The sequence below is a fragment of the Anser brachyrhynchus genome (genome assembly GCF_964034855.1).
Source record: "Anser brachyrhynchus genome assembly, chromosome: 3".
NCBI lineage: Eukaryota > Metazoa > Chordata > Aves > Anseriformes > Anatidae > Anser > Anser brachyrhynchus.
Window position 1 is genome coordinate 122,220,884 of NC_137696.1, and position 72,089 is coordinate 122,292,972.

Below are 72,089 nucleotides of genomic sequence, written 5' to 3' on the forward strand. Positions count from 1 at the left end.
AGAGAGCCTGGGAGTGAATAGACATGAATATGGTGAAGACAGTCAGGTGGTGAGCCAACACAATGGTACAGGTAAACTCTTGAAGATATTCCTAGGAAAATTAAGTCTCAATGACTTGACTTGGAGCTGGAGTGTGGATTATATGATGAGGTTGGACATATCTTCAGAAATGGCTACATGGGGATTAGCCCTAATTTCCCAGTCTCACAAAAATTAGAACATACACAGAGATCCCAGTGAATAGTCTTCTTCCAGGAAGGTCTGTAGACTCCTAAGTTGGCTCATGAAGAAAAGGAGGGAAATAAAGTGAAAAGGAGAGTTACAGGAATAAGAAGGTAGTAAAGTTACAGTAGAAGAGCAGAGACTTTATTGAAACTGTGCTCTTAGTGACATCCACAAAGATGAGCAGTGCACAAATTCCAAATGCATTCTTTCAATACCACAGAGCAAATGCTGCCTCGTATTCACCCACTCTGTCAAGTGGCATTAATCATTCACATACTGTCATGAAATACTTGCTATGGGAACAGTGAACTGAAAAAGGTTGATTATGGCAGTGTCATTTTATTATTTTTCAAATAGTAAGATCACAGGTGTGTGACGTAAATCAAATGGCTGCATTTTGCACAGCATTTCTTTGATGCTGATAACCTGGTGAGCTGTTAAGATCAGTTCATCCATAATGAGTTGGTCAAGAAGGAAGAAATCAGACGGAAAATTAGTAAAAAAGTGCCTAGGGCTTTTGACTTCTTGACTTTAGTCTCCTTTTCTCATCACTGTGATGAGTGACAGAAGTCTTCTGAAGCCTGTTAATTCTGTTTTGTTCCTTCTGTCCTGTTTTTCCTCTCCATTGAATTCAGGTCCTTCTTCTGAAGGTTAAAGATCTCTCCTTAAGAGTATTGCATCTGTTCACTTGTAGAAACGTTATGTTTTCAAAATTAATGTGCAGCTAATTAAGTTTTCTCTGTCTCCAGTTCCCAGTATCTCACTTTCTTTGTCTTCTGATTGCCCACTAGAAGATGATCAAAAGGCACTTATCAATGTTTGTATAAATTCTGGCATGAAAGAGTTCAGATGAATGGGGCAGTTGGTCTGCCATTTTCAATAAAAATACATATCAACACATAATTAGAGATTTGTCTAATCCAAGATTCTTTCTCCAAATCTGTCTAAGAGCAGATGCCTGGGTAATATACACAGTGAGTACAGAATATTAGTTCAGTTATACCTCCAAGCCTCTAGCATTTCCAAATCCTACTATTACCTACCTATATTGCCTAAATTACATTTGGTTTCTCCTTCACATTTGTAACACTTGACGTAATTCAGACCTATTCTCCTTACTCAGTGTTATATCTTGTCACTGTCTTTAGATCTGTACCAATTAATCCTTTTGACTCCAAATCCTTGCATAGGTTTCCTTCTCCAGGCCTATCAGAAACTTGCTGTAGTGTCAGGTCACTTCTCAAAAGGCATATCACAACACCCTTGTGGAGTTAATGCCTTTAATCTCATAGGTGCAAGGTAGAGTGGTTTGAAAAGAATCATTAACGATTTGTCAATCTTGTCCCCATTTTTTTTTTTCTATTAAGTTTCTGTGCAAATCTGGGCAAACTATTTATGTAACAGCTCTGTTCACCATGCATGCTTATGAAACAGTAAGGACTGGTATGTACCATAGCCAGCAAACTGTCATTCACATTTCAGTTTCACTTGCAAATTTGAGATGTTGACCTACTGCTTCACCTGTTTGCACTGGGGCATGCATACTTTGAGCCTTCCCCAGCTGGATTTGGAAGCTGACCAGAAATGCACTAGCTGCTGTCGACAACTTCAACTGCAGGTGCATGCGAGCATAACTCTTTGGTCTGACTACATTTAAACTGAACTGAACATGTCCTGGGTACATTTCTGAGTATTGACCCTCACATTGTTAAATTGTTCACACAATCCCTCTCGTGATTTTGACTTATAACAATGCAGAGAATTAAAATAGTTTCCTGTTCTTCAAAACTCCCAACACATGCAGACAATAGTAACCACCTAGTCTGACTTCTTGAAATATGTAGCCTGGGGAATTTCACCCAGTGCTTCCCAGAGTGAATGCGTCTTGTAAGAAGATGGTTCATTAGAATCTTTGCTCTGCCTGAATAACAGAATTGTCCAAAATAATGGATAAAATAAAAGTCAATGTTAAGACATGAGGGGTTTGGGAGATGGGTTTAGGAGTCTTTTTCTCCTATCCTGAATATCAACTAGCTTTGTTCTGGGTGAAATATATCATTCTGTGCCTTAGGTTTCACATCCCTTGAAAGGATTCAAGATTCATCGGGTTTAGCGCAGTCACACCCTCCTCACATTGCTGTTCTTTATGTACGGAGTAGGAAGAGTTTGTGGAAAAACTCATAGAGAGTAAACAATAAAACACAGAAATAGTTTCAGAGTGGAGAATGAGGGAAAGGTGGAAAGTTTGGATCCCTCTATTCACATGTGCCAACAATAGAGGCTACACAGTTCCTTCCATTAGACAGCTGCTGCATCAGCTCTCACGCATAAAAGCTGTATAGTCAAATAAGTTTTTGCTGACCTAAATTCCCCTTGTCCTGTCACCAGCTCCCTGTATCATCAACACAAGGTACTTTCTTCAACTTCTGTCTCTCCATCCTTCCATTACTGCTGGTATGTCATTTGCTGCACAGATGTTTCTCCCAAGCCATTGCAAGGTTATTTTTCAAGTGACTTCCTCCAGCAGATGTTTTCCAGTTCCCAGGTGCATGTGTTGCCCTCTCCACTGAGCTGAAACTCAGTGATGCACTTGACATATTACAGTGCCGCGCTGTCTCTTTGAGCTGGAGGGTCTGCAACATTGCACACCAGTGACATCCCTCTGCTCCTGTCAGGCTGCTTAGTGATGGTTTCCCTCAGCAACAGGCCTCCTCGCTGGCTCTTCGAGTTACAAACTTGCTACCTTGGCTGCACAAAACAGCTTTCTATGGTGCCTGAAATGAACTTCTGTAATTGCTGTGGAGCCTGTGCCCAAAAGAAGAATTAAATACAATGTTTATTCAGGCAGCCAGGACCTATTTCCCTGTAGAGCTAAAGATGAAAGCCAGATGCAAGAGCAAAAGGAGGTCTATGAAGTAGTGCTCTGAATACAAGACTTTCTTCTTGCCTTTACCTGTGGAGTCAAGGTCATGTAATGATGTACAGTAGGAAAGTTGAATAAACCACAGAACTATTTCCTCAGAGCCCAGAACATAAGCCCATCTTAGGTCCTGTGGTAGATGGCTAAATATAGGTATTTGGCTCTCTCCCCCTCTGAAATCTCTGTTTTCCTGTAGTCAGATGCTTTCCTAACTTTCATCCTTTGGCATTAATCTAACTTTCTTTTAAAAATTGCAGGGGTGCAGACTGGCTTGTGATGCCAGCGCTGTTTGGTTCAGCTAATATCTGGGCTAGCTTTAGCCTCAGGCTGTGGAACAACTCATTGCAAGCCTTCTGTGAGACAAAATGATAAGTAGAATCTTTAATTATCATTTAAAAATGAATACTATATATCAAACTCAAAAGAAAACAGCAGCCTGTATTTAATTAAAGAGAGAAGAAAACTTATGAAGAAATCTCCCCACCTCTTGCCTTAATTTCTCTCACCTGAACTCTTTCCCTATGCTCTCTCATTCTGGTGGCAATAGGCATAAAAAGATGGGGCCAAATCCTCAGAATGAGTCTGTGTAGAAAGAAAATCTTGGAGCATAAAGGGAGGAGGATTAGAGCTAATGGATGCTACCTATTCACATGCAGCTATAGTAGGCAAAAATATGAACAAGGTTTTGCTGCTAACTGACTGTGTCAATGCAAAGGAAAGATGAACCGTCTCCTGTGGATACTTAAGTGGTGAGATCCTGTGTACTTAGAGTATTTCACAAAAAAAACAGTGGTTGCTGTCCCCACCAATCCTGCTGGCAGCAGCAGGGACAGTGCTCTGTTTCTCCACAGCATTTTTCTCTCTCTCTCTCTTAAACTGTTTTATGCGTTCATATTGAAGGCTTAGCTCTTTCTTCATCCTTGGATCAATAAAACTTGGTGGTTTAGCCCAGCACTGCTTAGCTACAGCAGAGGAAAACTTGTATGTAACTTGTATGTGTACTGCCAGGCAACCTTGCAGAAATGGGACCGAGACAAATGTCCTCCTAGACACTTTGGCTACATCTGTACTAGCAAGCTAAGCAGTGTTAGGATCCTTTCCCTAACCCTGAGGCCAGCTGGAACAGTCTGCTCCCCCCCCCCCCCTTTTTTTTTTAATATATATATTAAACAACCTTACCTCCAGAATAAAATACCAATTTCCAGCTTGCCTAGCAGGGACAGTGCCTGGTCCATGCTGGCTCCTGAGCTGTGCATGGGAAACGTCTGGGACAACACTAGCTAGCCTGGACCAACAATGTGCCAGGAGCCATCTGACTGGTAGCAGAGACTGCCAGATTCCAGTGTTTGCTCCTGAGCACTGGTACTGGTTTGGGTACTGACACAGACAAAGCCCATGGTGAGCAGTTGGCTGTATATATATATATGTATACTAAGAAAAATAAACTGAGCTGTGTACAGGCATGGGTCTCCATCCTTTATCCCTTATCACCTGCACTGGTACTCAGGTGTTATAGTTTTGATCTGAATAAATCAGCTGACTCCTTATATGCTCGTGGTTCAGGGTTAGCATGAAAGAAGGACTTACACCAGTAAAATATTCTATTTTGGTGTGGTAAGAAAATTCAGTTGCACAGGTACAAGCAGTGTTATGTCATTTGGCTCCAGAAAAAAACTGTGAATAGCTCTACCTATTTATTAGTGTAGATTTATCCTTAAACACAGGTTTCTGTGGTTCTATTCTGATTGCCCAGTGGTAGGTTCCCTCCCACCTTGAGTCAGCTAATCCAGCTGTAGGGGTAGGTGGTCTGGCTGAAAACTATTCCTAGTAAAGAAGTGTATTTTTTTCTTTTGGGCTTTTATCAACAAATGACACTTGTTCACTGTCTTTTATTTTTATTTTTTATTTTTATTTTATTTTGAATGAAGGTATGCATAGAAGAGTAGGGAGAAAATAGGATAACATCACCCTGGACTTAGAACAGTTTAGTGTTTCCTGGAGCTAGAGTTTGGCAGAAAGAATGAGCGGTCACAAAGATGCTCTGGGAATTTTTATTAACTGCACCAACCCATGGTCTTGTACAGGATAAAATTTCCTTTGGACCCTCTCTACCAGACCCAACAAATTTATATGCATTTGTACAACAAGATTAGCACAGTACTAGGTCTTAACTAAACTGCCTCTCCCTTAAATAGGTTTCATTATCACAAGGGTTACACTGCTTCAAGGATTCAAGATGGCCTTGAAAGCATTCTGTCTGGCTGTGACAGAATCTCACAAACAGAGAACAAATAATAATTTTAATACTGAATTAAAGTTCTGCTCTCATATACAAATAGATCCAAACATGCATCTATTTTAACATATTTTTGAAATTGCATTATTAAATGTAAATATACATCACAAGTATAAAAAATCAAGACAATTCTTTCTTTAGGTAAGCTGCCTCCCACTGAAAGAACACTAGGATGCAAAAATAGACATCATTTGAAAAGGAGGGTTTGATTACCTTGGTTTGATACATATGCACAGAAATAACATTAAACTATAGCCAGATGAAAAGCTCCAGGTGTTCGAAGAAACCATTGAACTAAAAAGAAAAAAAAAAGAGAGAGAGAGAAGGGGTAGTAGAACAGACAACAGTGAGAAACAAAACATTATTACTATTACTACTATTACTATCAAGCATATGTACAGAATTAAATCAGTCCTGTCAAAATATCAGAGCAGAAAAAACAGCCTTACTTTTAACCCCTTTACACGAATATATCTTTGGTATCCCCACTGCTCCCCTTCTCCAGTTTTCCTGGAAATAAATAAATAAGTAGATTCATATATTCATAGATTTTTAGGGCCAGAAGGGACCTTTACAATCATCTTGTCTGAACCTCTCCTGAAGACATACCTTATAATTTTATTCTTGCATTTAGCCTATAACTTTTCTAAGCTACAATGAACCATTTCAAGCCATTTACAGTTCTGATTTAAGCACTTCAAGCAACAGAAAGTCCGCTCATATTTCTGGGTAAGCTTATTTGATGGTTAATTACCTTCACTGCTAAGTGTTTTATTGTTGATTTCAGCCTGAAATCATCTAGATCCAACTCCAAGATGAGGAATTTGGGGTTGCCTTTTTCTGTCAAATCACAGAGCCCTCAGCCCTTTATAAATAAATAGGAAATGTCCATCCCTAAAAGCCTTAGCCTTCCTCTCTAGTTCCTAAAATCACATAAATTTTGTCACAATGTTCAATCATCCTCTTACTTTTACAACATCCAGCAGTCTTTAAGCAATAAAGGAATCAATGTTACAAAATATCTAGAAATCCATGACAACCCACCTGTACCTTAGTCCTGAAAACACATGGCCTTCACTTTGTTTTGTGCCTACAAAGTTTGTCAAGCACTTTGAGAGCTTTGGATGAAAGCCATCTTATAAATGTACATTATTGCACTGTCATTATTATTGTGTTGTCATTCTGTGTTCGGCCTTTTAAAATTGTTTCAGCCTGCTGTAGCACTTGTGGTTTAATTTCCTTTCTTTAAACTAACAGCCCCATTGAACAAAGGAAGTAAATATGGGGACATTAAAAATAGACTGTTTTCTGTATTATTATTATTATTGCTGCAAGTTCACAGCTTACCCCATTATGACTCCATCTCATTACAACGAGTGCCAAGAATGTGCAGCAATAACAGGCTGAATTTGTGTAAAATAGGACTTTTGCAATACCAGTTGCTGGGGAAAAATATCCAAGGAAAAGCAGTTGGTAGGCAATGGTCTAATCCTTCTGGGTGTGCTGTTGTTCCTCAGACTGTAATGGGCATTGCCACACATGTGCTTGGGAAGGAGAGAGATCCCATCTGGTTCAGTTCCTACTAACCCCAAAGCTTCAAGGAGTGGGGAGCAGAAGGTAGAGATATCCAGACTGGACTCATAAGTGCTATCCTTCTAAGAACCAGATGCAATGAAGCTGGCACCATCATGTCCTCATGGGTATGCCGCTGGCCTGTGATCACCCTGGACAGGGTAAGCAGGGTCTAAAGCCTTGAGCTGGTGGTGCCAGCATGACTTCATGAGAAGCAACAAAATTTGCAGACTCTAAAGTATGCCCTGCATTGTGTGGTCTTTTCTTCTCTGGTTACCATGAGCTCAGACATTGCACTGCATGCTTTTGCAGAAGAGGAAGCCAAGGCAGCAGTTTCCTGATTATGCAGTTGGCTGAAGTGTCTGCTGTCTGCCCCTGCTACCCACCACACATTTCTGAGAGTTTCTCTGGACCAGCACTACTATTTGTGCAGCCAAGGTGAAGGATCGATGGAGGAGCTTGTTTGGTTTCAGACACAGCCCTTCTCCAGGTTGATTCTGATCCAGTTATCATATGCCACAATAACAGAAAAGAAAAAAGAATGTGCATTCATGGGCATAAAGTACAAGACAAACTATTTCATCACAAGCCCTTAGTAAGGTCAGATCCATGAAAGCACAGGTCCAACATGAGGAAGAAAAGTGCTTTGTCCAAAATAATCCAACAAGCCAATGGCAGACATGAGAACAGACCTTATATTTTCTGAACCTTTGCACAGCCTACATATACCACAGCTAGAAATGGTTTGATATTTTTAAAAGGTTTCTCTCTGAAGATTCATGTGGAAGGAGAAAGTCCCTAAATCTATTCTCTTTTAGTTTTAAACCAGTCCCCCTTGTCCTATCACTATCTGCCCATGTGTATTGGGTCTGGCTGGGATGTAGTTAACTTTCCCTGCGGTGGACCATGCAGTGCATTGCTCTGCACTTGTAGCTAGAACAGCACTGGTATCACACCAGTGTTTTGTCTATTGCTGAGCAGTGCTGGCACAGCATCAAGATGCCCTCCAAACCCTCTTAAGCCTGTAGGCTCGGGGTGGACAAGAGGTGGGGAGCGGACATCGCCAAGCAGCTGACCTAAACCAACCAGAAGAATATTCCATACCTTATGATGTCACACTCAGCAATAATATCTCGGAAGGGGGAAGGAGAGAATAAGGTGGTTCTTGTCATGAAGATGTCTATCCTTCCAAACAACCACTATGAGTATTGAGGCCCTGCTTCCCAGGGTGTGGCCGAACATCATTCATTGATGGGAAGTAGCGTGTTTTTGTTTGTTTGTTTGTTTGTTTGTTTTTTTGTTTCCCCTCTCTGCTTCCATGCAGGCTTTGCTTGCTAATTTTGCTAATTTTTTCTTTGCTAATATTTATTTTTCCTTCTTCTTTATTTTCCCTTTGATTAAATTATCTGTATCTCAACGCAATATCCTTTTTCTTTCCATCATACTTTTTTTTCCTCCTTTTCTTTTGAGGAGGGGGAGTGAGAGAGCAGTTGTGGTGGAGTATAGCTGCCCAGCAGGGTAAAACCACCACACCATGTAAAATGTCTCTCTCTATCTTTTTATTAGCCCACTCTAAGTACTGACAGGCCACAGTGAGATCTTCCCAGAGCCTTCTCTTCTCCAGGCTAATTATCCCCAGTGATCTCAGCCTGTCTTCATAGGAGAAGTGCTCCAGCCCTTTGGTCATCCTCTTGGTGTCCTCTGGACCTGTGCTAGTAGACCCACATCCTTCTTATGCTGGGGGCCCAGATATGGATTAAGCACTCCAAGTGGGGCCTCACTTAGCTTGGTGTTGTCTGCAATCTTGCTGAGGGTGCACTCAATCCTACTGTCTACATCATTGATAATGATATTAAACAACACCAGTCCCAAGACGGACCCTTGAAGGGCACCATTCGCCACTTGCCTCCACCTGGACATAGAGCTGTTGACCACTGCTCTTACCCAGCCAATTCATTACCCACTGAACAGTCCACCCTTCAAATACATATCTCTCCAACTGAGAGACAAGGATGTCATGTGGGGCCACATCACAGGCCTTACAGGATTCCAGGTAGCTATCGGTCAGTCTTCCCTTGCAGTTTCCTGCCTTACTTGCTTGATTTCTTACATGTGGGGATGGAAAGTTCTTGTGCTCTAAGAAAAGTGTCTTGAAAGAGCTGCCAGTTCCTCTGTCCCTAAGGACAGTTCTCTGAGGGATCTCATCCACTACTTCTTTAAACAGATGGAAATTTCCTCTTCTAAAGTTCAGGGTCATGGCTAACTAACACTTCTCCACTTGATGGTTTGTTTAATACCTAGACCAGGAGGTTATCCTTGATGCACTCCAGGAGTGCAGATGATACTGCGGTCTTCCTGTATTGCTTACAGCCTGCTGTGTTGCTTTTCCAACAGATGTCCTTGTATTTGAAATAAAATAAAAGGGAAGGGAAAAGATAGGTAGGCAGCTCCACTTGACACCATCTTAGTAGAATTCAGGTTTGGAATACTATACACACAGCATGAATTAAAAATCACGTATACATGTTTGCAGAATGACAGCTGTTGACACCAATTTCAGCACACTTGTAAAACCCAGACACAGGTACAATCAGTGATGAAAAGATGCTTAAAGTTGCAACCTGTGCCTTATTTTTATGACTTTATTACATCTGTACTGGTAACTAATCAGTTCCTGTGCATAGACCAAGGCACTGAAATACACTTTTTTACATCACTGTATTTTAAATGTAGTTGCTCACATACACTTGTTCCTGGTCACCTAATGAATTCTCAGATAGTTCCCAAGGATTCTAAACTAATGCCATCTAACAACCATACCGAGTTCAATGAGCTGGTATCAGGATCAGAGAATAGGCTCTGACAACTGTGTAGCTTGTCAGTGTAGATGCTGCTTGCGGCCTTCATGTATAAAAAATACCCTCCATTGACACCACAGAAGGAATTTATCTCCTCTAACTTTAACAATTTAAATGTTAGACATTTCACTTAAGTCAGTCTTCTGGAGATGAGGCAGAGATCCTCATAGAGTTGTTTTTACTCATCCTAAAATACATTTCTGAAAGGGATAAGGTAAAACCATCTCTGGAGAAATATTTTTTGTACTTTTTCAATAGTAGGAGCATAATTAGAGGGACTAATTTAGCCTAACTTACTAAACTAGCAGAAAGTAATCTCATTTTATATCTAGCTCTACATATTCAGTGGTGACAAATCTCAATATTTGATCTCACCTAGGGCTGCAGATCAGGTTGAATTCATTCAATGGATAGGACCAGTAGTATTAATAATCATTATTATCATTATGTGTTAGATAATAATTATTATCATTATTAATCATTAGGAGAAGCATTGTTTGAAACTAGTGAAAGGGTTGATAACAGGAAAAAAAATATATATATAAACAAGACCTTTATTACAAAAGGAAAACCTAGTTGAAATACAACAAAGAATTCTTAAAGATTCAGGCTGGCCCAATTGCAAATTATATGATAACATCTTATGATTACTTTGTGCCTGACACAGTTTTAGCCTAGGATACAATCTGTCATGCTGGATTGCAACTGTGTGTTCTCCACCAGGGAAAAATATATATTAGTAAAATTTACCGTCTGTGTCATTATGGGACTGCATAAATTTCAATCTGAGCATATTTGTTAGTTTTAATTCCTTTTTTTTTCTTTCCTCTCTAAAGTATTTTTCATATTATCTTTTAATATGTAGCTCTTATATTGTCTTTTTAGGGGTCTTTTCAGATGTGGGAAAATCTATTATTTGTAAACTTTAAAGCTGGGACTGCAATGCTTTTATTTTAATGCCTTTAAAAAACATAATCTATCCATACAATTAAAATTGACACCAAAATGTTAATGATCACCAACAGTTATGGAAGGTTAGAGGTTTAGCAGCTAATCATTCTCTCAGTCTCTTCCTCTCATTGTGTCACACTCTCTGTTGGGTTGACACTCCATGAACATCATTTGATTAATTTTACCCATGCCTATTTATGAAAAGATATAGGCTGCAATATGAGGAATGTGGAAAAGTCAGTGGAGGTTTAATTGGATTAATCTCTGTGTTCTACATACAGACTGGCAACTTTCATGACAGCTTAGCTAACGTGATAATATGCAACAAAGAGATCTGGTATTCAGCAGGGTCCCACACCTTAGCTAGGGGGGATACACCTGGGGAGGCTTCAGCATGCAACATAACGACAGGCAGCTGACAGCACCCCTGCTCTGATATTGTCACAAATCTCTGTATCTGAAGTGCATTTTTGCTGAAACTCATACCCCAATTTTAGGGGCTCAGAGGGATGGTTTTCAGCTACACGACTACTGTTTCTCTCCCTGGGAAAAGCAAAATTGTACTAAGCTAGTTTGGAGATGTCAGCACAGTGTCAATGAGAGGGAGAGGGGGAGGGGGCAGAGGTAGGCAGCAAGGCCAAACAATGCCAGCATACCTATCCATCCATGGGCCTCTTAATCCCATCCATATCTCCCCTTAAAGCCAGCCCCTAATGAGGACATATCCATGCTGGTCTTCTTGACCATCCAAAAAATTTCATGACAATATATTTGTTAAGGTGCTCTACATAGGCAAGTATGTATTTTCTAAAGTCCTCATCTTTCCTAAAGGCATTGGACTCAACTCTCAGATTAAGTCCAGCACTTGAATGATTTTACCTGTCAGTCTCTGACCCATCTACATGGACTGTCCCATTTTAATTCAAGGAGTACTGACTCCATCTAAACATGCTGTCTGGTTTTATTCTATTCCATTGCAGACCTATCTGAAGAGCTTGCTAAAAGTTAAGCAGACTAATATAAATGATCTGATCTCTTTGTCCCTGATGCATTATAAATTTCAGTTTCCTGGATTCTGCTGAAGTGTGTATTTCTCTGCCTTGAACAGAATCCCTAAATTGTATTGTCTTCCACTAGCAGCAAAGAATGGTTATAAGTAAGGTGCCCCACTACCATCAATGTCAGAGATGGTGACATTCATCTGACTTTCTTTTGGAAATGTAAATGTTACGTTTATAAGGAGTAATTGTGGTGCTTCTATATGGTCAGCTATTGCCTGGATGCCTTAGCGTGTCTGAAAGGTGCTGTCATGAGACTATTGCACAAGAAATCACCTTTCTGGACCAGCAGCTGGAGGCCAGAGGGAATGTCACCTTCTGAAGGCACCTGTCTTCCTCTCTTGAGTATAGCCTAAGGAGAATATCTGGACCGGTTGCCTAACTTCCCTTCCTTTACCTTTTCTACCTGAATAAGGTGATTATCCCTTAATTCCCATGACCATGTAATTTTCCCATTATGACTACTGGTAACAGTGGTTTTGCTATCACAGTGTTTAATACAGTGAAAATAATCTCCTATTTAACTTTCAACATCGTAATTTCTGGTGGCCAGTGATCCAGGTAGTAGCCATAAAATGAGTTAAAACATGATTAGTATCTAAACAAAGCTGCGTCTTATGCCATCATGTAAGCATTTTCTACAAAGTGAAAAAGGAAAAAAAAAAATTGAAATTAGATCTCTCTCAGTATCTAGATCTTAGTCCATGTTCCTTTCTAGTAGTCAATGAAAAAAATTCAATGCTTCAATGGTAAGAGTCATCATAATGAAGGGATTTAAGTTTTCTATATCAAACCTTGCTTTCTAGGCATTCCCATATTTTATTTTAGACTTCAGATAATTGAAGTTTTGATGGAGGAAGGAGACATAATGAAGAAACATCTGTTTTCATGAAGAATTTCCAGAAAACTGTGGCTCTTATAGATATATTCCTAGAGCTCTTTTACTGAAAATGTCCTTCTGCTAAGCCAATTTTAAAAAGAAATTTCTTTATAGTTTTATGTCTACACAGTTGCCTTGTGAGACTTACTTATGAAATTCAAAATAAAAACAAACAAACAAACAAAAAAAAAACTTGCTCTTTGCTCTGACCCTACATATATTGTAGATATCCAATGGACTAGTATGTGTCATATCAGTCTTATAGATGGTTTTCAGGAGGATGGATTAAGAGCTCTTAAGCAAAGGTTTTCTCATATTTTCTTTTTTAGTCTTAGTGGAGATTTTACTGAAAATTGATTACTGTCCTTAGCCATTTGATGCCATTTAATAGGGAGTCCTATCATTCTCTCACCAAGACCACTTTCTGGCCTTCTATACCTTCTATACCTGACTATACTGACACTAATAAATTAACCAATGTCAGGAACAGATCTTTGGCCCTGAAGACATCTGATATCTCTCATCCACATACACTATTAATCTCTCTTAACCTCCAAAAGATGGTGACCACATAGATACGCCTACCACTGAAAAGAGTACCTTCTTTGTGATAATTCCCAATATTGCCCAGGAATAGTTTAGAAGGTCAGTGGTGCAGGCTAAAAGCAAAATAAGCACCATAATACCAGTTTAACAGGAATGACTGAGATCCTTTTCCGTGTTTACATATTAGCATTTTTTGACTTCCTAGTGTAGATGTGGCTATATATCCATTATCAGGTTAAGACCCAGTCATTTACTATCTAGAATGACCGTATGTAATTGCCAATTCACGTAGGTCCAATACTTTGTGGAGCATCTGTGCCTGCCATTATAACAGTACGTAAGAGCAGTTTGTCATGTGTTATAAGAAAAAAAAAAAAAGAATATCTCCAGACTAGAAAAGACATCAAGCTTCTTTCAGTACTGGGCTTCTCCTAGTTTCTTAGTTTTAGTGAAACTCTCATGGTCTCAGGCCTCTCATGGCCCTTGGGACTTTCTTAATCTTTTCTCCAGCAGTTCTCTATTTCCAGCCTCAGAAGCTTCTCTAATAACTTTTTACCTGAAAGTGTTTGTTTTGTTGTTGTTGATGCTGAACACAAAACACCACAGATTAAAATAGAAAGTTGTGCTATTAGATTAAATTTACTCAGGCAGAATATCTACCTTAAATCTATATGATAATTTAGACTGGATATCATATGGTCCAAGCAGTCATCAAAGGAAGTCTGACTAGTTCAGGTTGCTCTGGGACATGTCCAGTCCTGGGGTCTCAGCTAGTTCTTCACCCTGATTAACTCTCGTAGGTATCCACTCTCCTTATCTCAGACTCTGAGTTCAAATACAGAGGTGTATGAGTCATTTGCCTGGTGACAGAAATATCTCTGGTAAAGAAGTTAAAGAATCAGTAACACTGATCAGCTTCAAGTCAGAGAAAGCACTTTCTGACCAGAGAATCACAATTAATTTGAAATTGCCTTTTAGTCTTACATATAGATTTGAATATATGTGACTTCAAGGACATATTCTTTCCCTAGATCACTGCACAAAGAATTCTGGATGAATCTCTAATTAAAAAAAAAAAAATAAATAAATAAATAAAAAATGGTGGTGGGTTTCAGTACAAGTGAGTCAGTTTCAGCACCTGTGTTCCCAGGCTTGGGTCCTAATAACCAAAGGTTTTTGATCTTCCAAGCATGACAAGAGGTGTTCTTTTTCATGCATCCGCAGAAGAGAAGTGGCTCAAGAACACTGTTTTTATGGGGTTGAACTTGGTTTATATTTTGCTGGTTTATTTGTTTGATTGACCTTTTAACCTGTACACTAATTACAGAAGAGAGAGGGGCGAGGAGAGAAGAGAGATATTTCATAGAAATGTTATGAGTTTGGATAGAAATCCTGAACAAAACTATAGCAGTAGTAATAACTCTGAGTTTACAGACATCCTGAAATTATGAGCACATTGCACTTTTGGAAAATATATTACGTGTGGGATAGCTTGTGTCCCTAGGGTAAGTGTTCTGCTTCTTTTGTGACCCATAACTCAGGAGTGTGGCAGGCATTAGCACTTTACAAAACATCTTCATTCTTCATGGCTGAGACAGAACCCGTAGCATGCAGAGTGTCTTACTTATTCAACAGTGATTTAAGTCATTTTATTTTAAACACCAACTTTATATGGTCAGTATCCCAGATAGATGAAGGGGAAAAAAGGAGAGGCAGTAGAAGTGTATCTAATTTTTTATTAAATATATCACTGTTGCAATCTGACTTGTTGTACTGTAATGGAAAATTACACACCATAAAACAGTAAGAAGAATGGATGTGATGTATAATACAGAAACCTGCCTGGAGTAGAATGCATATCGTATAAACTGTTAAATACATACATACAAATTCATACACTTACCCACACTGGGAAAACAGATAGCATTTGTATCGTGTCTCTTGAATGAAAAAAAATAAAGAAAATGTATTGATATGGCTTTCTGTTTGCCCTAATCTTTCTTTTGCCAATATCACAAGACATTTGATTGTCTTTTCCTATCACAGTCAATAAACCCTTAAAACAGAAGAGACGTGGCTTCTGCTGATACACAGGAACACCCTCAAACTTCTCCCATTCCAGGAAAACAAGCAAGCAGGTTCTGAGCATTTAATGCTACTTCTCTGACCTTTCTGTTTTAGGCCAAGATGCCAGAAAAACAACAGCACTTCAAAGAAACCCCTGTATTAGTTTAAGTTCTGAGAGAGGTAATAGGAACTAAGTCATTTTAGGTCCAAACATAAAACATTTTTTGGATGATCTCTCTACATAAAACATACATGACACCTTTTCTCAGGGTTTTCAAAACTGGGTCTGGATGAAAGTTTTTTCATCAAAACTTCTTAGAAAAACTTTGAGTCTCAGTGAAAAAATGAAAATATTTCATAGAGTTGCCTTTTGATTGGTTGTGTACCTTGATAAAATTGATAAACTATAAACTGAAATATATGAGGTTTTCATTTTTTCTTTTAAAAAAGCTTTCATTTAAAAATAGTATTTTTTTACAAGTTTAAAATGTATATAATTGGTCAGAAGTAAAATTAAATTTTGAGTTGAACAACAACAAAAAAACAAAACAAAAAAACAAAACCCAACCCAACCAGCAGTCTGCTCAGCTCAGAGAACGTTACCTTTTTATTTCGCCAATATACTGGTTTCCTCAGACAACAACTTTAAAGATATATCAGCAAACTGCAAAAATCCACTGTTCACCCAGCCCTAAATAAATTATTTGCTACCTTAGGCTTTATATATTTGCTCTCCCATTTCTTATTTTTCAATTACTGAATTTAATCCTGAATACTTTAAGATCCTGGGACTTTCCAAATGGAACTAGGAAATGCAACATATTCAATGTTTTGGTACTTAAAATGTCCTTTTACATAGGTGTGTCATGTTTTACCTAGCAGATCAAGTTGTCACAGCTTGGTATTAGCAATTAACACCAAACTGTCAGCAATTAACAAAAAATCTGTTAATATTTTTCTGCTATAATTTATTTTACAGAGGATTTTTACCTCCAAATGTACTATGAATTGTTGTCTATGTTCAAATAATAATAAATACTAAAAAAAAGGGGGGGGGGGGAGAAAAAAACAACAAAAGATTGTTTGAGAGTGGAAAACAACACTTTTGTTGTTGTTTTTTTTTTGTTTCCAGTGAGATGAATATTTTCCATAAACATTCTTACTTTGAACAAAGAGTGAATTTCCATTCAAAGCTGTATAAAGAGAAAATGTTCAGAGCAGTCTAAGCAGCCTTAGGTAACTGCACTTCACCAACACATGAAGTGAATTCTTGAGAGATGTCACATACATAAAAGTTTACAGGACCCCTGGGAAAGGCAACAGCTCAATAAATATTAGGTGTTAATGTCTAATATTATTTTCTTTCTGGATTTTTCATTTCCTTGTTAAAAAATTAAAGCCATTTATAAGAATTGCACACGTATTTGAAACTGCTGGGTTCAGTTCTTGCCAGAAATAGAACATCTCTGTTCAGATATTGAGAGATATACATAAGCTGAATATATCAGTTATGACAGCCATATCAACAACAATCAAGGGGCAGCAGGAGACAGAGGACCTTCAGTTTTAAGTGATTAATTTTAATATCCTGCAGAGTCCCACTAATCTTCCCTGTACCACCCATCTTCCCTGGCTTTAATCCTCCCAGTACTAAAGTTCATATCTAGCTTTATTCACATTGGCAGTCTGTCTGGGACTAGTTGTTGAGTTTTCTATTCAGTAAAGTTTAGCACAAGCTCAAATGCTCTGCTGAGGAAAAACAAACAAAAAACAAACAGCATTTCTTGAAAACTAACAAGATATTTTTCCAACAGTCAGGACCAAACATTACTGGCTTACATGAACCACAAGGGGATAATTTTCTGTCCTCCTAGAATAAAATTTGCTGGGATGTAGATTTTTAGAATCATGTCCTAGTAATAATATCTATGACTCTACACTGATACAAATAATCATGATAATAATTTTATTACAATGAAATTAACTGTGTAGCATTGAAAAAGAACAAACTACACCAAACTATCTGTAAGGTGTAAATATAAAGTAAGAGGTGTGTTATCATATATTCTTCCCACTAATATCTCTGCCAGGATACATTATGCTGAATCCTAATAAAAGTACAGTTTCCTAAGCCTGAATTGAGACACTAAACCCACAATTTTTCATCTGTGTTCTTTAGCACCAGTTTCTGGAACTGTCCTGTTTTACCGATGAATCGTTTTGTCTGTCAACTTAGATTAGGTCAAATTAGTTCTCATTTCAATAACTGACAAAGATCATCTTTGACATCAGTGACCTCACATATCTTGACAAGGGCACATATTCGAAGTCTATAGAATAGGGAGAAAACTTTTATAAATTGTGGGCAAGAGGAATGTAAGTATTAAGCTAACATTTAGTCTCTTCTTTGGATATACAAAATCGTGACTGAGAGTTACATGATTTTAGTCATACTTTATAATTGTTTTGAAGATGAATATATAGATAGACAGCCAGGAAAAAAAAAAAAAAAGTAAAAAAAAGGTAGGAGCGCAAGCAATGAAGTGAAGAAGAAAGCAAGTATCAAGATCATTAACAGCTGTCTCAAAGGTCTCAAAAAGGATTATAACTGCTTTAAAAATGGCTCTTGCCATTACTAACACAAAATTCAGGTTTATTATTTTCATTAAAAGGTCTGTATACAGCCAGTTCAGGCACCTCCGATCTCAATTCCATCATTTGATCAGACAAGACACAAGCTGGACATTATGGAAGCACATAGGTATTTTCCTCACTTCAGGAACCAACTGTTGATATAATAGATTTTCTTTTAATTTGAGCATTTGAGTTTCTTTACAGAACCAGAATTCTGGGAGTTTTTTTGCAAGGTGAAACACACCCCCGTGTGCAATAGATGCCCTGACAGAGAGCTCCAAAGAAGTTTATGTCATGTCCGTGGTACAAAAGCCTTTGTACTGGACCCCTTCATGAGGGGTAAATGTCATTTCCAGTACAGTAAGTTGTTCAAGGAGGCAGAGGAATGCCTATCATTTCTATTTCTCCTGACTAAACCTGACGTTCATCTGGTGGTGTCAGGAATGGTTTAAGGATAGTGAAATGCATCTTCTGTTCTCCCATTATTCAGACAAACAAAATACCTGATAATGTTTTAAACAGGACTCTGCCACATAACATGCACACTGGAAGCATTTTGACATGTATTTCTTATCTCTCAATATAAAACCACCTCATTTTGTTTTCGCTGTTGGAAGAACTTGTGTCAACACAATTTGTAACAACTATTAACATTGAATTTTTAATCTCCTTGTGCCCCTTCCCCTATATCTCATCTCATTGTTTAAGGATATATAAAGGAATTGCTACTTCATTCATTAATACACAGCTATCTTGGGATGAATTAAACTGTTGGTGTTCAATGCTAAATCAAACTCCTTAAAGTTATGCATCTCTCCCCCAAAAATAATTTATTGTATCTGACAGAAGCTTCAGGAACAGTTTTATATCAGTAAATTGAACAGGAGTTAGCTTCTCTTTTGCTTTTCTCTGAAATCTGGAACCTGAACAATTAAAAATTTCAAGTGTAACTCAGAAATGTTCTTGCATTTATTAAAGGTTATTTATTTTTAAAGAAGAACTATAGGTAAGGGTCTGTTTCCATGAATGTGTGTAAGCCTTATAATATTTTAGTATTATCCAGTGCTTAATATGAAATGCAATGAAAATCCAGCATGGTTTTGGAGAGATTAGCCCACTGTGCTGAAGATCAGGTTTGCATGGGTTGATTTAGCAGTGCCTTCTAATTTAATCATGTCACTTATTCCTGACACCCCAGACTACTAATTTCCTGTGTCTGACTTCTAGTTTAGATATAATTGTCAAATATCTAAGAATGCGGTTTGACAATTTTCTGCTTGTGAGCTAGAATCTTTAATATCCCAGAACTGAATGTAGAAATGCCATCTATTCTGCTCAGTACTTAGCATAACTATGATTGGAGGAGATACAATTGCATATGACTTTTGAACAGGTATGCAAGACAAGTGTACAAGATGCTTTACCACCTTACAAGTGCCATTGATTTTTACAAGGATAATTTATAAATACCCCTTGGAAGATGTTGCAATGTGCAGGGCTCCACATTCTTTTTAATATTTTCTCATTCCTTACTTCCATGGCATGTGAGCACTGCCTTGCACCTGCAGCATAAAATCATGACTGTGCAACCAGCCTGACTCCTAATGAACATGTTAGGGGGACTGAGGAAGAGACTAGTGGAAATCATGCCATAGAGTTCAACTACATCACAGCCATGACTGTGCTGAATGGATATGGAAAATTTCACCCTGTTGTAACCTGGACTAGCATTCATCTCTTTTCACGTTAGTCATATAATAACCATATGCCTAGTCCAGATTAGTTATATACTCTATATCTATAGTTAATGGAGAAAAATAGGTAACTCCTGTACTGATTTATCAAACCTGCCTTAGGTATTTATCATAGAGTGAGATTGCTCACTCTCTTAAAGTATTAACATTAATAGTACATCAATTAACATCAATGAACAACAACAAACCCACTGTCATTTTAATGTGGCCAGTAAGGATGAGGTTAAACAAGCTATATTATACTCTTTCAAGCTCTGACATTAAAAGCCATCCAGTGAAGATTAGTAGATGACAATGAAGAACTGGAAAGAATTCATAACTTTCAACTTCAATGTGATGACAGGAAAAAGGTATTACGCAGTTCAGTTTCTGATGTCACAGTGGTTTATTGGACTTCTCAAATTCATATCTAAATTAAAACAAAAATCTTGATAAAAAAATAATCTAGTGATAGAGTAAATTACCATGCTTGCTGTGTAATTGCACATTACCCTATGTCTTAAAAGCATAACTTTGTGTTTAAAGTGAATTTACCTAGGTTGGGCTTTTTATTTTTTATACTATTTGTCTTCTGAAAATATACATGGCAACAAGAAAAATGTTGTCTTAACATGTAAATTATTAATTAGGCTAAATCACTTATAAGATTTTGATACATTTGAAGATTCATTTCCTTTCCACAATTAACCCATTAACCCCTCAACTACCATTTCATTAAATAAATGGGAGGGCTGTGTAAACCAGTTAATATTTATTAACAGTGTTGTGCCAATTAGTAAGGAATATATTTTTCCTAGGCAAGGGCCAAACAGCCCTCCAGTCTTTTTTGTATACACTTGTTTTCTTTTAATTTGGCTAGTGAAAGTAGCAGGTGTTGAAAGCTAAGTGTGTATGTAATTTGAGGTTGTTCAAGTATACTGATTAGATGATCACTTTAGATGGAAATTCTCACTTGAAGGCAGGATTCCTTCATTCATTTTGGTCAGACTATAAAATGCTTCTTTGCTAGTAACATACTTGCTGAACTTTGCTGCAGAAATGCATATCAACAACATCCATTTATCCCACACAGGCACATTTTGAAATGATGATCTTCACAATAAATGCATGTACTCAAAATATTGTATAAAAGGGCTCACTGCCTCTGACAAAGATCAAATAAAACTTGGTTGGTTGATCTGTCCATGCCTATAGGGTATTAGTGATTATAATATTGCGCTTTAATGGACTATGGACCCAATTTACATAACATTTACATGTCATCTGCATACTCTTTATGGAATACAAAAGCAGTGATTCAGACAAAAAATATCTAAGACATACAGATGCACTCTTCAAACTGATTTCTTTTTAGCTCTTCAGCTTGAAGCCCAGAGTTTTGACTTTACCTGTTCCCACTGGAATCCAAAAGCAGACCTGAATGATCACTGCTGTACCACTGCCCATACTCACAGTGCCCATAATCGCAGAAAAATGGCCATTAAATTCATATTGAACTGAACAAGCATTTCATTTTCGAAGAAATTAATTTTTAAACAAAAATGTAATTGCACTAAAATGTTTTAGAAATTTTTAGAAATTCCTGCTTTTCTAGAATCCCTACCTGGAGAATCCCTGGACTGGATGGAAACAGAGTTTTAAAATGGCTTTTTATTGTTTCAGCACCTTTGCTTTGCATTTATGAATTTCTGTTCAAGACAGAAACTTAAGGGGACCCTTATAAGATTCCTGGAATGCCTTTGGCGTTGAAAGCTTTGGGAAGAAATGTCCAGAGCTTCTAAAACGCTGAGATGCTCAGTAATGTCCGGTGATGACTGAGCTGGCTGTCCTGGCCCCTGGAGGCATAAGCCATGAGACGAAGCCACACAGAAGCTATGTAAGTCTATTGTATCTCCTTTGAGCTAAAAATAAAATGGACACCTTGGGGCAATGACTGCTTTTTATGTGTTAATCAACCTGTGCATCCATAATAGCTCTGATAAAAACCAAAACCTAAAATTGTCAAGGCCAAAGGGATACCATATTAACCAGGACAAATCTTATGTCCAGGATGAAGGTTCATTTATTACACAAAATCACAAAAATAAAATAATTTTAGAGTTCCAGCAGAAGCTGAGAGATTTAGATTCTAGGCCTTCCTGGTGGTTTGAGGCCAGATTTTACAGATTACCAGAACCACTGCATCCCTTCTGTTGGAAAACGAAGAAAAAGAAAGAAAGGAAGAAAGAAAGAAGAGAGACAAAAGAAGAAAGAAAGATTAAAAAAAAAAAAAAAAGGAAAAAATAGAAAAAAAAAAGAAAAAAGGAAAAGAAAACAGGAAAGAAGAAAAGAAGAAAAAGGGTCAGGAAAGGTTAGGTTAGGACCTTCTGTTAGCTATGGACCGGAAGTGAAGAGTCTAAGTAATATATAAACATCTATAAGATATGTAAAGAATCCTTGCAAAAGAACACAAGAACAACCTAAGTACAAGAGTGGTTTCAAGCTCCAGCATAGACGTGCAACCCTGAAATCAGACACGCTTGGCAAGCTTAAAACCAAATGCCAGAAGTCAGTCTCAGATCATTTTTCTTCCATAATACTAAACTTCTTCTCCAAACTCATGACATCACTGCTTTTGTGCATTACACGCTATTAGAATCAAGTCTAGGAAGTGATTTGTACAGCCATATTATAGTTTCTGAGTATGTAGTGGAGGTGTTCCTGAATGATCATCCTGTTCTTCTACTATCCCTCATAGAAAAGAAAGAAAATGGAGCTAGATAGGCTTTTGGATTGACCCAATATAGCAGGTTTTTGTTCTGATGTTTTTTATGACAAATTAAAAGAAAGCAGTGAACCCAACAAGTGAGTGTGAAGCTAAAACTAACATGTGCATGAGATCTTTGGCCAGATATAATCTTTCCATATTTTATAGTATTGGTTGGCACAAGTTGTCTGTCCGCTTCTAGATTTGGTTTGTATCCTTAGCTTAACCGTATCTCTCACTGAAACTGAAAGACAAACCTGGCACATTCTGCTGATTTGAAGTCACTGAAAGTGACTACTTTAGTTCATCTGAAACATCTGTGACACTACAACAAACCTGGCTGCAAGTCAAGGCTTGTGAGCTGTGATGAAACCCAGGTTTGTATTGAAATGTACTTTGGCAAGAGAGGGTGATACATGAAACATAATCCCAGTGACGTATTATACAGGTAAGAGTGCAGTGTCATAGTACATCGGAACAAAACCTTTCTCCATATATCTTGGTGGTACTTTCAATGGTATATGTCAGGCCAATAAAACAGAGCTTGCAGCAGTGTAAAGGACCTGTTAAGCAAAGCAACCATTTGGGAGTGTCTTTGAAGAAAGGAGGGCCCAGCAAAAGAAATAAAGATATCTGAGGAAGGAACAATTGTTACAGGGTACAAAACTCCTTGCAGAAAGGACAGTGGAGGTTGGAGACATGGCTATCAGCAGTGGCAGAGGATAAGGCATGCCAGAAGTGGCTTGTAATAGGCAGTTTGGAAACTAGCTGTGACTAGGACTCAGGAACAGCCACAGTAGCCTGGATCACCTCCAGAATAGCTGTAGAAAAAATGGTGAAAATGGAGGAATACATTGCTTGTGTAAGTGGGCAAGGAGATTTATTTCATTCCTTGTTATCAAGGCAACGTCTTTCAGTCTTCCAGCAGTGACATTACTACCCGGATAGCACCCAACATGTATCTCTTGTGCAGCAGCTATGGGCATGGTTCATAGTGGGAGAAGAGTTTGGAGATTGTAACTTTATTAGCTTTATATTCTGCGAAGGATAAGAGAATACAAAATGTTGTCTGCAAGTCAAGGCTTGGAAATATAAGTATATTGTCTTTAGAAAGATGACAAAAGTATGGAGTTGGGCAAATCAACCCAGAAGACCCATATGGTCTGCTTCTCTATAATGTATATCTTGTAACATCAGAGGAGTGGAAACTAGTACAAGGCTTCTATAATAGCAACTAAGAAAAAGTACTAACACAGAGACAGAAAATGGCTGAAAACATGCATACCATTCATTAAACAATTATTTTTTTTCATAAAGCTTATGGGGGATTCTCACTTTACATTTACAGAATCAATTTTCTCCTCATGTTATGAGCAAGACCCCTTTTGACATCAGTGGCAGCCAGATCGTGCCCACAAAGAACTTTGCATCCATCCTTGCATTGCAGATGTGTATAACTTGCTCATCTGAACACATTAATAGGCTGCCAAATCACATGGATAGATAATTAGCATCATATTTACACCTTTCAAATGGGTAGCAGCATATGACATCAATGCAGGTAAAACAGGCTTGGTGTTGTAAGTATCAGTAGAACCTACTGATACTGTGCATTAATATAGCATGAAGATCTCTGCATGAACACAAATGTTTTCAAGGGAAGCTCACAGTAAGAGCTGACATTCTTTGTACTCTGTGTTATGCATGGTGGAAGTTTATCTGGCATAATGACAGAAAATAAAAATCTCATCAAATAAATAACGAGTCTTAAAGGCTGGAATTTAGTGCATTAGAATTGTGATATTGTTTATTAAATAACACTTAAGAGGGTCAAATGATCTGGGAGCTACCATGTGGCAGGAGCTGTTTGAGAACAGTTAAGAGACATCCCCAGCAGATCATCAAGCTGACTTGGACCAAAGACACAACAAGCAAGCAGCTTTTGACTGAAGAAATTTGAGGAAAATAGTCATACTTAGCACCTTACGGTCAGGGACAAGGAAGATGTGAAGGTGACAGCTGATGATGCAACCCTGACCCAAACGAGCACACAGAGTGTCAATGAGGAGGTCTAGAAGCTGAAGCTGTAGGATATAGGTTTCCCTTTACACTTATTGACACTGAGTGTTAAGGCAGAGAGTCTTTAGTACATAAGACTAAACAAGAAGAGTGCAAGAGGCTGGGCAGATGCCCATAAAACTATAAAAACAAGGCAAAAGAAGAGTTTCTTTGTTGCAAAGAAGAGTTGAAAAACAAGTTTTCTGAGCAAGAGAACCATGGAAAGAGATAAGCAGAAAAAAAAATAATAAATAAAGGGGTGTGTGTGGGTGTGTGTGTGTGCTGGAGAACAATTCTGTCTCACAAAAGGAGATTAAGAGATACTGGAGAAAATCCTAAGAAATAAAGCCAGTGTGCAGCTGGTTGTGAGAAAACAAAATGGAAAGTTCTGTGGACAGAAGGAGGAACAGAAGAGACAGGTTGTGGTTCACAGAGTTCATAGCAGCTCTACGAAGACATGGATTGCTCTGGACTTTTGATGTGGAGAACTGCAAGATCTGTCACAAGAGTGGGTAGAAAGAACAAAAGACTGTGACTTCTGCCAGGAGAATGAAGACAAGAGGCAAAAAATAAACTCACTGAGAACAATACTCCAGTTGTCTCTTTCCAGAAAGTTTCTGGACACTCTGTTTTTCCTAGCTGGGGAAATTGAGGCACACAGATTTATTAGTGCGTCTGGTCTTACAATAGACTAGAGACAGAAATATGAGCAGAAATATGAATAAAGGAGCGTCGGTCTAACTCTAGGCTAATAACTTTCTTCAACAGACTGTGCTTTCTCTGGTGATAAATGATATTTGGGTACTGTCATATTTTGAACACCATTACCAATGCTCTAGTATTGCTGTTAATGATGTTGTGTGTGTATGGTGGGGTGATCTTGACAACACAATCACAAGTTTTTGACTCTAAAATTCTAATTAACATATTCATTTAAATCATTTGCACACCAATAAGCCTTTGTACTTTTTTGGAAGGAGAATGTAGATTTTCCCATTTTGTAAGCAGCAGATCTGTAACAATGTTCACTGCCACCAACACACTTGTTTCTCTTTACAAACCAGGTCCCTTGATGTAGATTTCAGAGAGCTTTTGTGTAAAATCCTGCTTGACCTTGTTGCATTGTCAACAGCAAACAACTTTTATGTATAATCTCTGGTGACTTTCTTTTTTTTTTTTTTTTTTTTAAACATCAATATGTAATGATACAAAAGGATTTCTGATAACATAATTTTTTGACTGGCAGCAAAATAGCTTCCACTTCACTCATACTGCCTGTATTGTTATGGGTTTATATTCTTGTCATTTTTTTCTTTTTCTTTTTCTTTTTTTTTTTCCTCTTTACAGAAAGTGTTGTTTTTAATCTCCTTTTAACTGGAAAACATACTCAAGCCCTTTTTTGCATTTGCTTAGCCTCCACTTATTAAATCTTCTGTTGGTAGGCAAGGAAGAGAGAAATGAAAAGGCTGCTGTGGTTGTTCCTATAAAAAAGAAAGAATGTGTGTTTTGTAGTCAGAGCAGGAATTGAAAAGACAGGACTCTTGGGCTCCAATCCATTCTGCCGTGAGTTAGGGGACTTCATTTTATTCAGTTTGGTTACGACTAAGACTTCGTGTTTGCATTTCTGTGATGACTGCAACAACACCAAGCCATTCAGGTTTGTGTCTTTCAAGTGAAATGAAATGCATGAATCAAATCCCACGCTCCATCAGAGTTTAATGTATGGATCTGTCAGGTACAGCAGCGCCACGTACAATATTTGAACTGAAGTTCAATGAAATTGTGAGGGGTGGGACTTTGCTGATTTACCCCATTTCTCTTTAGCCCCACCAAGTGTGATTTACGTCTGTTCCTCTACTATGAGATGTGGTTGCTGTTGCCTGGACAAACCAGATCTCTCCTTTTTCCCCTTTCAGAATGGGATGGAGTTTCCTCTCTTCATTTAGTTATTATGTTACCTTGCCATAGTGAACCTTCTCATGTACCTTCACCAAGCATTTCAATTTGGTGGTGTAAGTTTGGTAGATAACCTCACTGCAGCTGAGGATATCTTCTATCTCCCACAGAATAGACACAAAGAAATCAGAGAGATGGTTATCAAGTGCATCAAATTTCTCATACAAGATAGTTTTTTATAATGTTAAGAATGGCTGCATTAATTTACACTAAAGGTCTAGCCAACACATCATCCTGTCTCAGAGAGAAGCCAAAATCCTATGCCTGCAAACGAATAATAAGAATGAGCATATCTGATAATATCTTCTCACATATTCCCACTTTCCAGAATTTCCAAGTCAGGTACATCGTGTCAATTTTAGTTCCCATATATGTAGTAATCCTCAAAGTTTTGTTTTGTTTGTTTTTCTCCATAGGCATTTCTGATCTCCCCTTGAAACTCCCATGAGTTCACATAAGCCCTGTCACTTGTTCCTCACATGAGAAAGTCTGGCACGATTCAGGTCCCAGTGGTCTGTGAAAAGTTCTTCCAGAAAATTTGTAGTCTGGTTTTGACCTGTGGTCCTTCTCTAGAAGGTGATGCACAAAGCATCTAGAAGGTGATGCACAAATCCTATGCAGGCATAGGATTGAAGTAAATAGACATAGAATCAATACTTTTAGCATTTATCTCTCATTAATTTGTTGATTTCCCTTATCAACTGTCTTCTTGCCCAAGCTTTTCTTTCCAATCAAGTGGCTTAACTTGTAGGATAACTCAGTCCCCTTTTTTGGTGCAGTGATTTGCTTCCTATAGTGGAGAGCAGTACTAATATTCAGTCTTCAAGTCTGCCCTTATGAGTGTCTTCTGTATTCCTCTAAAAAAATTATGGATAACTATGGCTCAAAATGTCTCAGGCATAAAAAAAACCTCAAGACCGAACCTAGATTTTGATATATCATTTAAATTTTTATGGTCATCTAGTGAGAACTAGAGACTTATCTGTAGTCCTAGCAGGAACGTAGAGAGTAGATTGAGATTTTGACCAAAAAAGCATGATTTGGCTTAGTGCAGAATATCAGTGCAACTTTGTTCCTTCTGTTTTTTTCCACAGAGGTGGAACACCACTCAGACCAAGATCCACCACTCTAAGAACCTGCTGAAGGTATGCTGAAGGTCTGCAGCTTTCATTTTCTTGCCACAAGTGCAATTTTACTTATTGTGTGCCTTCCAAAGCAACACACCATTAAAACAATGAAGTTTGGATGGGAGGGGGCAAATGACCCCAAATGACGAATCATTTTGTGTTGAAGGGGCCACACTCCTGTTAATTCAAATGACATTTTGACAGTAGCATGCTGTCATCCCAATGGTTTGACCTATACAACAACCTCTAATTATTACTAATTAAAGAATTAATTATTCATGGCAGCACGCGCTATTAGCATAGCAGAGATGTGTTGGAATATGAGTTATGCGCGGTTTATGAATCTTCAAAAAATAGATTCTTTAATAAATTAATAAAGGGGCTCTGGGGTTTCATTAAAAGGTGGCTGGAGGGGTTGCAAGCCAGTTTCCAAGGAGACCACAGGTGGTTTGCTTGGATTTTTTTTTAGTTAAACTTGTTTGGGCCAGATGATTTCCCTCCCCCTCTCACCCTGTCCTCACTGCTCTTTCCTCAGGCAGAGAGGCGAACATTTTAATGAAACCCCTGTTGTCCTCATACCACTTTGATCCCCGTGTGGTCTCCAACCTCCACGTTGGCCAGTTGGAGGATTGTGCAGCTTTTTTTTTTTTTTTTTTTGACTGAAAGATGTAACCAGCTCTGCCATGAATAAACAACAGAAATGATAAAAGCATACTGGTAAAAGGGAGGTAGAACAAACAAAGAGGAAAGTAAAGGAAAATGCATAAATTCAGATGAGACCATCAGGATGGGAGCAGAGTTAATTACCCTGTTTACTGTCTTAAGAGCATGTTTAGTGATTGTTCTTGTTACTATTTTTATAAACATGCTTGTATTCAACAAAGCATTTCTTATTCTTTGGTCTGTCTCAGTTTTTTTTTTTTTTGCTGTTGTTATTAAAAAAAAAAAAAAGGAGAAAATCCTTCACTTTTTTACACCTTTTTCATTCTGTCATGACAAATGTTTCCCAACATTTATTTCACTCAGTAGTGCAGAGGGTGATATTAATACCTTCCAGTCTTTCTAACTAAACAGTGATATAAATAGCAATAACAATGTTTCCAAGCTTTTCCTCCAACTTCAGAGCACATTAACATTTCATCCTTGGTTAACAAAAGCCTCGACAAAATAGCAGCTACAATAGAAAAATAAAATAAAATGTCTCTGCCTCACCTTCCAACCTACATGACTTCTACCCCTCACCAGTGAAACCATACACATAAGGCATAATGTTTCCTGCTACCACACAAATCCCACCAAAATCAGTGGTCCTGCTGCCACAGGCCAAATTCGTCCATAGTCTTCAAAGGATCAGGTCTCCATAAGGAGGATGGCGATGGAGGATTTGTTTTTCCTGTCTCTGTTCACTTGAATGAACAGAGAGTACCATCTGGGAGGATACACTCACTGCTCGTCACGATCCATCAAATATACCTGAAACAGTAGGACAAGACAAACAACCTCCGCTGGTTGTGTAGGGACGTTGGTCTTAGGTGTACCACTTTTCAACAAAATACTAGATGATTCTCACAACTTGTGACTACAGAAAGCCTCATGCAGACTCATCATTCAGTTACAACACAACTTTCAGAAAGACACAGATGTATTTGACTTTCAGATCTTACTTGATGATAAGTTTATCTTAGTTCTGAGTTGTTCCAATGACTAACTATTGTGGGTGCCATGTGTAAATGTATTAATTTCTGTCCATGTAAATTTTGGGGAAGGGGCTGCGTATTGCTTTACCTATATACAATGCTTCAGGCAGTAAGGTTTCAATATCAGGTGAAGTTCAGGCTGCTCAGAAAATATCATTAATACATATATGTTCTCTTTGTGATATTTTTTACTTATTGTAGCACTTAGAGACTCTAATAACAGATTGAGTCTCTACCTTGCTATGCATAGTATGTATATAAAAATGGTGTCATATTACATCCTTGCAGGAGTTGTATAAACTTGATCTCTTTGTGCCTGTTTTGCAGATTGACAGGCAGAGCCCATTCCTGGTGAAGATAGGTCTTTTCAAAGAGTGTGGCTGATCCCTAGCAGTTAAACTGGTAAGTCAGAAAATTCTGAGTTCAATAGCCTAAGAGTCGGGATAAAACTTTGTGCTTGGACAAGACCATTTCTCAAAGCTAAATTTCCCAAAGAAAAATATCACATCTCATGCTACATATTTTAAGACAACCCAACCTAAATCTAGCAGTGAGTTCCATGGTAAAATTAAAAAGATAATATATTCAAATAGGGATATCAATATCCAAGTAATAATACCAATACAAACAACAGCAATATCTCATAAAAATATCAATATCCCAGTCAGCTGGCATGTCCTTGCTTGCTTGAATAAGAGCAAAAGCATATATATGGATCCCACTTCCCAGATGAGAATATGAAGTTTCAGAGAATGGAAGTGTCTTTTTTTTTTTTCTTTGAGGAAAAAAATAATAAAAAAGTTTAATTTTAAATGAAAACACATGCTGAAAAGTCTATTTAAAGATATGCAGGATGATTCTTGTTTTCCTATATGGATTAAGTTATTGTCCTGAACAAGATATCTGTCTGGGATGCTTTATAATAATTTTGCTCTTGGCAAGTTAGAAATTAACTCAGGAAATAATTCAGCATTGAGTTCCTAATCCAGATTGGGATTTAAAATATAAAAATAAATTTCAGTTCAAACCAGACATGGAAGACGTTGCCACACTGATCACCTAACATTTTAATGAAGCCTAAAGAAAAATGGCTCAGAAGGTCCTCAGCTTCTCAGAAAACCTAGAAAATTTTATGTAAATACCTGAAAAATAATTTATATGATTAACTTTAGTCACAGAGGTTTGAAAACTTAATTGCTATATGGCAATATTACAGAGAAAAAATAGCATTATCCTATATTCTGTCTATAACAGTTAACTAGAGCCAGAGCATGGCTGAGTGTTTTTTTGTTTTGTTTTGTTTTGACCAAAACCATCTATAGTTTGGTTTCCATAAACCAGTCTGAATTGTTGACTTGCTCTCTAGCAAGGTTTTGGCCAGATCTGTCTAGTAGGCACCCAAAAAATGACCAGGCACATATAAGAGCTTCCACTGGCCATGGCCATTACCAGCAGACTTTGCCCTGGCAGCTCTGCTGTTTCAGGGCACAGAACCAGCCCTACACTCCTCAAGTTCACTCACTAACCTCTAAACACAAAGAGGTATATGCTGGTAAAAGTTTCCTGCAACACCTTTACCCAACCTAATTTATGTAAATTGAAAAAAAAAAAATTGAAAAAAAATATGAATTGAAACAAAAATTGGAGAAAATAGTTTGAATATGAAATCTACTTTTTTTTTTTTTTTGAGTATAGAGTGTTTTGAACTGATGCAGGTTTTTTTACATTAATGAGACATTTGAATAAAATCACAAATTTGCAAATATTTTTTACAAAGTAAACTACTTTAGGTGTTTACTAAACACCTGTCTTTGAGATACTTTACCACCTAACAATGAAACTTATAGACTCTCAGGGATTAATTCCACATTGCATGCCACTTTACACCTCCTTACCTGAAAAAGATCTGTGGGATTTTCAGGACAATATTTGGAAGTTTTGCAGTAATCCTTATTGCCCCATCCCTGGCAGTGGTAAGGTCAGGCTGGATGGGTCTGGGGGCAACCTGGGCTGGTGGGAAGGGGTGTTCCCATGGCAGGGGAGTGGAATCAGGTGGGCTTTAGGCTCCCTGCCAACCCAAACCATTCTGTGATTCTATGTCTCAGCTTTAACTGAAAAACAATTGTCCAAAGAGTTCTATCAATTCTACAATGGTGTTGCTCATTTAACAATGATCTGGACCAGAACATGCAATCGGGAGAAATAAATGGATATCAAAACACTGAATTTAATTACTAACACTAATGGATGTTTAATAATATATATTGAAAGAGCAGTTTTCACTCTAGGAAAATATTATGAGACCCTATGGGCATCCATTCCCCAGTTTTCTTATTTATTTATTTATTTTAATGAGCTCAGGAAAGATTAAAGCCCTAATTAAACACATATTTTATTTCGGTATTTAGAGTTTTGTTTTGTTTTTTAAACTGCATCCTTTTAATGTAAAACTGACATTCTGGCATTGCTTGTATGCCCAGAAGAATTAGATAATCAACAACTGTTTATAATAAGAGTGTGCCAGAACAGCATATGAAGTTCAATAAAGAGGGTTTGTTTTCCTTCACTCATTTAGGAGAGATCAGATTTTCTTCTGTGTTTGGGGCTTTATTCTGCAAGTTAGTCTCAGGACTGCAAATCTACTGTGGTTCAAATGCATTTGTCTGAACTGTAGGCAAAGCTAGGAGATGTGCCAGAAGTTAACAGACACAGATTTAAAATACAAAAATACTAAAATTAAAAGTTCCTAATCTAGCCAGGATAGTGACACCGAATGCAGACAACTGTATTTAAAATAATCACAAAGCTAGGACTCAGCTCTCCTAATTCCAAATGTCTACGGTGTTGGTGCCAACATGTGGGTATTTTAGATCCCATTTCAGTCTAAGATTGAAACAATTCAGTCAATAAAGGGTGAAGAGTGAAATGATGAATCCTGAAGGAAACATGTACATTCAAACAGCTGAACCGCTCTCCAAAAGTTGCCAAATGTCTTGCCTTGATCTTCACTGCTGGGAGTGGGGGTACTCAGCACACATGGAAACACCTGTAGGTGATTAAATTTATGGTGTTAGAAACTGACACCCTCCATGCAGAACTGCTGCTCGAAATAAAGGGAGACTGTAGTAAATATCAGAGATATAAATGCATATTCCTCTGGCTGGTGGAGTTAGCTGAAGTTCATCCTACTCTTCCTGTCCCAAATACCACCATATTCTAGTCTCACGTGGGTGGAATAGACAGCATCCAAGATTCATGGCATATTTATATTGATAAAATCATTTATAATTGGGTTATATCCATGGAAAATAAAGGTTGTCTGTAAATAAATATTTCACTTCTGTTCCTTCTCTGTTGGTTTTGTTGTCATTAAAAAAAGAAAAAAAAAACCACCATGGTTTATGCTTATGATGTATAAAGGGCGATACTTGCCATCATGAAACTCTGTTTTCTAAATCTCTGCAAGATTTAGTTGGGTGGTGTTCTGAAGCAATCTGACCTTACACAGAAAATCGGCAGACACCACTCATAGCAGAGAGAGGCTGAGGTTTCTTGACAGTGCTGTGAGCAGTAACAGGGGATGAACCATGATGACCAAAGTGATCTCTTCTGATTATATTATCCTAAATAAGAGCTGATGTTAATAACAGACCCTTGGGGGTGAACTGCTACTGTTTATTTTGCATATTATTCCTACTGTTGTGGTGGATAACCAAGAAGAGCTCCTTTATGCTCCATGCTATGTGTAAAATCAATAAAATAACCATAACTTCCCCCAAAGACTTTACAACTTACAAAGTTTTGACTCTTATTATCCTATTTCACAGTGGATGACCTGCTTTCAATAAAACAACAACAAAACATACAATCTTCCTATAAAAGAAACAGAACACAGCATAAATATTTAAAATAACTTAAATGCTTGGAAATTATCTACCTTGCAATTCAAATGCAGTAGCTGCTAGGAATTTCCAGATAGATGGCAAAACCCCACTTTTTCACAACCACCGAATTATTATGAAAGCCAACAAATTTTATCCCCTTATGGAAATATACAGCAGAGCTTCATGATGACAAGTATTTCTTTGATAGACTAAAAACCAAGAAAATTATTTTTATTAAAATTTAAAAACTATTTTTCTTCCAAATTAATGCATATTGCTGACCCCTTTATCACTAATAATATTTCACCTTAAACCTCTCTGCTGAACTGTCACATAGAAAAAAAATGAGAAACTTCTTCATCAATTAGGAGCCAAAGGTTAAAAGCCATCAGAAATATTTTAGACTGCTGCTGGTGGGAGCACCTTTGTTGCTGAATTGCTAGACAAGCTACCACAGAGCAGCAGTCCAGGCACTACTGTTATCTGTAAAACACCCAAAACAGCTAAGATGCAGATCATCAGGTATAAATCAGGATAGTTCAGCTGACTTCAATGCTGTTATAGGTGACTCACACCAGCTGAGTACCCACAGCCTTCTACCTGATAATAAGGGTCTGTGTCTGATCTTGTTGACTTAACTGTAAATCCAGCCTAATTCAGTAGGTTTAAATCTAAATTAACTCTGTGTAAAATGAGATTTATGCTTGGCAATAGCTAAGGGATTTTCTTTGTGTTCCAGTTGAGCTTGATTTGTCCACAATGTCTGTGTTTCTTGAGATATTAGTGGAAAAAAAAAAGTGAAGGGATTTTTTGCTGTTCTTAACTGCATCCACTAATGATAACTGCTGTGCTGAGATGTGCCAGGACTAAGGGATAAAACTTCTGTAATGTAACATAACTGTTATTTTTAATCTGCTTAGTATTTGTGGTTTATTCCTGTTGCTACAGGCCAGGGTCTAGAATGCGTAGGTTTTGCTTTGTACTGTATTTCCTTAATGGGAGCCTCCTTCTCCAGCATCCAAGTTAATTATTTCATCTGAATAATTCTAATAAGTCCATAAATAGGTGCAACGTTGAATGGAAACTCGCTTGACAGCTGATATTTTGACTATCATTACACTGAGAATGCTATTTATACATGAAGATAAACTGTCCATATATCAGTCTTTCCATCCATACTCCAGCCTTTTCCTAGCCGAAGAAATGCAGTTTTCGGAGCGAAACATGAGGATGGTCAAAAGTTCAAATGGTCATGACATCATTTAGTAAGGTTGAAAGGTATTGGTAATGCTGGCAGTCAAGAAAACAAATTTTAACTAAAATTCTTTGCTATTTCTTCCCCTTCAAGTAGAACCTGCAGTCTGTTAGCTGTCAACTCCCCTGCAAGATCCTACAGAAGAGGTTCAGAGAGTCTAAAATAACCAAGTGTTCATTTAATATGTCTCTCCGTGGCTACTGAGCCCAGTGTTACCCTGTGGCAAAGCTTAGCATAGAAGCATGCGTGCTTGGATGGGTGTATGTGAAAGAAATGGAAGAGGCAGAAGGGTCAAGTCAGAGAACAACACAGTGAAAAGGACAGAGGAATGTAGGCGCTATAGGAAAATGTGGAATTTGCTTTGGTGGTGCCCACAAATGAATGAAACATCAAACTGAAGAGTAGAAGCCCTAGACTCTGTTCTGTGTTTTCCTAGCTGCTGGAGGACACCATGCAAATTCTGTCTCAGTTTCTTCATCTGGTAACTGAAGGTAATGATAGTTTGTGGTTGTTGTTGTTGTTTTCCATAAAGTGACTTTGAAGAACTACAGGTGAAAATTCTTACTATTCTCATTAGTCAACTATGAGAGGACTCTGCTTAAGCCTAAGACATGAATCATGTCCCAAGGCACAAAGAGAGATGAACAAGACATTTGCCTTGGTTCTTTGACTGCTTGCATCCTGGAACTTAATAAACTTATTCTACCCAAGCTATTTATTTCAGCTGAAAAGATGGAGATATTTTTCTAGGTAGAATACAACAGTTATAGCATGATACTCTTTGCAGTACCTGAATTCACTCCAGCAGAGCTGTAGGCTTTGTACTGTATGGACAGATTCCCGTGGGATACAGATCAGAATTAGTTTGAGTGTGGCACTTTTCTCTGTTTCTGCTTTGCCTTCACTCTCTCTGCACTTTTCTTCTGTTTATACTTAATGGCCCTTTACGAAATGTTTCTCACAGAGTTTGTAAAATACTAAACTTATGGGCACTTGGATTTGTCCAGAAATTTTAGTTGTAAATATTGGTAACTCACAGTATTATTTGTTACAATCTTCATATACCTATCTCTATGCTATTGTTATCAGTAAGTTTTGGGTAATCTCTTTTATTTCCTGAAAAGCTTTTTCATGTCTAATGTTCATTTTAACCAAGTATTTTTGCAAGAAAGGGAAGGTAGGGATAAAAGAGGAGGTATTTAATAAGTAGATTTGTTATAATTTTCTTCTTTAATAAATTAATGGGAAAGTTCCTATTCCCACTGGGGGACTTGGATCAAATTCTTAAACCTGACCTTTCTCTGTATTTAATTTTTCCTTCCTTCCATCACCCCCGCACTAATCCTGGTGGGTGATCCCTCCTTTTGTCATGCTGCCATAGGTTTATGAAATCATCAGACTTGCTCAAAATACTTTTCTCTCCCACCTACCAATAATCTTAAACATTGATAGGATTTCACACAAGCTTTTCCAAGAGATGTCTTCAAATGGTGCTGGATTTCAAACATGCTGTGAAGGCTTTTTCCTGCCTTTCAGAGTGGAACACACTCAATCCATCCTATTTTTATGATGTGCCGTTGTCCCTTTCAAATCCTGCTGAAGGATCTCAATACATAGCACAGCTCCCCTGAATGAGCCTGTTGTCTGAGAGGGAGAGACAATGGGCCTTATTTAATGAGATTAGTTACAATAGGAAAAACAGCTAAAAAAAAAAAAAAGGCAGTTACAGCAATTGGACTGACTGTTAAACCAGTCTTTTATGCAAGTTTGGCACCAGCCATACCTTTTCCTGGACATCTGCCAACATCCTTCACAGTTTAGACTCAGTCGTTGATTTTTTTTTGTTACAATTTCCGCTCGACTTTACAGTTGCATGGCCTATGGTGTAATTCATTTCCGCTGTGAAAATGCTCCAGTATATTAACACTTCTGCCTGCTTGTAACTTGATCAAAGACAATGTATCTGCTTTAATTTACTCTTAGGAGTATTTTTTTTTTTTAAGTAATATAGATTTATTGCGTGCTGTCTCCATTGAAAATGGGAACCTTGTTTTCAGCAGAGAACCAACAGCAATTCCACTTGCAGAATGCTCAGATATACAAGAACAATCCCAAATATAGCTGTCACACATCATAAAAATAACCTGGTGGTCTCTTCTTTGTGGGTCTGGTGGGCAACAAGTTGCCCAGGAGCTAACAATGTGCCCTTGTGGCCAAAAAGGCAAATGGTGTCCTGGGGTGCATTAGGAAGAGCATCGCCAGCAGTCACAAGAGGTGGTCCTGCACCTCAGCACTGGTGAGGCCTCACCTGGAATGCTGGGTTCAGTTCTGGACACTTTAGTACAAGAGAGACATGAAGCTACTGGAGCAAGTCCAGCAAAGGGCTACTAAAATGATTAAGGGAGTGAAGCATCTCTCATGAGGAAAGGCTAACAGAGTTGGGCCTGTTCTGCCTGGGGAAGAGAAAGCTTAGGTGTAATCTGATCAACGGGTACAAGTTTCTGAAGGGAGGGTTGTCAGACCCTTTTTGTGTTGTCCTGTGATAGGATAAGAAGCAACGGGCACAAATGGAAATACAGAAAGTCCTGCCTGAATGTGAGGAAAAACTTCACTGTGAGGGTGACAGCACGCTGTAACAGGTTGCCCAGAGAGGTTATGGAGTCTTTTTTCCCTAGAGATATTCAAAAGCCACCTGTACAGAATCATGGATAATGTGTTCTAAAGGAGGTTGGACAAGATGATCTCCAGAGGTCCCTTCCAACTTTAAGAATTCTGTGAGTCTGTGACACAAGCCTACTTCAAAAAGTGGCTTTTGCACATCTAAGCAGTTGTCTATAATACCGCTTGGGTAGGTAAAGCAATATTTATGCAGAACATTTCCTGGGGATTGGCCTGTGGAGGAGTTCTGGTTAACCTGTGTCCTTTTCCTCGGTTTTCTTGGAGAAGACAGGCTGTGGATTCGGGGGCACTGTGAGAAGGCCAGTGGTGCTCTTTGAAACTGGAACGTACAAACTTACAACCATGAACAATAATATTGGGGTTCACTTTGCATCTGAATTGGAAGCTATTCTGAGTTTTAACTGTTCCAGGATGAAGGTTGTTTGTATGTGTCTACACATTAAAACAGAGGTTTTAATGATGTAATAATGTGTTGTAGCTTAGTTTTCAAACCTCAGTTGTTTCTAAGGCCATGAAATCAGTTAAGGTTTAAAACTTAAATTCATTAACAAAATCTGACTCATTTTGTTCATCTGTTTCCTAATGGACTTTGCACTGTCATCTTCCTTCTTCCTAAATTTATCTCTGCAAGCATAAATTTATCAACAGGATTCAAACCTCAGCCCACATTGACAGAGGTAGCTAACAGTGATAGTTGGCTGTTATTCTCTACTACCATATCAAAAACACACTAGAAAGCAGCTCAGGAGGTTTTCTTCTGTCTCCATGCACTTTACAGACTGCCAGGCCTAGGTTGCCCAGCTCTGAGACCAAAAAGCTATGAAAGGTAGACAAGGATCTATAGTCTTCTAGGAGACGAGAGGGGCTGAATCATGCTGAGTTCAGACTAAATCACTGGATAATTGCACTGTCTTATTACTGAGTGGTTTTCAAAAGCTCACAAATTGGCCAAATCAGGAAAGGTTTTCACATGAACAGCATCCCTGACCTTGTTTTAGGTAACTCCTCAAGCAGGACTAATGGAGTGTCATGAGGATTCTTTAAGCTTGTTCTTTGAAATATTAAGATCTTTCAGTAGAAACATTTTAAAAGAGGAAAACAAAACAAAAACAGCTGGATGTAAGCTCTCAACAAAGAATTTTTCTAGCCAAACGTCTCAGCTTTGGCAAAATTATAAACAAGTAATAAGAAATGTTTATACTAATGGCAATCTGAAATGATGGCCAACTATGTCTGTTCTAAAAAGTAAAAATTAATTATCTGATTTGTATTCACCCAAATTAAGCAGTATCTTACATTGAAACATTTGCATTATTTTAGTAGGGACACAGTCAGATTTTAATTTTCATAGGTTGGGAATCTACTTCTAAATATATAGGTTATCTCAAACTGAATCCTTTGGACAATTAAGTTGTGTTACAGACCTTGGTTTATTGTTTTGTTCTTGCTTGCTTTTATGGATGGCATCAAATTGTATGATCGCTCTATAGCTTCACAACAACACAATTTAAACCCATGTATAAAGGCAAAATTCGGATGTTATGGCTATTCGGTGAGAATGAATTTATCCTACAAAGAAAACTGTAGTGTGAAGAATAATTCACAAAACAGAAAACCCTGAAAGTGTCTGTAATCCAGCTATGATAACTACTATCTTTGTTAAATAGGCTGCAGCTGGTTCTCCAAGCCATATTGCTTTTATAATGTTTGATAGTAACTCTTAAATGATGTATTCAAACATGTTATTTTCATTGTCATTAATCACTATTATAGTATCTAAGTTCAAGAGAGGGGTGAACTGTCAAAACTACTAGCTGGTTACAAAAAAAAAAAAAAGGACTTGCAGTGCCTACATTAGGTTTCCACAGCATACATCATAACTTTATACAAAATCGATTTCTGGCAGTTCTGGAAGGCCCACAGGCTGAATAGTTTTGAACACAGATGCAATAATTATGCCTGAATAAGTGTCAGGTGCCATAGTGGATAGTCTATATACAATATTATATTCCTCACTGGCAAAGATTCTTATAAAACCTCCAAATTCTAAAATGTTTTCATGGACAAGATTGCTAGCATTTCTGTTTGCTTCAGTGGAAGAAGAAAATCTGCCTATAAAGCAGACTTTGACGTTAGAAGTTGATCTGGGATTAAATTTGTGGTTTGAACTTAAATCACACTAAGTCATACTCATTCACGTTAAACTTAAAGTTGCAACGTGTCACAGTGGATAGAACAGTCCTGTTACCACAATTAGATCTGCTCTGATTGTAGGTATTAATAGTGTGTAATGACTGAAAGGTAAAGGTGGGATAGGTGGGATCTAGCTATTAAAGAAGGAGTAGAGACTTAGGGCAAGGAGATCAAAAAAATCCTACATTGCTTAAGAACTGTGTTAAGGGCTGAAATGAATTCAAGGGGACTTCTAAAGAGAAATTGTTCAGAAAAGTTGGTGATCAGGTATATATGATCAAATTTTTGACTGAAATGAGCAAACATTTCACTTATACTGTGTGTGAAATACTATTACATATTTTGACAGCTTTGGCTATAAGGCTTGTAAAAATATAAATTTCAAAAGTTCTTTGTTCAAAATATATGATCCTGAAATTACCAAGATCAGACTCCATAGCCTCCTGTATTAAACATTAGCCATAGTGGCCTTAACAGCTGGATCTAGACCAACAAGTTAAACGCTGAAAAGGTACCACTTAATGTAGTTTGGCTTGATGAATAAGTAGTCCATATTATTGTTATTTATCAAAACATAGAGAATGAATACAGATTTGCTATTTGGAATGGTTCTTGGCCCTTGTTATGCCAATTTGCATGTCAAAATCTTGGGAAGAGTGCTAAGTGATCCATGACAGACTCAAACCAGACAGCTCTAACAACTCAGTCCTATAGACAATTGAATTCCAGAGCATAGGACAAGCCCTGATACTGTCTAGTATATTAGTAAAGTTGTAGTGTTGGAGAAATAGTAGGCATCACCTATTAGTTCACCGTTCATCCCCAGACAACTGTATGTCTGTAAAGCAGGTGGGACACATCATAAATAAAACATCATTATTTCTCTGCAGTCACAGTGTAAGTATGAAAATAGGGAATTAAAATGATTAAGCAACAAGGACATTAATTCTGCATAGTAAACTTATTCCATTGTATTTTTATCATTTTTATTTTATATCTCCCCTTATTGTTTCATTGGATTTTTTGTTGGCAGCTTTAGAAAGCATCCATCAAAAAGGAGCTTGCCTTACAGAAAGAACAACTTGTCTTTGATGCAAATAAAGAACTTGCACACACAAAGTGGAAGGTTTAATCAGTGCATCGTCATGAGAAACACAGTTTCCAGCTTGCTCTTGAAATCTCACTTAGCTCCAGGGGCAGCAATTTTGGTTTACTTCAGGGAGGAGATGGGGAGACAGCTATTTTTCCCACTACTGTTAAGCATCTGCCTGTGGTCAGGCAAAAGGAAAGAGCTTGAATTTACACTTCCGGTTCATTTCAAGACAGATGAAACTGTTAAGTGGAAGGTGTCCCTGCCCATGGCAGGGGAGTTGGAATTAGATCAACTTTAAGGTCCCTTCCAACCCAAACCATTCTGTGATTACAAATAATGAAAATTAAGGAAATCTGAGCAGGGTTAATCAAACCTCACCTCTTTATTTAATCAGTAAAAGAAGAACTGGTAGAAAAAGAATGTGGTAAAAAACACTTTGAGAGTACATAAAAGTGTATATGTGAAGGCCATTATATACTACATTAGAAATCAAGCTTCTGACTATAACAGAAAATGACACCAAGTTTGACCTGCAGTGCTTGTTTTCTTCTGTCTTTTATTTGGAGATTACCTTAATATGTTTTCATTCACTTTCTACTAGTAATTATAACTTAAAGGATCCTTTCCATGATTTTATTGAGACTAGGGCATAATTGTCCTGATCTTCCACTTACCAGTTTATATATTAACACACTAAGCTATTTATTCTGTTTTTTCCCATTTCTGTACTAAAATTGATTATGAGCCCATGTGAATTGTTTGCTGAGCTCATTTTTTACATCTTTCATACTTTGGTGTACAAGGTAACCCAGCTTTCAGTTTGGCTATTGAGCCCTTTTCTTCCTAATACATTAAACATAGATTTTCACAGTGCTTAACTTCATCCAGCTCTTTAAGTCAGTTACTGTTATTTTCTATTTGCCAGTCTGTAGTTATTTTCCATCTTCCATTTATTAAATACTTAACACCTCAGCACATGTTTTAATGTATTCCCATTTGCTGACCATGGTTTTAGCACAAGTAATAGAAGACCAAAAAGTTACACACCTGTGTAAATGTACACAAGATTGCTGTCTACACAGGAATTTTTAAACCTCAATAATTATATGAATTAGATGATGAGTTTTCCATCTTTGATTTTCTTCAGACTGGGTCTTGTTAACACATTTTAATGGGTTCTGGACACATTCCTTCTCATTTCATTTCTAGATTTTAAAGAGAAATCTGAGAAATTTTTTTCTTGTAATGCTGAATCTCACTAGAAGAAAAGTTGAGAACCACTGACATAGTATGCACCTTTCTGAACGACACCCAGTTTTGATACAAAGACTTTTCAAGGAATAAACTCAATAAGAATGAGAATTTTTCAGTGGAATCTGAGTGAAATCATGAATGATTTCTTTTTGCCAAGACTAAAACCTCACAATTTAATTTCAAAACGCTACTCTTTACCTATAGAATTAATTGCTCTTTAGTTTAAGTCTTCTTCTTAAGTAGGTCTTATGTTTTCTGGGGTTCCTCAGAAAAGAAAAAAAATATATCAAATTTATTTGTTCAGATGCTGCAAAATAGAACTAGAAAAGATATAATAAAAAGCAAACAAAACAAAATCTTTACATTGGGAGCTAGACGTTGCCAAGCTGTATACTTTTATCCAGTATAACTGCCTAAGTTTTAAAGAGCTAGAATGCTGAATCTTCCATTTTCTTAAAGAATGAAAAACATTTTGGTACTAAGGACAGTGGTAGTCATGCAAGCTGCCAGTGACACAAGTCTGTTCTTGAAAATCCGTTATGGAAATCCGTCCCAATAAATTATTTTCTTTGACTTTTCTTATCTCTTACAAAGTAACTGTTCATTGTCCTTTTAATAAAAGAGACACAGAGAGAGGTATTTAGAAGGCCCTTAATAACCAGTAATTAGCTTTCTATTTCCTGTTATAAAAATTGAGCACACTAAAGAACTGAGTCATTTGTATCATTTTCAAGGCAGGAATTGTCGTTTCTGTCATGGATCCTCCCACCAAGTTGTATTTAATTTTAGTATCCAGACTCTAACTGATGGCCAGGATTGTCATCATCATGGAAAACAAGAGGATGTAGGAAATGGGAGAAGGAAACACAAATGCTTCTAGTTTTGTTTGGACTTGTAGGTCCCACACAGACAAAGAAAAAAAAAAGTCTAAATAAAATATGGAAGCAAGATAATTCCTCCAAGAGGCAGCTATCCACCCTCAACTTTGGCAGGCAAGCAAATCATTAATAACAACAACAAGGGAGCATTCTTTGTTGTGCAGCAATGTAGCTTAGTGGTTCTGTGCTATGTGAAGAGAGAGACTAATCTTGATTAAAAAAAAAAAAAAAAAAGCCCACAAAACACTTCTAATATTTCCTTCTTCCATAGTAGAAACCATCTGAAATTAATGAGTCTTATTAATGTAAATTGCACAACACTGTCAGACATAAATATCCCAATACCAAAGGGGCCCATTACCATTAACATCAGAAATGATCAACAAATAAAACTGTTAATGCCACAATATTTACTGGACAAATTGACTACACTCCAAGATAGGCTTATGATCGTGTCTTGCTGTTCGATTTCATTTCACTGCAAGATGCACTAATGCATGTTGTTATGTGCAGCTGTGGCCGCTTTCCATAAAAAATATCTGTTTTCTATTGGGAGGTGTAGGGCTCAACTTAATCACTATTATTTTCCCCCCTCTGTGAAAATATATTTCAGCACTTTTGTCTCTCCAAAACATGTATAGAAAAATGTTAGATATATATTAGAAAGGATAGACGTAAGCCTGAAAATTGGTTCTCAAGAGGAAAAAAAAAAAACACTAAACAAAAAAAAACACATAAAAACAAAACAACAGACTAATGATTTAAGTCAATCACAAACAGATGTTCTCCTAGAGAGCTAATCAATTTTTTCTGACTTTTTTTTCCATCAGAAATGCAAAACACAGCAGCCTTTGAGATAAAAAAAAACAACAGTTTTTTTTTGCTGACATTTTCTCAAACTTTGAATTTTCAAAAGACACCAGATTTCCACTAAGAAAGCTCCACTTTGTAATCAATAAAAACACAGAAATCAATTTTCAAATATAACATGAATAAAAGGAGATGGAAAAGTTCATAAAAATATGTTCCAAATTCTATGAAAATAATAAAGTTACAAACTTTAAAAGTTTTGCATAGCTTTTTCTCTGGTTTTCAAACAGTTATTTTGTGTATATAGAATTTACTTCAGAGTTTCAATATACAGTTCCATATTATAAGACCGTCATGTAAGAGTATGACCTATTTATTTCTTCAAAGTGTGTACAGCATTTAGTTACGTGGCATCCAGGTTTATGTCTGGAGACATTAAGCTCTCCTACTGTAAATATATTATTGGAGTTCACAGAAATAACACAGTAATCTATATGAGCTATTAAAAAGGCAGTATGGTAGAAAATAATGAATGAGATGGAAATAAAATTTTCTGCATGCTAGTTCATTTTTTCCAGCAGATCTATTTTGAATGGTGATTCCTATTCAAACTTTGTAGTCTTCTATTGCTTCTTAAAATTTGGCTACCGAGTATAAAACAAGGCAAATGATACTTGTTCCACTTTACTGGTAAATTTAGGTAGTTTTCCATATGGGATCCTGACTAATATTCATCAAAGTTTACTGCTTTCCCTATCCAGCACCGGGTAGGGAAACCAAGACTTTGAATTTATAAGGCAGAGCTTGTTCCACCTAGGCAATTTTGTAAGGAGCACTGATCTACCTACATTCTGGCTTTAACATCTAATTATCATTGCCTTTCATGGGGCTTTGGATGTCCTAACCTCCATTTGCAAACCTCAAGCCTGTGGATGAGAGTCATGTCTTAACTTTATTATTGAAATGCCAGGCACACACTCTAAGTCATCTGGGCTCCCTTAAGAGTTGGTAGAAGAGGATGTACACCTCCAGAAGGTAATTTGTCCCACCTGAAGACAGTTGTCGGAGACACAGAATAAATTTTCCTCCTCCTTGCAGCTGTTTAAGCAGACCTTCTAATACTGCTTCCCTAATTTGTAAATGAATGGTGACTAATCCCAGATATAATATCAACGTTACAGCATCCCTATGGGCCCTTTGACATTCAAAACATCTTTAAAAAAAAAAAAAAAAAAAAAAAAGCAGCTAAAAATATCAAGGCCAGCACTGTATAATAGACAAGTGGAAACTCTGTGTTTTTCTGATTTTCATGTCAATACTTACTTGTATACTTTAGAAATTCAGGAACCTCAAATTTCAGCAAGATATATTTGAGCAAAGAGGAAATATATACCAGGGAGGTACACTGGACTTTCTTCAGCCTCCTGGACTACATAAATAAACTGAGCCATGGACCCTTCTAGAACTCTGAGAGTGACACAACACTGCTTATACCCATACAGCCATTCCCTCTCACTCGTAAATCCAAAGTACCTGATATGGAGTGCTCCCATGGAGTTCCCCAAATCATGCATGTGAATGTTCCGGAAAAATGTAGGTAGTCAGAACATAGTGGCTGTGCTAACAATTTAATGGTAGGAACTACCAGTGCCAGTGATCTGCCATGCTGTATTTCCTAGTTGAGTTCACAGCCACAGTCTAAAGCAGCGTAAAATGACTCATCTGTAGCAGCAGAATCAGTGAAGCTTTGCCACAGTTTTTAGCACGGTGATCCACCGCCAGAGGTGAAAGGATTGCTTGACACAGCCTTGCCAGCACAACAGAGTGTTCCCAGGCAACATCCTACCGATGTTTGATTGCATACTACAAACATTGTCTTTTCCAGCCTATGGGCTTCCCCAACAATTCGAACTATTAATAAACATTGTGTTTTTCTGGTGTTTTATTCACCTCATTTTAAACAATTTAGTCACTCTACTTGTGTGCCTGCTGTATGGTGTAATTACTGAAGGTCACAGCAAAATCCTGAAGCAGAAGCAGCATCAAGCTCAACCGGTAAGGCCCCCAATTGACATCAGTTGACCTGCTTTTGTTGAAGTCAGTGAAGCCAGCAACGGTTAAAGGCTTTGCTCATTTTCCCTAATTATTTCTGTTTTAATCACTACATCCTTTTTTTTTTTTTTTTTTTTTTAAAGGACCACCACAGCTGGGAGCTGCACAAGAAATGACAGTATTCTACCCAAACAACGAATGCAATAAAGTGGTTAGTACCTGCTCTCTTGGTATACAACAAGACTGTACGCCGAGAGGACTGGGAAGTAGAAAAGCATGAAATGCTATGTGCTGTTCTGAATTTAGATGCTATGTTAAAAGTGCCGGCTTATCCAGACAATTCAGCCAGTTAATCTTGATACAATGGAAAAGTATCAATAAAAAAAAACAGATAATTCATATTTGGAAGTTCATGAGAACCTTTGGCCTTTGAGGCCAAAAACATAAATGCTTCCAAAGAACAGCTAGAAAAACTAATGAAAGAACAGTTCATCCAGAGTTATGAAAAATAAAAATACATGTTGAACCTCTGGCTTGGACAGTTTTGAAGACCTACATTCCTGGAAGATAGGAAGATATACTCAGGAAATAAATAGAATTTAAGATTTTTCCTGTTTTAGTAATCTTAAACTGAGGATCTATTGCTGGTCATTCCCAAAATAAGTGTTCTGTCAATGGACTTTTAGTGCTAATTGAATTATGTTCATTCTCAGTAAAGCACTCTTTACTCCTAACACTAACAGTGCTGCCTCTGTTTTCTGGCTGGCTTCCATATCTTCAATTGAACAAGGTCTTTCTATTTTCTTTTCTTTTTTCTTTTTTCTTTTCTTTTCTTTTCTTTTCTTTTCTTTTCTTTTCTTTTCTTTTCTTTTCTTTTCTTTTCTTTTCTTTTCTTTTCTTTTCTTTTCTTTTCTTTTCTTTTCTTTTCTTTTCTTTTCTTTTCTTTTCTTTTCTTTTCTTTTCTTTTCTTTTCTTTTCTTTTCTTTTCTTTTCTTTTCTTTTCTTCTCTTCTCTTCTCTTCTCTTCTCTTCTCTTCTCTTCTCTTCTCTTCTCTTCTCTTCTCTTCTCTTCTCTTCTCTTCTCTTCTCTTCTCTTCTCTTCTCTTCTCTTCTCTTCTCTTCTCTTCTCTTCTCTTCTCTTCTCTTCTCTTCTCTTCTCTTCTCTTCTCTCTTCTTTCTTCTCTTTTTTGTTTCCCCTCCCTTCCCAGAAATCCCCACATTCACTTCAGCTTCACTTTTGTTTTATCCTGGTTTTTAATAAGAAACTAGAAGTCATATTTATCTACATATATGTGTATGTGTGCATACTTATATACATATATATGTAGTGCTTAATTCTTTGCAATTAAGCTTGGTGATAATTGTTTTTGTGCATTAGTCATAATCACTTTTTAAGCAGCAAAGCCTATTACTGCTGTAGTGTGCATTTCAGATGCCCTGCAGATTTGAGTAATTTTGGGTAATGCAGCTGTGTGTGGTAAAAAGATTTTACAATGCTTATAAAATTTTGCCTCATGACATGTTTAGCAAGTGAATCTGTGGCACTGTGTAGCAGTTTCAGTACTTTTCATTGAACACTGGATACTGTTAGAGGATGCAGTTTTTAAAGAAGACCCATTCTTAAAGACACGGGTGAGGAGATTTGGAGTCTGGGGTGAGAACTGTACTCACGAAGAGTGAGTGTTTCTGCCCTGTCAATCCAGTCTGTTCGGTTTATATTTTTCCAGGGTTTTGGATGTATAAAGTTGGCTCATCTTGCCTTGAATGGTTTGCATGTTGCTGAATACAAAATGCTGCTGTTGCATAAATACCAGAGTTACACAATGAACCACTAGAAAGGATGTTTGCAAAAAATGGTTGAATTCTTGTACAAATATACACCTTTGCAGAAGTAGAAAGAGAGAGACCTGTTCCACCAGAGCCTAGGGTCTCACTTTCTGTCACGAGACAGGGCTACAGCATTTGAATGTTTTTCTTCTCATCCCATTCAGGTGTCTAAATGTTATTTGCCTGAGTCTGAGCTAGGCATTCAAGGATGTTTTCACAGTCAATAAAAAGAGATCCTCTGAGACTGTGACTCATCTCTCCCTAACGTTGCAGTCTACTGTGAGGCAGGTAAAGAGCTCTCAGGAGGTGCTAGTTTCTTTATTGGTACAAACAATGTCAAACTTGACTAGACTAGATCTAGACATCCATTACTTAGCCATCTAACATTAAAAGGAGATGAATTCCACCTTCATTATCCTAATCTGAGTCAGCTGGTTAAAGCAATAAACAGTTATATCACAACTGTTAAATTTCTATTTCCTCTAAAGACATCTTTTAAATAGGTTAGAAAACTGGATGATATTCGGTTTCTTCTCATGCTATTCCTGCAGAAGCCCAGGGACTAAAGGGCACAAGCAACTGCTTTTGTAACCATATTCAGAAGCATCTTTTAAAACACTTTTACCATGTGAATTTTTCTTCAGTTTTCATCCAGAGCTTCAGGATATTCAGTAACAGGGTCACACAGCTCCTTGGCCAGTGCTGGATAACATTGCACCAAAGCAAGGACTGAACCAGGAAATTTTCCTTCTGTCATCAAAAAGCAGAAGCCTGCCTTCCTTCATCTAAGCACAAGAAAAACACTATTCACATACCGATATTTTGTGTGCGCGCAACCCCCCTAGAGGAAAATATGGTTGTTTCTGTTGCTAAAATACTTGTTGGCTAAAACAGCAAAAGAAAATCACCATCTACTCACACAACATTTCTAAGGAAAAAGAAAAGCTAAATTATCTAGGTGCATGTCCCTAAGAGCCATGTCCAGACACCTCTTACTACTTACTCTTACTTACTTACTTACTTACTTACTTACTCTTACTCTTACTACCTCTTACTTGCAGCTGTGAGTGTGCACCACTTTTATACAAACCAAGTAACTTTTCTTCTGTTCCCTCTCTATTTGCAACTCACAGCCGAGACAAGTGTATGATATAAAGCCAGAATTTGCAACTGCAAGAGCTTCAAGTGATCTAGAAGTGTTCAAGATGTTATGAGTGCATGGTTCTATAGAAAGACTGTTTTGTCTTTTCTCCCTTGGTGAAGACAAGATATGGCTAACACAAGCATGCTGTGATCATATCAGATGTCATGAGGACTGTGCCTTTAAAGATTGCTTAGCATTATGTCCTAAATAAACCTACAGGCACAATTATTGAAAAGAAATACGTTGCAATCACACTTAATTAGTTTCAGCTAAGCTTGGATAGAAACATCTTTTGCAATGAACTTTAACCTTCAAAAAACACTTCCACTGTTTCTTGTTTAGATTGGATTCCCTTTGAATACCCTTCTCTACTCAACCTCTCAGAAAACTTTTTTTTTTTTTTTGTATCACTGCAAGCACCTTGGAGAATATAGCTTAAAGGATCAGAAAACTCCTAATGCATTTTCTCTTCCCCCTCCCCTCCCCTCCCCTCGCCTCCCCTCGCCTCCCCTCGCCTCCCCTCGCCTCCCCTCGCCTCCCCTCGCCTCCCCTCGCCTCCCCTCGCCTCGCCTCCCTCGCCTCCCCTTCCCTTCCCTTCCCTTCCCTTCCCTTCCCTTCCCTTCCCTTCCCTTCCCTTCCCTTCCCTTCCCTTCCCTTCCCTTCCCTTCCCTTCCCTTCCCTTCCCTTCCCTTCCCTTCCCTTCCCTTCCCTTCCCTTCCCTTCCCTTCCCTTCCCTTCCCTTCCCTTCCCTTCCCTTCCCTTCCCTTCCCTTCCCTTCCCTTCCCTTCCCTTCCCTTCCCTTCCCTTCCCTTCCCTTCCCTTCCCTTCCCTTCCCTTCCCTTCCCTTCCCTTCCCTTCCTTCCCTTCCCTTCCCTTCCCTTCCCTTCCCTTCCCTTCCCTTCCCTTCCCTTCCCTTCCCTCCCTTCCCTTCCCTTCCCTTCCCTTCCCTTCTCTTCCCTTCCCTTCCCATTCCCCTTCCTTTCCCTTAAGGACTTAGCTATCATTGTTTTTGTCTCCTCCATAGACTGCATAGCAAGTATAGAAGAATCTCCTCAGTCTAAATCTATGAACAGTGTCCTGCATGGAATATAAATAAACTCAAGAAAAAGACGTCTTGAAAACATGTAGATCTTTACTTTTTTCCCTCCATAATATATCTCCATTCCATTTCTCTGCTGTCTTCATAATGATTTTTTTAAATTTGTCTTTGTTGAAGAGCAGATTTATTTCTAGACAGCTCTAGTAACTGACTATTTCAAGAACAGTAATAGCAAAAGTAATCTAATTTCTTATTTGACTATTTTTACAGTATTTTAACATTTTCAAAATGATTCCTTTTCTATTTACATGCACAATGGGAATCACCAGTTGCTATAAACCAAGACATTAAATTTTTTCACCCTGGGAAATGACAAAAGTAGAACTTTGAATCATTTCAAAACATTTTTCAAAATTTTCACAGGTGAGAAAAGTATTAAAAGTAATCTTTTCCTGGTGGCAGTTTAAGCTTTAACAAGTCTACATTCTCCAATGAAACAATACACATTAAAAAATTCCCATTCCCTCCCATTTCTACTTTACCCTAATTTAGATCCCCTGGAGTTTTATGAAAGTATAAAAAACGCTGAGTACAAGCTCTGATTCTTCTTGCTCTCAATGTATCCTTTACCTTTTCTGGGTCAATACTGTTCTGAACTCTGAGACCTCTAAAAATGAAACAGGATTCACTGTGAGCCTAATATCAAGGTATCTTGAACCCATCCTCTATCCCATTGAATTACACCACGGCTGTTTCCTACTACCCTTGAAGATGTAAGTGTTGAGCACCAGACACAAAATGAGCAAAATGCTCAGCAGTAGGGCGCAGAGACATGTTTTAAGGCTGCACCAGCAGCCAGCTAACAGTGCTGTTCAGCAAAGTTTGCAGACCACTGCTCTGCTGTGGAATTAAGAGAAAAAACACCATGTGCTGTGCTGTCAACACCTTGGCAATATCAGCCTTTCCTCAATTACTTTTGCTTACAAATTACTCCTAATTTTGTTCTTTAAAGCTAGTTAAGAATAAGTGCTGGTAGGATTGATGGGGAACTAACTGCATGATTAAGTAATTACATTTTTAAAGCTTGCCTTACACTACGACTAATGATTTGTCACATAGAAGCAGAAACACAAGATAATGAATGAGAAATGTTTACACATAGTTAGTTTCTTCCAAGTCTTTTATCATATGGAGACCAGTGCCATATATGCATATGATTCTCAAAGAAAGAAAGCGTATCATATAATCTCAATATTTCTGAGCAATTTGTTAGAATTTTGATCAACACAAATTTTGATCATTTATTATGTGAGTTGTCCCATGGCCAAATTCATTTGTGTTAGAAAAGAATGAATTATTTTTGGATAAAATACTTTTCTATAAGAAAATTGTGGTTTCACTACATTCTAATATGCTTTTGATACACAGCAACTTCAGCAAAATTTCAGAAATTTGAGAATAATTTGAAACATTCTATTTCAGTAATTTCAAAATTCTTAATTTCAGTTTTATTACTTCAGTGTCATTCACCTGAAAGGTGACACTTCAGGCTGTCTAAAATTTCAGATTGTTTTAATTTTTCTGAAAGGAAAGGCTTCAGTACTTTTACCTTTAAGAAATTTCAGTATTTTTGACTGTTCTAACTCAACTGAAACAAACGAAAAAACATGGAAATAATGTTTAGAAATAATGTTTCTAGGTTTTGGTCAGATCTAGTTATGACCTCTTTTCATTGCATGTTGAATGAACTAAATCAGACATTTATTGTTATTTAAAATATATAAATGTATCCTCAAGTTTCAAATGCTGTTGTGTCACAACTGAACTAGGCACTGTACCTTTGCTGATCTGGAGCCCTAAGTAATCAATGGAAATGCTCCTATGGACTTTTGTAGACTTTGACTCACAAGGAGAGTGAAACTCTACCTGAAGCACTTTACATATAAAGAAAGCAAACAGGAGATGGGGGAACGAAAGGTCTTACCCAAGGTCTGAGAAAATAACTTTTAGTTACTATTCCTATTCTATCCTCATTAGAAAATATTAATTCTAATACTCTCTGACCTTTTATTATATAACTCAAATGTAATTCAAGCTTTTCTTGAAGAAAACATCAAATCAGATCATGTAACTAAGTGAACAGAATAAGTGATTTATCATTTAGGGCTCTCTTCATTTTTACTCAACTGTAATTTCGCCCAGGGATTATGTGTTTGCACAATGCCATTAAAAGTGAATGTATATATTCTACCTGTGGTCACACCAGTTTGTAACATTTTATTTATCAGCAGATAGGTTTGTAATAGATAAGAGACATCACTTCTATTTTGTCATAGCATGAAGTTAAGGAGTTAAAATAAACTGATAGAATAACTTAAAAGAATGTTAAAATAATGCTTGGAAAATTTGATTTCAGTTTAAGCCCAGAAAGATGAAATTGGAGGGTCAGCTAAAAATCTTGCATATTGTTATTATAATTCTACTACATAAAAACCTACAAAGAGAATAGTACACCATTAAGTTCAATTTAGAACTTAAGGTCAGAAAGCACTTCTGTGATCCTCTCTTTCGTGATATGCTTCTTAATCATATCACAGAATTGTAAGATGGCTTGGGTTGGAAAGGACTGTAAAGATCCCTTTTAGGGAGGATCAGACAGTGGGAGGGACTTTGTTCACCCAACTTTCCTAGAAGTTCAGAGACTCAAGAAATATGGGAAGCCTGATTGCTAGTGAAGACTATGGCAAAGAATGTGTTGAGTACCTCAGCCTTCTCCATGTCTGTTTTTCTCCATTCTCATTTATCAGAGGGGGTACACTCTCTTTGTGCTTTCTTTTTTTTGGCCAATATACCTATAGAATCCCATCTCATTATTCTTTACATCCCTTGCCAAGCTCAGTTCCATCTGTGCCTTGGCTTTCCTGCCCATCCACATGGCATCCCTGTACTCTTCCCAGGACACATGTCCCAACTTCCACTGCCTGTGTGTTTCCTTCTTGCACCTCATTTTGACCAGCAGGTCCTTGCTCAGCCATGTTGGTTTCCTGATTGATTTTTTACACAGGGGGTTGCAGAGCTCTTACACTCTAAGAAAAGTGTCCTTAAAGAGTTGCCAGTTCTGATTTCCCAGTGGATCTCATCCACTAATTCTTTAAATAGTTGGAAGATTGCTCTTTAGAAGTTCAGGGTCCTAACTTTGCTCCTTGGCAGGCCCATATTCCTCAAGATCACAAACTCAACCTGCAGCAACCACAAATCTGTGGTCACTGCAGCCCAGACCACCTCCAATCTTCACCTCTTTAATGAGTTCATCTGAACTGGTGAGCACCGGGTGCAATAATGCTTCTCCTCTGCTTGTTTTGTCTAATACCTGAACCAGGAGGTTATCCCTGATGCACTCCAGCATTCTCTTGCATTGCTTACAGCCTGCTCTGTAGCTTTCCCAGCAGATGTCTGGGTGGTTGAATTCCCCCATCAAGGTGATCATCTGTGAGTATGATGCTTCCTGTTGCTGCAGCAGGAAGGCCTTGGCAACAGGCTCCCCTTGATCAGGTGGCCTGTAGTAAACGCCAAGTGCAAGGTTAAATCAGAACTTCCATGGTAAGCAGAGGCACATAAATGCTTTTCTTTTCTGTCAGTATTAAGATATGCATGAACTTATTCAGTAAACAACTTTTCTCTCCCAGGTATTTGGTAATATAGCAATACATGAGGTAGATTTTCCTTCTCTTTTTATGTGTTTTTATGTGTTAGTGATCAATCCACCCAAAATGGTTTCTCAGTATCAGGTTGGAAAATAGTCATAGGGTAAAACAAACTGGCTTTGCTCATGAGGCCCAATGTATGGCAAACAACAACAACAACAACAAAACAACAACAAAACAATAAAAGCAGAATTCCCCTATGTAAGTAGTGATAAGACATTAAGACATTTTGGTAACAAAAAATCAAGGTAAGGGAAAGACAGAAGTATAGTTAATGGGTAGCACAAAAGTGTTTATTGAAAATGAGTTTCCTCTCTTACTAGGACTTAAAAATGACACCATGATGCACACTAACACCTCTACGAGAACCATGGTATGGTTGAGATTCCACATCCCGATGCAGGCTGTCTAAGCACTGCAATGTAGCCACGAGTCACCTTGCTCTTCCTCCAGCACTGACGGGACAGAAGTCCCTTTTAATTCAAGCCATGCTTACTGATTTCTGAGACTGGGAAACTCACTCTGGTCATGACAGTTTGTTAGGACCTAGTACCACAAAGAACCTGTTTTTCCTTCAGGACTGATGACTGTATTGTACACTCACGAATCCTACATTATCAGAAAGCACCAGTAAGTTAAATCTTACTTCCTGTGCTGTCCGGATTTTCAGCTGTCCTTGTGTACCATCTAGCTACCATGCTGTACTGGCTGGTTATTGATTGGTGTTCTTATGTATATTGTCCTTTGCAGATGTAATTCTGACACCTCAACCAAGAGTCTCATCCTCACTCCAAGTGTCATAAAATTTGGAGCAGAAAACTATGGTAATCTTTCCACTCAGGTACTAGGGATTGAGGTTGGACATTTCAGGAGATAGAAAATTCTGCAGAAGAGAAAGAGTGAAAAAGAAAGACTACATGCATGTTTATGTGATTTCCTTCAAAAGTTAGAGGTGGATCAATAAAGGGAGGAAATTAATGAAAGCCTTTCTGAAGTTAATTAGACCATGCCTAATGCTTGATCTCAGCAGTCGTATAGTGGTTCTCAGATCTGCCTCCAGACTTTTCAGAAAAGCAACAATAAATAACTATTCTTGGTTTGGATCTACATCAGGGCACTCCTGTCACAGAGAATGGAAGGATTTCAGAGTCTTCTTTGCCCTAGAGCTTAGAGAGACTTATTTGGTGCTCCAGTTAAAGCCAGAAATATGGGAGAAATGGGAGCCCTGTTTTCTGCTTCAAGGACTACCTGTCACACCCCTCACGTATCTCACTACCTACATGTCAGAGTAAAGCATCCAGCCTAGCACAGGCAGAGTCACTAGTAAGACCGTGATCAGGCTACTCTCTCTTGGACTGTGATGTCCTTAGCATTTCCCAACATCACCACTTCTGGTGGTTTTCACCTAAGCGAAAATCCTAACTGAAGTCTTAATTCCAGTCAGTGCAGTATAATTCACGGCAAAGTGAAGAGCTTTCTCTATATATTGTGAACTCAAAATAGTTAGGACATTTCTCATTTATAAACACAGACTGAGGGTCCTGGTCATAGGTGAGATCTGATTGTACTTGGAAAGGTGCAAGGAAGAGATTACTCCTGACGCAAGGAGTTGCTGAACTACATACAAGTGTGTCAGGAAGAGTAACAGATACGAAGTGATTGTCCAGTGCAGGAAGTCAGTAACACGATGAGACACAAATGTCAGATGTCTTATAGAGAGGTTTATTTTTTTATCCTCAGACAAGTCTTACTCCTTTCTGTGAAAGGAAAAGATAACTGACTTTTCATCCTTGAAGGGGTATGTACTGATAGTGGCAGCTATAGCAAGTCTTCTTCTAAGTAATCTAAGTATTCAAATAGTTTATGCAAAACTATTGTTCTAGCCAGAAGAAAGCATGACAAAAGAAAACAAAATAAACAACAACAACAGAAAAAAAAAAAACACCCACCACCACCAAATAGATGTGCCTATACTAGTAGTGTAGAAAGAAAATACAAATATTGCTTTGGACATCAAGCTGAAATGGATGTGCAAGTGGCTTTTCTTTTCTACCCCCTCCCCCCCCCCCCCCCCCAGCCCCGCTTTGTGCTTTTAGAATTTTCCCCTTCCTAACAGTTACTCTTCCAAACACAAAGGACAACTAAACTGACATCAAGTAAAGTTAGTATCCTCCTGTCATGTCTCTGGACATCATCTGTGACAGCTGTGCTTGCGGTGATTCAGTCCCTCACACGTCACTGTTTTTATGTCAGCTCTCCATTTCACGTTGCAGAAATCCCTTCTGTCAGCTCCCATTCAGTTTGATAGGTCATGCTTACACCTGCAAGCTGGGGCAGTGCCTCTCTGACAGGATCTGTCACAGCACAGCAGTCACCACGCTCAGCCAAACAGCAACTTCACTCAGCAGCAAGTTTGTTATGATGACTTTTAGGATTCGAGGGTTTTTTCTTTCCTTTCCTTTTTTTTTTTTCTTTTTTTTTTTCCCCTTTCCCGCCACCTCCTCTCTGCCAGTGACACACACTGGAAACTACAGGAGAAATGACAACTTTCATCAGTGGGGAGAAACCAGAGACTTTTCTGGCAAAGTCAGGCCAAAATGATGGCTTGTTTTTCCTGTCTTGGTCGGTGCCAAACCTATTACAGGATGTCATGACAGCTAAAGCATTGCTTGGGTGTGCAAAGCTCATGAATCATTTATATACATGTCCTGGTATTTCTGAGCCATACAGCTCAGGGAATCATAAAAAATTAGGGATGGCAAAGGCTTCTGAGGTCATTTGCTCTGTCCACTCCTGACATCTCAGGATTGCTCTCTCTAAGCACTGTATGGGTATGTCCTCTGGTCCTCTGTCCACTCACATTTAAATGCATGGAGGATGCCATTGGGCTTTCAATTACTCCCACATATCTCAGCCTTGGAAAATCTCTGTCATTATTCAACCTCCAGATTTATTTTATCCCACAACAGGTCCTGGTAAGATCTTGGACCTGCATAAGCTACACCAATAAGAGGAGATGACATAGGCAAGAGATGTAGGACTTGTGTGCACTTCTGTTCTGCTGCATGACCTTCCATAACCCACCTTTGTCTATGCAAAACCATTTTGTTATAGAATTTGTCTCTTGGTATGTTGAGTAATGCAACAAGCACATAGTTATTAATTGCTCTCCTTTTATGGAGCCATATTTGATTTATTTCACTACCAAGTGATTAACTTCAGTGTAATTGTAGAGGAAACAATGAACCTTGACTGTTTGGCATTGTCTGTGCAGTTTATGACCTTAGTTTGTCAGATGGGGAGAGTCCCTGCCCATTGTGTTCAACATTCTGGCAGGTGTCTTCAGAAAACTTAATCCCTGGAAACAAAGGTGGATAGTCTACAGCTTTATTCCCATCACAATAGAAAAAGTGTTTCAGTATAAAGGAATCATGTAAGATCACGAGGACAATATGAATATTCTAACACAATTTCATATATGGTGAAAACGCAACCATGGAGTATGTGAGGAGGCAAATTCAACTTCTTTCTTCACCTAGTACCTTTAGAAATCACAGATACTTGGCCTGCGTCTGCAAAATACATCATTATAATTGAAAAGTTATATAATTCCTTCAGTAATACAGACATCCAAGGTGAATAAATTAGTGGTACAAAAAGCCCCCATACCATGAATTTGCACAGAATCACAGTTTGCTATCTCTGCTCTCAGATGACGAAAGTGACATACATACACACACACACACAAAACAAAAACAAAAACAAAAAAACATAAACACATCTAGGACTGTTTTCTTTATGTGTCTAGCATTAAAATTTAACATCTGCCCAACTGAAATTAAGGAATGCTGTTTAAAATCCTCAGATGACCTTAAAGCTCTGAGATGGGTTTTGCTGGAATAAAGCAGAATTTTTCTTTGCATTCTCTGGCTGGATGAATTCAGGTGCTCTAAGTTCAGGCAAAGCAGAAGGTATGAGACTGAAAAGGAGATGGAGACAATCTGAAGATTCACAGTTGATCAGTGAGAAAGGTATGTACTGCCTTATAATAGGAATTTGAGGACGCCAGTGCTTTTGCAGTAAATTCTTGTGCTTTAAAGTGCTAAAAGTCTATTAAATGTGGAAAATCTTTGATCGACAGATAGAAGGGTTACCATGGCACAACAGGCTATATGATACAGAGAAATCTAGTTTCAGGCTTAGTACACTTATCTGATAATTTCAGGTGAACTTTGGTTGCCAGTGCTGTAACAAATTTTTCATAAAGGTCAAGCAAGTCACTAAGAATATGATCACATTTTATGTGGCCGTGCATTTAGGATGAGTATGAGAATACACCGGAGTAGGTTGTTTCTGGAATCAGTAACAGTATGGTCTTGGTGTCACAAAGCTGCACCTGGTCTAATTAGCTATGGGAGACAGACACGGGTGAATGGCTGTTGTATTTCTCGAGTCAACATCACTCTATTATTCAAAGCAAGCATGTGTTTGTCTTTATTCCATATATACCCATATCATAGAACCATAATCTAGTCAAGTACTCTGGCATATTTAAATAGAAAAGCCTCCTCTGAGTGGCTAATATCTTGGTGAGCGATGAGATATTCCCATTGCTGCCAAAGTTTGACATGTCTGTGTCTGTCACAGAACAGCTCACGGCCTCCTTCAGCACAAGGATGCCCAGTACAAAGTCATTACTATTGTCTTCTTGACTAACGGTCTAGTATAAATATTTATTTTCTTCTATCTTCTGATTAATTTCTAGACTGTAAATTCTTTGGGGCAAACTTTTGCCTTTCAGTATATCTTCATGGAAGAGCTAACTAGGGGAAGTTGGCCTTGAAGTCTGAACAGCCATGTACCTTTCCTGCTCATAAGCAGCCACAAATGGTCATTACATACTCCTATCCCCACTGCAAATACTTCAGGATCAAATCCCTGTTTTCTATGTTTGTGTGTTTGTATTTAAGTAATTAACATGTATTTTTCCAGTTGCTTCTGGGAAAATGGTCTGTGTTGTGGACCCTCTTCAATCTACCATTACACCATCAATGCAAATATTAAAAAAAAAATATTACCAACATGACTGGAAGTGTCTCTTAAATTTTAATTTAGTGTCCTTGCTTAAAGCAGACACAGAAGTCAGGAAAGAGCAATTTTGTAGGTGAAAGTTAAAAACCCGAGTTGAGTTTAACCTACATTAATTCAGCACAATGAAGACATAGCTTTCCTCTATTTCTCACCATTTCTTGGCATATTGTGTAGCCATACTTCATAAGGGAATTCTAGCAGAGAAATATTATAAGAAATAAATATATAGACACACATACTAGCTAAGCACCTCAAGTAGCAATGAACAAGGCTTGCGGGGGGGGGGGGGGGGAAGGGGGAGGATAACATTTGCCTTTCACTGGGAGTGTTAGCTTCCAGAAAATAAATAATTCTTTGGGCTTTTACCAAGTGAATTTTCCATTTCAGTGTATAATTTCTTTATTTAGCATTACACTGATTATCCATACTTAGACTAATGATCAAATAACTCTAAAGTCCAAGATATTCAGCAAAGGCAGCCCGCAGGTTTTTTCTTTTCCTTTTCAGTTCTTTTTTTCCTCTTTTATTCCAAATTTTTAGGGTGATTATAGGGTGTGTAAGATTGTTAAAGGATTGGCAGCATGCACAAAACTCAAATCCTTTATCCAGAGGCTAGAGGAAATGTGAGTTGCCAACATGCAATTCCTTCATTGTCCCACCAATGTCCTGAATTAACGGAGTAACCATGCTCTTGCTCCACCGAGGGAAGAAAAAAGATTCTGCTTTCCAAGGCCCTAGGTGAACAAAGGCCCTGGGTGAACAAAGTGCTAAAGCACATATTGTCTTCCACTATTAGGATAAGAAATATTAAACATACATTAATCTCAAAATATTTGCATAATATTTATCAACCTCAAGGTTAGAGAAGCAAACAGTTGCACTAAGAACATACTAATATTTTGAGAAACAGGGATAGTTATTCCTTAAATCCAGGCTAAATTAGAAATAAGGTTGCTAAACCATGTGGGAAGTTGCTCAGCTTTATGTCACAAGACAAACCAGAATCCTGTTTAATAATAATAATTGATGCTGGGACAAAGCAGAAGAAATACCTAGAAATTTAGCATTTCTGATTCCTTTACTCTTAATACCATGTTGGCATTTGTGCCTCACGACCAAAAGGGGTTGGGGGACAGACATTGAATTCACCAGGTGACCTTGTATGCATATAGCTAGAAACCAGCCTTCCTAGAGACACCTTGGTAATGGATCATCCATTGTCTAGAGGCCAGGGGATGATTTATTCTCCAGATATGTTAAATGCTTTGTCTGCTTGCCAACAAGACAACTGATTAACAATAATTTTATTTTTTAACATGATCACAACCCCCACAAGGTTACAGATCTTTTTTTGTTTGTTTTTATACTTTATTTATACTATAGATTTAGATACTGCAAATAAATTCACCATAAAGAAATGAAAAGTAAAGAGCGATCTCCAAATTAACTGAATAAAGACTACAGATAAACCTTTGATGTAACAGCAGAATTATTGCTCTGTGCTCGTTACATTTTTTAGGTCTTCCTTCTCTCATTAAAACAGACAGAAACTAATCTAAAAACCTAGGGATTCAGGGGAAATAACTAAAATTGGGAAACCTCTTGGTTTAGGTCTTCATTCTTCTGTGGATTTTCCTTGGCTCTCATAATCTCATTCCTGATGCTCAAAAGATATTTGCAGCCTGTGTAGCTCTCCAGCCACCTGGACAGATCCCTTTTTGCCCTCTTGAACACTTTATTCACAACCCGAAAAAGGAAAGCCAGGGTGGGTCTGTAAGTAGCTTGCATCTCACAAGGTGTGAACTTGGTGCTTTTGACTGATGAGTTTGACTATTCAAGGGCAGAAAGTAAAGCGATATCATTAGTATCAGTGAGAAAATATTTGCATTGTTGCCCTAGCCAAGGTATAAGTCATGCTGTCTTGTAGGAAATAATCTAAAACTGAGAGCTGATTGTGGCCCAGTCCTGCACCTTTCCCTGGCAATGATCCATACAGGTGTCAAAGGAAATCCTACCTGTACAGAGAGAAGCACAAGGCATGCCTATTATTCAGTTAGAGGAACTGGGCATTTTTTTTTTACCTATTAAAAAAAAAAAAAGAGAGAGAAAAGAAAAAGCAACTTCCTTCACTTCCCTCTCTCCCTTCTTTTCTGTGAGTTTCTCTGTTGTTTTGATCCAGTGGGAGTATGATTCATTTTGTCTCAGGAGGTCCCACATTTTATATTTTTTTCTCAATGTGTATTTTCTCTGGGAATACAAAGAGAGGGTCAAACTTAGTATTTCTGGTTTATCCATTTTCTTTTCCTATCACTTTCTATATTTTCCCCACTTTTTTATATTTTGAGCAATAACTGAAAGAGAAGTATGGGGAAAAAGTGAAACAAGCAGACAAAAACAACAACAACAACAACAACAACAAAAAACACGCCAACAGATAAAGAAAGACATTGAACTACTCTTAGGAAACCGTGATCATAATCAATGCCAGAAGTTTCCATAAGCAGCCAGCTATCCTGGGTGCTCTCCTCTTCCCATAAATTAGTCTAAGCAGGTGGAACAAATTTTAAGTTGCTGCTTATTGATGTTTTCGGACGACATACACCTTTTCCAAAGTTTATCTGAACTTTCACTCATTTAGGCATGTTACTAAATGGAGAAACTTTTTAATGGAACAGTTTAAAAATGTTCCTGCTGAAGCCCATTAATGGAGGCCAAAGAGCTTTCCAAAGAAATGTGGAAAAAAAAAAAAAGAAAAAAAAAGAAAAAAAAAAGAAAAAAAAGAAAACCACAGAGACATCATTATGCTTCAGACTCCTCCTGAATGACCTGGTTCAACGTAGCTCTTGATCTCAATATTAAAATTAACTGAGGATGGCTCTTGTGCCACTGTGAGCCTACTGGAAACAACCCTTTCTCTAACGTATCCCTAAGCCATTTGCCTTGTGTCTATTTGAAAGCAGAGAAATTAGTTCCTCATTTCTAAGCTAATGCCCTAAACTGTCTAGGAATTGGTGTCTCTCACTCTGTCTCACATGAGTATTATTCTCCTTTTCAGTCATTAGAAGCAAGATTTTTTTAAAGCATCCCATGCTTTTCCCAGTGCACTCTTACAACACCAGCAATTTTCCAGGCAGCTCCTAAGCCCTGTGGCTTCCTCCCCCTCACCTGCTCACCTTGCCAGCCTTCAGTGCACTGGTTTCAACTGGTGTGTTGATGTGAAAGGAGGCAGGTGGTGCCCACACTGACACAGGGGAGTGCCTTCCTGCGGGGCTCCTGCTGCTCCGCTTAAAAACCCATCATTGCCTGAAACCTACCCCCTCGAGCAAGGGTCTGATTCCACTTGCGAGCAGGAACTGTGCCATTCTAACAGATGGGTTCCAGTGCAAACAGCCAAGAAAACATGTATATTCATATAAAAAAAAAAAAAGGGGGGGTACTGAGGGCATGAATACTAGCCAAAAACATCAACATCTCTCCGTCTTCTCTTGAGCGTACAAATCTATGGTTAAGGGGATGTGTGGGCGCTGAGCTGAATTCGTTAAAAAAAATAAAACAAAATGCCTGGCCACATAGAAAGGGATTTCAGGGCATCAGGAAATGGGCAAGGTGCCCTGAGTGAGAAGAAAAGTGAAAGAGAAAAGCAATATTCTAGAATAGCCGAGTGAGAAAAACTCATGGGGTGTGCCTGGTGATTCCCTCACCCTGTAACTTGTCCACTTGTCCGTGTGCTCAGTTCATGCATCAGGTTTGGGGGTTGGGAAGGAGAATATGTACAATGCTGCATCTTTCCTTGACATTTTTACCTCAGTTCAAATAGTTTCCCTTTCAATAGGCCAAAATTAAGGAAAGAAAGGAATTAAGGAAAAAAATAATAATTAAAAAAAAAAAAAGATTAAAAAATAATAATTAAGGGGAATAAAAACAAACAAACAAAAAACACATCCAAAGCCAAGGATTTTCAGCTGATCTAACATCCAGGTGTTACTGGGCTATGTCATATAGGACAACGCCATTGCGTACTTCAGGTCCTAGGGACTTAAACCCTGGTGAGTATTAGGTTGAGAACTATAAAAGGTTGCAAGTCAGAAGATCAAGGAGAACAGAGGGGTTAGATTCAGGGCATTAAAAAAAGGGATTGTGAGTGAGATTACTCACTCACCCATCTCACCTGGGAATCCTGCTGGGACTAGCAGAACTTCCCAGCATTAAGTAGCCACAACAGGTCAACCCGCACTAGGTCTGGGCATGAGAAAAACAGAAAGATGCCAAGGCTACTGGCATGGAAAAGAACCAGAGGAATACTTTGCTTAAGGAACAAATCTTGAAAAACTGGTTGATCACTGCTGAGATAGAGGGTCTGCTTAGGTGAAACTTCATGAATTTCTCTTTTACATCCCATCCTCAATGGCAGTAGAGGCAGTCTCTTCCTCCCTTGCCAGGAACATACAAAGAATAAGAAACTTGAAGTTGGGTTTTAGTCAGCCCTTTATTCCCCTGGGGGGTGTAAAACCTCTCAAAAAGGTGGTACGATCCTCATAACCAGCAGACAGAGGTCTCTGCCCATTTTGGAACCTGGAGCTTCACCCAAATTTTCTACTTCCTTGAAGACTTCCTGGAACAACTGGATGGTGTCAGATGGGCCTCTGCTTTTGAAGCTGTTCCAGTTCATACAATGCAGTTAACAAAGGAAGGCCTGCAAGCCAGATCTCTCACAGGACTGTGTTAACATAAGAGCTATGGACTTGCATTCCTTTGACTAATGCATATTTCATTACCTTGTGCAAAGCTGAACACCTCACCCTGAAATAGGAGAGAAGTTTTTATTACAAGACATCATGGGCCAATTCAGATAGTGGTAAGATCTAAAGTGTCATCCTTTATCTATATTGCCATGTTGTTCAAAGGAAACTAGGATATGACAAGAAACTTAGAGGAACATGTGATAGTGTATGGAGCTCATGAAAGTAATGAAGAGGAACATTTGCTCAGTAAGATTTTCAAGTTCCTACAAGCTTAATTCAAGCATTACAGTCTACATTCTCTTGAAAATTCTTCTAGACACTAACATATAGCTAAAAACATATCAATGCATCTATAAACTTCACTCTAAGAAACTTGCATAAGGCTATATATGAAATCCGTTTAAAATTACAATAGGGTATTATGAATGTAGGTTAATGATATAGGCACTTAATATTAATTTTTAAAAACCATCCTATGGCATACTAATTAAGCTTTTAGAATAAAATAGCCTTTCTGTAACACTTCGAAAACATTGATGATATCAGGCCAGACAGATATCTAAAGCCATGACACCTCAACATTTAGTGTTGATGATAACTTGTCGCTAACAAATGACAATTCTGATACTGCTTTTTGTACCTATAAAAGCTCAATCCTATAAAAGCTCAAACCTGATCCAAAATAGTTTAGGATGATAGACTGTCAAGATGCTTTGATCAGGCCCTAAGTGTTCACTGTTAATGGATATCATCTAAAACCACATGGGTTATCAAACAAATACACCCAGTCTGCTGTGAAACCTCTGCTTTTTTGTAGTCGTAGTTTCTCCTCATGATGCTGTGTCATGCTAAATCTTGCCAGCGGCGTTGGCTTGTGTCTTGCCATTAGGTAAATCACACTTCCAAAACTTGGTGTCAGAAAGTAAGAACCTGTCCACCTACACCTAACCAGTCTGGAGATGCTTCGATGCAGAGAGCACTATTAGATGAGGCAGGTGGAGGGAAAGAGGAAAAAAAGGGGATATTGGTCCTGTGCTCCTATCCCAGTGCTCTATTCTGAGCTATCAAAGCTCTCCTCTGCTCAACAAAATCCTTTTAATGTCTGCAAATGCTTGATCTTTAACCTGTGTGCAGCCACATTTGTGCAAACCTTTGTTCTTTTCTCTCAGTGAGCCCAAAAATCCTGCTGTTGTCCATGGTGCCAGAAGTTAATGCTCTCTCCCCACTGTGCAGAAGCTATTACTGTTATTATTCCCAATCCTCTTCCCATCTTTCCCCAGCCTCCCTTCCCTCCTCCTAAATAATAATAATAATAAAAATCAAAATTTGGATTCTGCCCTTTCTAATTACAAATCACCACCTGTGGTAAAATTATTGAAAAACAGATGAGCATTTCATTCCAGCAATAGCCTTAAAACAAGCAGCAGTTCCAACTGCCAGTGTGATGTATAGACACAGCACAGGGCAGATGAGGGATTAATTAGGTCTGTCCCTGCACATTGCCAGGGGAGCACTTCTGTAGAGGTGATTGAAAACTAGAAAGACTGGCATTAGTCTTCATTGTTGGTTAAAGGCAACAAAAATAAAGATGCAATTGAGTTGACAAAGCTTCCAGGTATGTGGCTGAGTCATTTGGAGGTGTCAAAATGATCAAACCATAATTAATTAGCTAAAGTGCTATATTTAATTCCTCAACTTTAATGAAGATTTCTGCAGCTGAAAACAAACGGTGGCACCATTTGTTTCTGAAGGGAAGGGGTGGGGTGTACTGAGGGGGTGACGCCAAAGTTTAATGGTTCCTTTATAATCAAGCCCATGTTCTTAATCTTTTTGTAATTTTTTTTGTACAGCCATAGAAACCCAGTGCTGTTCTATGCATTTGTATTAGGACTGAAGTTATGAGACCACAAATAAATAGGAAACCAAATGATTACTATTGTCAAGGAATGAAACAGAATACCACCAAGAAACAGTAGTATTTCCTAATGTAGGTCTGCAGGGTTGACACTCTAAAGACACACAAGACAGTGTCAGGTGGTCTGAATGTATATCTATTTTAGGAATTTAATGCAGCTTATTTTAAAGGAAGAAATTTAGGGATTTATGAATAATAAATAAAAAAATGAGTAAAATGTGAGTTTCTGCAACAATCTGCAAGACTGAGGATAATCCCACCTTTAGGAATTCATTCAGAGTGAGGGAAGATCTCCATGAAATACCCAGGCAGCTCTTCCTGAGTACCTGCCCACTCTGGACTGAGAGAGACTTCCTGCTCTTTAGCTTTTTCGCCTTCCACCACAATCTATAATGCATCCTAATCCTACCACATACCTGGCCCTGAAGGTACTCACCCAAAAATGTTCCATGACATACATCCCACACCACCACATAAAAGTGGGCATATACCTACAGAAAGAGCTCTGGAATAGGCACTCTCCCATCCCATGCACATTCAAACAAATATACACACATGCTGATGCTCCTATGCACTTCCAATATTAAACTGAAAGATAAAGCTTTTCTAAAATACCGTATTCTTCACACAGAGGTTTTATACAGGAATGTCTCTTCTCAGATGATTTTACGTTGAACCATGTCTTCTGTTTGCCACTTTTGTAAAAAAAAATGGCAGGTCTTTGGTAATCCAGTGCATGTAGATGGTGAGTTTTTCTTGGTGTTGTGTGTCTATCTAATAGGCATATACACAGCGCCTCACAAGAAAAGTTTCCAGTAGCTTCTGCAGCAATATTAATAAAATCAGAAATAAAAGCAAAAGAAACCTGGCACTCAGTGCATGTATGGTAACAGCACAAAGGGGTTTTTTGATCAGTAAAAACCATCACCTAAGAATACACATTATGCGTATGGGCAAACTATGTATGCATATGTGCATGAAAGCTAGTGTGTGCATGTAAAACATCTTTCTGCAAACTGATGATCATGTTTAATGATCTTTAGTTTTACACTCTATTCATACTTGTGTTGATGTCTACACAAGGTGTGTGGCACATAGGAAGCAGGACCAAGACACTCTCTTCAGCATATTAGGCATTAGATGGTATTTTGTCTCTGCTCCAATAGTCTGTGGCTGGGATAAACTGTATTGCACAGCCTGCGCAACATCCCAATGTTCAACAACTCATTTCTGCTGGTGGCGTCCTCAAACTCGTATAAACCAGAAGGGTGAGATGATGCTTTCTCCCACAGAGGAATTTACTGGGTTAGCTGACAGTCGAGGTCTTAGCGGGAAGGCCGGTTAATGCATTGTTTCAGCTACAATGTAAAATGTAAGCAATGTTTTGCTCTTACTCGACAGCTGTTACCTCTACCATAAGCTGTTAAAACTCCCTCGTTATTCCATGCAGCCAGGCCAGGCCTATTTCCTGCACAGTTGTCATCTCCTTAATATATTACAACATTACAAACTTTATTAGTATATTTGCAGTGCCTTTTTATTTTTTATTAGCTAATGGGCTGCTTTCATGCACTGTATTTTCTTAGTCTTTCAGAGCTCAGCCTATAAAATGGCTAAACGTGATCCCATCTGGAAGCCATTAAAGATCAATAGAGATGGAATCTGAAGAAGAAAGAATGGGAGGAAAAAAAAAAAGAGAGAGAGAGAGAGAGAAATAGAAAAAAGAAAAGGAAAACCTACTATCAAAACAATTGTGAATAAAACCCCATCAGCTTCTGTTTTCAAATAAGGGTGTGCTAAAGCACATCACACTTCCAACGTGACAAGAAGCACGATGGTCTTGTTAACAACAGGAACAACTAATCTAGTTTAAAAGAATCGTAAATATGATTAAAGCCCACAGTTTCCTTGGTTCTTTGAGAAAATGGAAGCCCTTTTAACATGCATGGCATTGTGAAGTGTTAGGCATTTTGTAGGGAAGCCACTCAGAAGATGACTGCTTCTCTGCCAGAAATATGACTTACTGTGACAAGTCCCACTTTAGCTTTCATGGTTGTGTCAAAACATTCACAGAGGTTAATATGACAGGATATTGTCCATAATGAGGAACCTTCATAATGAAATGCAGTTTATGGCACCCACAGTTGTAAGGCTTTATATGTCCCCAAAGAATATCAACTCTGTATCTTCAGTGCTTAAATGTTTTGTCAAATAGGCAGATCTGCAAAGGTTTTGAAATGTTCCTGCACCAGATGTGGTTCTTGGCTTCACAGGCTTTAGAGATGCAGTCACCACACAGAAAGACCGGGAGGATTTGAGTTTTGGCAGGAGCAGAAGGGATTGTGAATGCAAGTCCTCTATGTGCTCATCCCTGACCCAGTGTGGAGTGGCTTGGAGCAAGGCATCTCGATGGGGAGATGTGCTCAAGGCTGGTGTTTTGTCTGAGACATGGGCACAGAGTGTTTCAAGCATCATGAGGAACATTGGATTTGTCAGGCTCTGCTTTAATCATTTTACAGTCACAGGAAAAAGCAGACATTTCCCAGGCTTGATCCACCTGATGTGCTTTAGAAAGGTCCTTCCAGGATGACACAAACTGCATCCTAGAAGGACCTTTCTCCGTCATTTTTCTTTGAAAGCAATCTAGATGGCTAGGTCAGATGGAAATGCCTTCATCGATGTCTGGTGGCACCCACCCAGGACCCATGTGGTCGGTGGCTACTGCTATACTAGTAAACTAAACCCTGCTAGATCCTGAGCTAATGGTCACCATCTAGCTGTGACCACGTTATTAAATTCTCCAAAGGAATGTCTTCTTCCAAACTACCTGCTAGGAGCAGTCTGTGGGCAGACAGCGTGTGCCCTAGCTAGTAGGTCTTTGAGACTTCATGTTCAGAGATATTCAAAACCTAGCTGGACATGGTCTTGTGCAACCTGCTTTGGGTATCTCTGCTTGAGCAGGAGAATTGTCCTAGATGATCTCCACAGGTCCCTTCCCACCCCAAACGGTAGTTGTGTGGTTCTCTTCTCAAGTCACAAAAGGTATCCCGCCTCCTAACTGTTCTTGACCTATTCTGCTGAAGGGCAGTCTGGGGAAGCTTTTCTTCTGCTGTCATACCTAGGAAGTTCAGCTTCACAGAAGACATCATTTTGGTCAAGCAGAGTGTGTAAATAAGTCTACAGATCAGTATTTGGAGGATGTATGTGAAAGACAAATCAACGTAACAAAGTAGATTTCATGAAAACTGTAGCCCAAGCATCTCCATGGCATTTTCACTAAGGCACTTTGTTGCAGTTAAGAGATTTAGTTTAAATCTCTGTTCTGATTTCACGAGAAAAGAGATGTGGACCTAGGACAGCAAACATCCCAAATGAATGTTTTTGGAAACAGTAACGATCAGATTACCTCTCTCCCTCTCCTTATTTGGAAACTGTTTAGTTTTATTGAAAAATCTTTAAAAAGAAATGCAAACCTTTTTTTTTTTTTCAAATTACATACCATAAAAAAAAAAAAAAAAGAGAGAGAGAGAGAGGGAGAATTACTTTTAGATTGACTTAATATGTCTTTTTTAATTTCTCTTAGTTTGTTTTTGAAGCTGAAATATCAGAGATTTAAAAGAGACCTACTCCTGAGTCCTAACCTTGTGCCTTTTCTATTGTGCTATAGTAAGGAAGAATTTTGAGCTACTGCTGCTGCTTTTCATATTGTTCTTCTTTTGATTGACAGCTTTGGGGACAGTTTTCAGAAGCTTTAGATCTACTCTGTGGAAAAAAAAAAAAAAAAAAAAAACCTTAATAGAATGCAGCTCGTCTTTTCCTCAGGCTTCTAATGCACCTGCAAGTTTTAAAGAAAATTTCACTCTCACCAACTGAAACACTATGCAAAATAATACTAACACCCTAAACACTATACAAAATAATAGTAACAGCGGAACAAAAAAATATATATATATATATGTAGCTGCAAATTAGTATTTACAGAAAAAGAGTGTTTTCAATGAGACTATTGCCACTGGGGGAAAAAAAAAAGAAAAAAAAGAGAGAGAATAAAAAAAGAGAAACTAAACAACAACCCTGAATAACTCCTCAAGATTTTTATTTTTGCTGGAACTAAAGGAAACCCTTCTCTGCACTGGATACAGAATTTAAATTAGAGTCAACAAATTCTGAAGTGAACAGGAGAGACACAGTATAGTGGGCATTAAAAATCATAACACCTGCCCAGGAAGACCAGAGGCTGGAAGGAGCATGATGTGGTAGAATTTATATTCAGCAATGGTAAAACAAGGCAAAAGATTCATCCGTCAGAACTTTGGTACCAAAGCAATGGACACTTTAGGCAGAAAAAGGCAGATAACATCACATTTTGCAGCAGGCTGCTATCAAGCAAAGGTCAGCAAACTATGCAAGTGAAAGGAAGCATTTGAGAGCACTCATGATTTGCTAGCACCAGGAGAAGCAACACACAGTTTAAAAATACTGCCCCTCAATGGGAGAAAATGTATTTCTATTAAGGGACCAGAATTGCGCTACGCCTGTTGGAATTTTTGCTTGTGCACAGGAATTTAGCTCCAGGTTCATGTCTGTCACTAAAATTGACAACTGCCTATGGCTCTGTACAATTGAAACGTAGATCTTAAATTTCACATCATTATCCAAATAAAATATATCTGCCAAGGGGGACTGGTATTACACAGTTAGAGAACTGTGATACCAGTTGTCTGATTAACATATTGAGAGGAATATAAGAATTTCTCACCTATTTTCCAGAGGGAGACTAACTGGGGAGCTTGTGGTAAAGAGACTAATTGAACATCCTCCCTCTGCTAACTACATAGATGCCCAGAAATATGTCTGCTCTATGCAAGCAGGTTTTCCCTCTGCATATTGCATTTGCTTTTTAGGACAGTCAGGAGGAAAATCATTAAATCCTTTTTCTTGCATCTCCTCTACTTAAAAAATAAAAGTTTGCCAAATTTTCATGTTGAAGAGTGCATGAATTTCCATGGAAAGCTTTCTTATGGATGCTTAAATAGCACCTGCAAAGGGACTGCCTAGAACAGAGAAGATGAAGCTCTTTTTCAGTAGATATCAATGGAGCAGAGATCAGAGAAAATCTGGCCAAGCTTCATTCAGACCCTGAAATATTAATAGCTGAGACAGATGTGAATTTATACATTACAGGCAGAGTCCAGTTCAGAACTGGATCCACATTTCGTGTGTGACTGAGGTCAGGGTTTTGGATCAATTCATCAAAGCAGCTGGCCAACAAGGATGCTTAGAACCAAATCTCTCTCTGAAGTTCTTTCAGGGTTTGTGTCTCAAATGTTCATGGCATATCAGAGAGCTCCTCTTTCATCTGTTTTGTTTTGCCAGGGCTTAAGAAAGACAAAACTGGGACTGAGGACACAGACTCAGAGCAAAGTGTTGCTCTAAGTCAGCTGAGCCACAGCAGGAGTTTGTAAGCACATTCTTAGCCCATGACATATGTGAGCTAATTAGAATCACGTTACCTTCCAGTGAAATAACTTCAGTCTGGCACAAATTACCTGCACAATTGCCACAGATGAAAAATGTGCCCGCTAACAGCTAACACCAATAAGTTGATGTGCCATCCCCTGTATCTCTCCCTGCAGCCAATCTGACCTGTTCCAAGTTTATTCTGTCCATAGCAGTGAATGGAACTTGACCCATGCACAGGTCTAGGCAGGTATAGCTCACCTACTTTTAGCCACCTAAAAAATAGAAGCTGCAACACAAAGACTGCAGCTAATAGGTCAGAAGAACAGATTATTTCCCCCTACATGGCTCTCATGAGCTGCATCTGTATATGCCAAATTTGGGGGTTCCTTGTAGAAGCAAGTCTTGGAGAGAGTCCAACACAGTTATAGAGCTGGAAGATGCCAAGATGTGTGAAAGAGTGTTAAGGTAACTGAGTTTGTTTAGCTTGGAGAACATAAAATATAATGGTCATCCAAATGTTTTCAGCTGCTTAAGACTGAGTAATCAAGAAATTAAGACTCAGACTTTTCTTGGAGGTGCATAAAATTCTCCTTGTTGCCTTTCTTGAAGATAGGAGTGACATTTACTTTCTAACCTTCCTCAGCAACCTTCCCAAATAGTGTGACCTTTTCAAAGGCAGATGAGAGGGGCTTTGAAATGACCTTGTTCAGCTTCATGTGTTTTGTGAATTTCAACTCCAGGTGGGCTTTTGCTTTCTTAATGCTGTCCCTGCAATTGGACAGTGTCTATATACTTCTCCTGGGTCACCGGGCCCTGTTATCACGTCTTGCATGATTCCTTTTTGTGCTCGAGTTTTGCCGGGAGATCCTTATTTATCCATGTGAGGCTTTTTGCCACATTTGCTTAACTTTTTTATGTTGGGATGGACCCTTCTTGAGGTTGGAGGAGATGATCATAGAATCATATAATTGTTTGGGTTGGCAGGGGCCTTAAAGCCTGTCTGGTTCCAGCCCCCTGCCATGGGAACCACCCCTGCCACCAGCCCAGGCTACCCCCAGCCCCATCCAGCCTGGCCTTGGGCACTGCAAGGGATGGAGTACCCACAGCTTCCTTGGGTGAACAGTACCAGTGCCTCAACACCCTCATAGTATTGAGGCACTGGCAAGAATTTTTCAAGAATTTCTTCCTTATATCTAAACTAAATCTACTCTCTTTTAGCTTAAAACTGTTTCTCCTTGTCCTGTCAATACAATCCCTGGCAAAGAGTCCTTCCCCATCTCTTCTGTAGATTCCCTTTAGGTACTGCAAGACTGCTATAAGATCTCCCCAAACTTTCTCTTCGCTTGGCAAAATAATACCAAATTTCTTAGCTTGTCTTCACAGAAGAGGTGTTCCAGCTCTCTGATCATTATCATGGCTCTTCATGATCCTTGAAAATTAAAATGGGATTCATTCAAGCAGGTTCATGAAAAGGCCAAATTCTGCTCTCCTGGATTACAGTACTGTGATCCTGCTTTTTGCCTGGCTCTCTTTTCTCAACATCCTGAATTCCACCATTACATGGTTGCTGTAGCCAAGACTGCCCCCCAACTTTCACATCTGGTTACTTGTTTGTATGTATAAGGTCAGAGTGCCTCTCCTCACCAGCTTCTCAGCCTGTGTCAGAGAGTAATCATCAGTGCACTCCAGCAAACTCCTGCACTGCTTGTGTCCTGCTGTGTT

At 38.3% G+C, this 72,089-nt stretch overlaps 2 long non-coding RNA genes across 4 annotated transcripts; both read right to left on the bottom strand.

Moving 5' to 3' along the window:
- Positions 1 to 2,061: 2,061 nt before the first annotated feature.
- LOC308191956 lies at positions 2,062 to 6,397 on the bottom strand. The gene is made up of 2 exons (XR_013948417.1): positions 4,325 to 6,397; positions 2,062 to 3,030 (listed from the first exon to the last, which is right to left on the bottom strand). It is a non-coding gene; the product is annotated as an uncharacterized lncRNA (long non-coding RNA).
- Positions 6,398 to 32,014: 25,617 nt separating this feature from the next.
- Positions 32,015 to 36,171, bottom strand: LOC308192406. Of its 3 annotated transcripts, none has more exons than XR_013948783.1 (3): positions 33,537 to 33,788; positions 33,283 to 33,438; positions 32,015 to 32,391 (listed from the first exon to the last, which is right to left on the bottom strand). It is a non-coding gene; the product is annotated as an uncharacterized lncRNA (long non-coding RNA). The 3 variants fall into 3 exon arrangements; XR_013948784.1 differs by lacking the exon at positions 32,015 to 32,391 and adding an exon at positions 32,423 to 32,968 and having other exon boundaries at positions 33,537 to 33,795; XR_013948782.1 differs by lacking the exon at positions 33,283 to 33,438 and having other exon boundaries at positions 33,537 to 36,171.
- Positions 36,172 to 72,089: the final 35,918 nt, after the last annotated feature.